We start from the raw sequence: 64147 nt of genomic DNA, 5'->3' as shown, positions 1-64147 counted from the left end.
TGGAAAAGTGATCAGAAGGAGCAGTGGTGCTATCCCTACGTGCTGTGAGAAGTGATCAGGATTACCATTAGTGCTGTCTCTGTGTGCTGTGCTGTATGATCTAGGGATCCCACTCTGTTTGCCAAAGCCAAATACTGAAGTGCAGATAGAAAGCTCTTGTAAGACAATGCTATTTATTCTGTTTTAGTGCTACAGAAACTTCTCAATCTATTAGAAAAATAACAGCTGGAAGGAGGAAAGAGGCAAATGCCAAAGTGTCTGCTTGGGCTGTATTTCTGCCTAGTAGAGTAAGATGCATATCTCTGCATAATATTCAGAAAGGAATTCAGGATTTGCCCATCTGTATGGAACTAATTTAAATGTTCCCATGGCATTCCACCAGCTGAGAAAGATTCCACAGAATTTTCACATCCTTTATACTCTCCTTTCAGAAGTAATGGCAGTTTCTCAAAAAATTGTCTTAGGATTCGTTTGTTCTGAAGCCCTGTTGAGGTATTTCTTAGATATTAAGCCTGCTTTATCCATAAAAAATGTCCATCATGCTACAGGCAAGCAAAGATCACGATTAATAAATATATAAGAAAAGGGAGGTTGCAAGCACAGTTTTGTTGCTGTTTGCCAGATGTCCAGAGCTCACACCCCCGGGGGCTGCAGCCAGGTAATTAATGTCTGCAGCACCTGAGTTGTTAAATTTGTTTGTTTTCTTGTTCTCCCACTTAATATTTTCCTGTATTTCCACACTGTATGTCTTACTTTGCACATAATTCCAGTAAAATCACTGTAGTTGTTTCCAGAACAATGGAATTACAGTGATCTGAATGATTTTTGTACACGTATTTTTTTTTCTCTGACTTTTAGGTACTAGTTTTCCCTAGTTTTGTTTTGTTTTGATGTGTCTAGCAATTGGTCTGAGACTGCCAATTCATCCACAATTCACACTTACCATGATGTTATATATTCCCTTTTTTTTGTGGAAATGTTCTGGCTTCTGAAGTGCTGAACACATCAGCAGCATTACAAAGGCTAGATTTAGTGCCTTTACAACATCAGGCTTCATTTTCTTTTTTGGCTTTCTGTTAGGAATAATCAAAGCTCTGAAATAAATATATATTTCTGAAATAAATACGTATTTCCAAACTAGAATGGCTGGAAAGCAAGTAGTCCCTAAAAATCCATTCTGTCAATCATGTCCTCTTGACTTCCTAATTCTTTTTTACTCTGAGGCCTCACTGGCTTATGAAAACACCTTTCCCTGGAGGAATCTTATCTTAAATAAAAATCTCCACTGAATCCATGCATTAAATCAGTCTCAGGTTACTGAGTCACTCCTGGTGCATTGAGATGGTCTTCTGCTTTCCTAGACAAATTTCCTTGGCAGGTTGCCCATTTCTTTCCATTTATGACAAGAATATTAATCACTCTCTGATCAGTGTGTGCTCCATCATCAGGACACACCATAAATCATGGGGAGGCACTCTGGCAGCTGCTTAACTTTACACCTAAGTGCTTCACCCAGCACTTGCTTTCCCCATCTACACGAGCATCTTTCCTTCACTCGTGCACCTTGCACCTGTGTGCTGTTCTCCAAAAGGTTTCATAAACTGACTGCTGGTCTTTCAAAAGCTGCCCTGAATTCTCCAGCACTTCTAACAGATTTCAAAATGATCCTCATTAATTCTTCTTCACTGAAAGGAGGTGTGACCAGTCACAAAGCCTGAGGGACATGGAAAAATATGACCAGTGAGGGGAAGAGAGAAGAGGATCCTTCTCTTATTGGACCCAATCTCGAGGAATATGACTTTAAATACAACAAGACTTTCTCCTGAGTGCCAGCATTTTGGCAGTGGTAACTGGTAACTCAGTCGTGCAGTACAAGATGAAAGACTGAGAATTGCAAGAAGTAGTAAACTTTTTGCCTTTGATGATGGCAAAAAATAATTAAAATTCATTAAAATCCATTCTTAATATTTTAAAATATTCCCCAAACATATTTAATAACCATTTAGAACATTTTCCATTATTTAAAGCTTTTTCAGTTAAAATCTGTTGATATAGATGTTTGTTTTTAATGAAAAATGCTTTAGAGAAATTTTGCTAAAGAATAATGATCCAATTGTCTTCGTATGCTAAACAGTATCAATTCTTTTTCAGTTTAGAGGTTTAATTATGAAGTTTCAGAATGACTGTGAATTTTGTGCCTTTCTGTGCCAAATATGCACCACATAATTGGCATTTATTGCAGAATGAAGAAGCTTCCCAGTGTAGCCCTATGGAAGTTGTATTTGCTCTCACCACAGCACAGACTGAAGTTTCATTGCTCAGCATTTGCCCCATCCCCACCAGACGCCTGAGGTCTGTGGAAAAGCCTTGCCCTGCGATTTTCTTAGCACCCAGTAATGAGCTCAGTCGTGCAGTGACAGATGTGTGACAATCAGGGGTGAGAGGTGTGTGCACAGGAGAAAGGGGAGCTGCTCTGTGCACCCTGAGGTGTCTGGTTACTCTGGTTAGAAATTTGAAGCAGAGTTTGTCCAGCATTGAAAATGAAGCAAACACTCCAAAGGATTTCTTGGCAGTTAATTTCTTCCAGGTGCAAAAGCAAGGAAAATCCTGCTTTTCCCTTTTCAACAGAATCAACCTCTCAGATGCCCCCTTCCAGTTCCTGTATTAAATAATAATACAACTGGGTCCTCTCTCCAGGGGAGACCTGCTGACAGACTAGCATTTACATTTAAAGGCTTCTTCTACACACCTGAATATTAAAAATTTCTCTACAAGTGCTGTTTTCAAGCCTGTCTGGTGCCTCAGCTTTTCTGTCTTCTCCAGTTCATCAGGCCTTACACTTCTGTTTATTCACCTTCCTCCTTCTGAAGATAAAGTAATTAGTTAATAAAGACTTCATAGTTCCTTTCTATTTTCAATTCCCTCCACAAGTTCAGCACATAACCCAAGCACTCTGAATTTATAGCAAAAGTTTAAAGCGGGTTCTTTTTCTGCTTTGATTTCCTCTACCCATGTCACCTCCCTCAGTTCTAATCACAGCAGTGACCCCATTAACTAGATCATCATCTTTTTATCAGTCCACAGAGAGTGCTTTCAATTGATGAAAAAGTTGGATGTTGGTACCTGGTGACTCAGTATACTGTGGCATCTCTTAATTAAAACACGAGTCGTTGTGACAGGCAGGTTGTAGCCACAGAATAATTTGCTATTTCTACCTAAATGCAAACAAAAACTAATGAAAAAGCACTTATTGATTACCATAAAACACACAGGATCATTCTCCCTTACTCAAAATATGAGATTTTTTTGCTATTGCCTCCTGTGCTGTTTCTGAGGAAGCTAAAAAGCTGTCATTGACATAGAGGTAAGCAATCCTATGTGAAAGGGGAAATCAGGGAACCCTTCCTGATTGCAATGCACTAGTGGCTTGCTTAGAGCAGTGTGAACTCTAGATACCTTAAAATTAACACATTGCTATTATATGGTGAGCTGTATATAAATATCTTGGCCTACCTATTTCATCTGTTTGGTTTTTTACCTGGGTCTTCATTGCAGAGATGTTGAAATCTTGGCCACATCTGAAAATAACAGTACACTTTACATTGGACTGGATGGAGACAGAAGTTTAGCTGAAGAATATGTAGATGCCACCAGCAGAAAAAACAGGCTTACCTGTAGCATTACTGTTTGCTGGCACTAGTAATGGGCTACTGTCAGCAGAAATGTGTATTTGAGATAACCTGACAGCAAAACTGTTTATTGTGAAGAGGTAACATGGCAGGGAATTCAGCCTTCCCATCAGTTTTCCCTGCTAAATCCTCTGTATGGAGTACCTTTATTGCTTTTTGAAAAAACTATTAAAAGAGCTATAGAGCATTCAGTGCTGGAACATTCCAGTACTATTTGTATTACATTTCACCAAGCACTAGCTGAGAAAAATAAGTAAAAGCCACCAGCATGGGAGATGCAAGGATTAGGAGCCATCTGAGCCAGAGCTTTTCTACCTTTGCAATTTTTCATTGCTGAGGCTGGTGTGGGCCAGATCAACCCTACAAATCAAGTGTTTCAAATTGACTGTGGTTAAGGAAGGGCCAACATAACAACAAGGCTTATTTATTTAATGCCTCCTGATGACAGAAGCAGCTACTATGGCTTCTGCATCTCTCAGTATCAAAACTGAAATGCTGAATAATGTTGGATGCTTTGAATGCCCAAGGGCCAAGCAAGGTCAGTCAGTGATTTAAATACAAATGTTTCTGACAAGCCAACAGCACTGGTTTGTTGAGGAGTTGAAAAGAATAATTCAAAAAAATCCAGCCCTTATCAAATGGTTCAGACTGACTCATTTCTGACTGAGAAAGCATAGTCACCAATTATTGCAGGGGAATGTGCGTATGCACCTTCCAAAAATTGATATGGCTGCTGAATTTCACATCCTACTCATCATCTCCCAGTAGACTTCTCAGTACTTGCTTAAAAAAGAACCTGAGCTGCATCTGAATGATGTAAGTGTTGTGTTAAGACAACTGATTATTTAAAACCAGAATGGGATTTAATTTAGCTACTCCTTTTTAAGGATACCCAGGCAAGAATTGTTGTGACGACCCTCAACAAGGCAGACAGACAAGAAAAGGTAGCTGTGGCTTAATAAGGTTACACAGTAATTCATATAGTCTGGAAATAATTTTCTTATCCTTCATATGGTAATGATCATCCTTTTTTCCCCTTTAGTTCTTTCCATCTGTTTAGGGAAGGAAGGTTTTTTAAATAAGTCCTTTGTGAGGGCTCCCTTTACCCTCTCTGGATACAATCTCTTGCCACACTACATGTTAGGACCCCTGACCCCTCCCCTGTGTCTCCCAGCATTGTGTCCTAAACATTTAAGACCGTATTTTCAGAAACTGTTTTTTTAATTAATTTTGAGGAATATTAGACAAGATTTTATTTGTTTCAGAGCCTACACATCTCAAATTGTAGACTTCAGATGCTGGCATATTGTTTCTCCCACATCTTGCTGTTCTTTCCCACTAATCCACTGGTGAATGGGTTACTTATTTTTCTACTCCTGTAAGACAACATATTTTACACCGTTGGAGATTCAAATGTTGGAAAAATGTCTTCTATTTCAGTGCTCCCTATAATTTTTTTTTCTTTGTATAGAATAAACATGGACTCATTTTTAGAAAGCCTTTAATCTGGGTAGATGATATAGATGCCTTACCTACTTTTCTGATTCAGAAGTAGAACCACTGAATTTTGGTGCACAAGTTAAATGAATGAGTGTCTTGTTTAGGGGAAATTTGGGAGGAAACCTCTGAATTGGGTCTCTCTAGGAAACAGATTCAAGTGGCTCCTCCCCTAAACGGCTCGGGAAAAGATTTCCTCAGAGAGAAGTGGAAAAAAGCTGTTTATTTAACAGGCAAAGCACTTCCCAGCACAAAAGTGAGCAATACTAAAGAGCAGAACCTCTCAGTGCTCTGAGGAGATGACAAATTCAGCAGAGTCCCTTCCGTGGCTGCAGCCCGGCTCTCTCAGGCTGTTCTCAGTCCCTCCATCCCTGGGAAATGTCACAGCCCAGCCCAGGCCTGGTGGGACACAGCTGGGAGCTCCTGGGGCTCCTCTGGGTTTGCAGTCCACAGCAGGTTTGAACAGTTCCAAGAAAAAGGAAAAAGCCACAGGCCAGGGAACTTGTCTGCCTCAGCGAGTCAGAAACTGCCAAGAGCAAAGGAGAGCTCTGAGCTGCTGCCCAGTGCAGACAGCACAGTCAGGGGGAAGGATGCAGGGAGCAAGGGCAGTCTGTGATAACAAACTCTGCCTCCTCTCTCCCCCCTCACCCTTGGAACCAGCCTTAAAGTGCAGAACCCAACATCCAACACCAACAGAACAGACACTGGGGATACAGGCAGCACAAAGTCAGCCCAGGACAGACTTTGGAAGGGTAGCTACAATTTCTAATCATGTGGAGCGCCAGGTTTGTATCAGAATTCGTGAATGTCTTCTCACAAGCTATCATGCTACTCTTTTTATAAAATATACTTTGCTTTGGATGACATTGTACCCCTAATTCAACTCTAAATTTAAATTACTCATTTACCACAGGCCTTGGTGGAGGCAAGATTTAACCTCCAAGAGCAAAGCTTGAATGCACCTGAAAATCCACAACTTAATATATAAATATTCCCCATATCCTGTGAAACAACAGCACCTTCTTTCATCTTTTTTTCCTCTCTCCTCTCTTGCTTTTGCTACCAATTTCTTCTCCTTTTTAATGCTTTTTTATTTTCATACTTAAATTTTAAGTACCCTGTCTCACCTCAGTAACGAGCACAGTAGTGGTACCATATTATATAATTACACTTTGCTCGCTTTGGTCTTTTTTTTCATCTCTCCTTTTTTAATACAGAGAAGATTCTTTTATTCATCTTATACCTTTCTTTAACTTGCTTAAATTGCATGTGTCTTAGTTTATAATTTCAAAGTTACAAAGGAAATGACCCACCAAGTCTGGCAGGTGACCCTGTTCCCCAAGTCCTGCCAAGGTGATACAATAGGACAGGTGACAAGCTGAGATAAAAGCACCTATTGAGAGTAAGCCATAAAGTTCAAGCCAGATTCCCTGTGATTTAACCCAAAGCCCTTCACTGGTCCCAGAAGTGACTTTTAAGAAAGATTAAAATATGTATTGTAAGACTTAGCAGTTCCTTGGGAATGCTTCAGCCCTGCCATCTTTTCCAGTACATGTACTCAGAGCTATTTCTAAAGTGCATGTATGTGAACCACTTGTGCTGCGTGTGGAAAGTGCCTGTGTGACTGAGAACTTGAGAAGTCACCTCAGGTTCTGGCACTGCAGGAATAAAAACGGTATCCAGATAACACAGGGAAGAGCAGCCTGGCTGAAAATGGATCTGTATGAACACAATATACATGAGCTGCAGAAATCTGTATGAATATTCTCCTCCAGGAAGCTCTCCAGGCATTTGACTTTTAGTACTCCAGCTTCTCTCTCAGTTCTTGGAATTTTCACACACAAATTGACAGCACATTAAAAATGAACACAGCTTTATTTGCTAGATTTAGATCTTATTATATGTGCATAATAAATGTTAGCAGAATGTTTAAAAAATTTATTCCAACATTAGTGTATCATATATATCAGCAACATACTTAGCAGACAAAAATGCCACTCAGATTACAAGACAGTACAAGTCAAACAAGTGGTACATGTAGAATAGTTAGAAACTCCATCTATTTTCACTCCATTCTGTTGCCTCAAACTGACAGTATTACATTAAAAAGTAAAAGCATAGTAAAAAAAAAACTTTCTAGAAAAAACAGGATAGTGTCTTATAGTAGTTGCAGTCCTTTGCTTAGAACATACCACACTAAACCTTCCCAAGGTAAAAAACCTAAATTTTACTTGAAAAGAAAAAATTTTAAAAATCCCTGATTGTATTACACTTGAAAGGTCAATTTTATTTTGTGTAACCACTTCCAGTGAGGCAATCTATTGTTGCTTAAATTACAGTAATTGCAACACAGAATTTTATTCACTTTGGTTAAAGGACACTTTTAGATACGAAATCACATCAAAATGAAATATTCAATAACAGTAAGAATCAGCACATCTCCAGACTGACCAGGCTTTCCTTACTTTTGTCACTTTTCAAGAACACTTTAGGAAACATATATGAATCATTATAAACACAACCATACCGACATCTTTAGTCAAAATACTGCTTAATGGCAAGTACAGACAAACTATTATGTAAAAAGGTGTCAAGACTAATTTTTTGTGATATTAGCTTTTAGTATGACAACATATTCTCTTTTCAATAGCTTCTGTATACAAAGAAGTAATGCTATGAAGTGTAATGACTTATTTTTAAGATACATACATATTTCTTTCTAAATAAGCTGATCCCAGGGGTTTTTCCACTTTCTATTATATGATACAACACATACAAAACATCTGTTTGTACTGCATTAAATAGCAAGTGTTCTTAAAAAATGAGTTTGTATGAAGCAGAAAGTAGGAGTCAAAACATAAATTTAAATTCAAAGGTCTGCATATCAATGCTGTATCCCAAAAAAAAATGCATTTCCTTCTTTTCCTCTGTCTTGCTTTTAAATAGCATTGTTCCTTCACAACACACCTACTTTGCTGATATCTTTTCAAGGGTAGCATATCAGGACACTTTATTACTTGAAGAAACTAATTTTTCATAAGTAGAAATAGTGCATCTAATGTTGACTTTCCAAATCTGTTTTCAGCTTCAGTCAGGCTGTACATTTTGCACAGAACCTTTTGTATCTCATTATCTTTCTGTTTGAAGCATCTGTTTGCATTGCAAACAGTAACAAACTCACAACATCTAAATTAAGCAGTTTAATTAACAGTATATGTGCAAGATGCAGCACAGTGCTTTCACAGTGCAAACTGTGGTGTTTGATATGTGATTACTGATGGCTGATACTCTTCTTTGGCTTACACATTAAGCAGCAGAGCTAATTTATTTACACATGCATACCTCCAACAAATCCATTACTTCAAATATATCTGAATATTCAAGAACATGATCAGTTCATCATGAACAGAAATTGCCAACATGCTTGATTGATCAAGCCACCTTAGAGAATGAAGGTGAATAACTTACAGTAATGAGAAATGTACATCGGCATCAACTCCTGCACTGGCAGCCAAACCGTGTGATGTGTGCTCGAGGTAGGCACTTAAATATTCATTCTTTTGCTAATAACAACAGCTCCACTCAGGACATTGATTTCAAACTGTTACAACATTAAGGTTACTCGCCAAGTACTCCAAGACACAGGCAAGGATTGCTAAGACAAAATACCCTAAGTTGTGGTACTAGTAAACAGTACATCATTCAGCTGATATGGAATATAAATCCCAATTCTTATATGTATACTTGCGAGGAAGTATAACTTTCAAAGTGCAAATAGAGCAAAATTTTCTCATCTTGTCTAGCTTGTATATTCAGCACGAGAGAACTCAATAATCTGGGCTTAGAACAATCTGCAGTCTAGGCATGAACTGCACTCCAACAGTCCACATGGCACTGAAACAGAAGTGTGCCAAGGCAGGCATGGTTTGGTAACACTGAACAGTTCTGTCTGCAGGTTCACAGTATCCTGATGCACTCATTTTGGAAATAGGCACTGCCCTGCAGAGATCATTTTCACACCTCTTGCCAAATGCAAAGAAACAAGGCACTAAGCATGGAAGCGTTGATATGTTTTAAATATACAGCAAAATCATTAAAATGCCTACCTGCTTTAAATTAGAAAATGAGGGCACATTCTTGAACAGCTGGAAGCTACTTTGCACAAATAGTTATATATTTATAAACTCAGTAACTTTGTAGAAAAGCCACCTAACAAAAAAGAAAAAAAAATCCCTTCCCAAAGATTCAAAAGGAAAAAAAAAAAAACCAGAACAACTCCCAAGCCTCAGGATACTATGTGTAAGGACAATAACAGCACAAACATAGATTATTTGGCATGCTTAAAATCTTTTGGACAAAAATCCAAGACCAAACCATTCAGCTAAATTGACTGGTATAGTGGTCCAGCTCCCAAACCACTGCCATGGAGTGCAGGCACACTCCATAGCATGAATCAAGGACAGACACACAGCTTTAGCCCTTTGCTGGCATTCATTGAGAATCCAAACAAAGAAATAAATGAATGAACAGCTTTGGCCAAAAACAATGTCAAACAATCTTCCAATGGCAGTTTTTAAGAATGAGAAATTAAATAACTGTTATTCTCCAAATCACATACATCTTTTCAAAACCTACTGCAATTAGGTGATTCCACAATATCTGCATTTAGAGAGCAGACTCTTCCATAAATTGTATCTTTATGAAAATAAATTATGGCTTTTTTTTCCCTTCATTAGTATGTATTGACTGAATTTTGTGCCTATAAATAATTCCAAGTGGAATTAAGCCAATATATCTTTAAAATTCAACTTCTTCTACAAAACGTATAGAAGTTCAAACCAATGTTTCGTAAGACATAGTGAATATAAAAAAAGCCCCAAACTTTAACCTTTGTAAAAGGAGTGTTCTATTTAAATTATCACATAATAAAAATAATAATTCTCAGCATTTTCCACAGCAGTAGTCCTCTGTGGTATCCTTTTCAGTCAGCTGGGATACAGCCTGGAATGTTGCAATTAGCAACAGCGAGAGGGCTTGGTGGAAAATGACTTTATCATGTCCTGTGAGCCCTTTGAGGTTAACAGTCCCTGTACCAAGAGTCCAAATTCTAGGATTACAAGATTACATTTTCTATTCAAAGCAATGGGTAAATAAAAACCAGTGTTGAAATCATACAGTTAAATAGATTTCCTATACCTTCAAAGCTCAGTAAAGCTTTTAAAGAAAACTCTAAAATCTTTGGACTGAAAGAGAAGGGTTGAACTGTCTTACAGCTTTCAACATGATGCATACTGAGCAAACCACAGATAAAAAAAGCTAAAACAAGTTAAATCCCAAGCAGTTGGATTTTGGCTACATTGCTCTGGATAGCTCCATTCTTCCTTCTGTGGCAATGAATTCTTTTTCTGTGGCTCTTTTATCACCTTGGCACAGTCTCTCCTTCAGTTTTTCAAGTTCATATTCATGTAGGATTTTTTGTGTTAAATACTTCTCACGTTTTATTTTGGCTTTCACATCTGCAGGAACATCAGGGATCATCCAAGCTACAAAGAATTTGACGATGAATACAACATGCTAAAAAAAAAACCAAAAACAACTCATTACCAAATGCAACACCTCTTGTTTTATCTGACACCAAATAGGCCACTTTTTGTTCACAATAAAATACATTTCATTTGGCTGTCCTGGAACAATATGCAGCAAATTAATGTGTATATATGATATGCATGAAGATTTAAACCCATCTTTTTATGCAGAAATTTCAATTCCAAATGATTAATGACTTAGCAAACCCAAGAGGAAAGTGTCAGGGCCTGAATCTCAACCATCACTTTTTAACTGCTCTGTGCAGTTTGTTAGAAAGTTCACACAGCTGTGCTGGTAACACTTAGCTATTGAGAGCTGATGAAACACAGCAGGAAAAGTGATGAGATGAGCACTTGAACTACTTCCTTTTCTCTTCATAACTTGCAAAGCAGTGGCTTAACACTGAAGTGCCAGTTATCCAAACTATTGATTAAGCTGGTTTTAACCAATATACATCACTGCAAAATGCTGTCTGGATTTTGAACACAGTCATCTCACATACAGTTCTTTAATGAAAGCAAGAGGAGTGGAAGGGCTAGTCCTGGAGGCTTTCATCTCTTCCACTGGCATAAAGACATTTTTTATTTTGCTGATTATTTTGATCAACATTTGCAGTCTCCTCAGCCATTTTCACTGTTCATACTCTGAGGTCAGGTCACTGATGTTAAAAGGCCCAGTAACAGTAATCATTTAGGACATGAGTACTTGGTACTACCCAGGGAACAAATTATTTTATACTCCCAGAAATTTTATTTTCTGTAACATTAGTAACCATCTAGAGAAATCATAAGGTACCAATTCAGAAGGAAATTTTGTAGAGAACATACCTCCATAATAATTATAAAGGCCAGTTTTGCAGCAAGAATGTGCCAGAACTGCATAGAGTGTAAATATTTCCTTTCATGTTCTGGAGGATATCGATAGTCTCTGTACCTGTTGGAATGACAGACATGCAAAGGTGAAATGTCACATTCAGCCTGGGACAGACTACAAGCTTAGTGACACTTACAAGCAAGTACAACTGTCACTTAAGGAACCTTTTTCTTGTTTTAAATGGTCTGTTTCCTTTTGCAGAAAAAGGTTGCCTCTCAATTTGTTTCTATCTTTGTGTTTGCCTAAACACCCTCACTCACACAGCAACAGAACAGAGATGAGGATGTGTGATGTGAAATTTGGTACACAGGTTACTTGTTTTTCAGGCAATGATCAAATAATACAGGACAAGGTGATGGGTGATAATACAGGACAGGATGTGCTACATCCATATCAATAATGGACTCTTCTTGAATAAATGTGACAGACATGAGTAGATCATGGACTGGACAGATGCAGGGTTTCCTGAAGGGACAGACTTGAATGCATGTTCTACACCACCAAACAAATGTAGCTGTTTCTCAAAGTGCTGGGGTGGTTGGTTTGGGGGGTTTTCTGTTTGCTTTGAGATGTTTTTCATCCAATCAATACTTTTATTTTACCATTTCCAAAGTTCTTTTGCAATTATTCTAGAATCTTTAATGCTGCTGCTAGCAAGAAAGGATACTTTTTAAATGAAAGCACGATAGGCCTGATTTTTGGTCCAATCAAGCAAAATAAGGATTGATTTTAAATACCATATCTCATTTTCAGCTTTGAGATTTAATCATCTCCTTTATTCTGCTTTCTTGTCCACTTATTCGGCCCAAAAATCTTTGAAAATATAGGCTGAAGTTTGCAACTTTAGGGACATGAATTTCCTTCCTTGCTCAAAAAATCAATAGTGTAATTAAGTAAAGAAAAAATCCAATGAAGAAAAAGCAAAATGCAAGTTAGCAATGAGACTCTTAGTGGTGATTTTTTTTTTTGAGGTGATTGTTTTTGTTATAGGCTTGGTCTCTCACCACCTCAAGCATTACCTTGTCAATAGCCTAAATATTACTTCTCACACTTGAGAATTATAAGAACGACATAATTTATTTTCTAATGGACTACTTAGATCTGCATAGATTTTTTTATGCTGTGCTCTATACAAAGTGATAAAATACTATTACACCAACCTGCATACAACAAAGTTTTCTGGATTCTCATTAGGTTCATTTCTCTCAGGAAAATCTGAGATTAGAAACACTGACAAACTGTTGTTTATGTATCCAGACATTGGCGAGTCTTCATTTTCAGAATAAGCATAGTAGTAAACTAAACGAGGGATCATATCTGATGTGAATGCAACAATAAAAGCCTGAAAAGAAATTGGGAAAAGAAATAAGGGAAGTGGCACACAAAATTTGAGAGCAGATTTATAAAGGGATTGTGGTTCTGTGACATTACCCAGAATCTGTTGAGAACAGGTGAGAAGCATGATTAGGGCACTTCACCTTGGTAAAAGATGCTGACTGCAGCCTCAGCACATTTTGCCTGGAAGCCTGAGATATTTAAGATGCTGAAGTATTGTGCTACTTTGGCAGTGCCTGCAAGTGGGTTTGTTGCCTGAGACACACTAAAAAGAGGCATCTCTTGTGCTCAGTAGTCTGCTTTACATTATGTTTCCAGTGAAATACTGGCATAGCATGTAGTTACCAGTTTATAAAAAACACTTGGAGCCACTGCTCCCACAGAGGCATCCAGAAGCAGAGCACAATTCTCACAGAACAGGCCTTATAGTGACAAGGACAAAAATGCATCTGACCCATAGAATTCATCCACCCTTCCTGTCCCCTACAGTTCCCTCTGGGCAACCAGTGTGCTTCATCAGACTAAGCTTCATACTGGCTTCTGCCATTCCAAAGGGCTGAAAAACACAGAAAACTGAATGAAAGATTATGGCCAATAAAATGTGGATTGGGAGCTGCACACTGTCAACATATGGGCAAGCCAAACCACTTAAATGGTTTGATAGTATCTTTGTAGGTTAACATGGTACAGTGTTGATGAAAGAGAAAAATCATCAGCTGGTTTATAATTCTTCACATTTTAAATACATGGAAGAATCAGTGTTGATGCAGCACAGTTAACATACTTACATTAGTGACAACAGACAGAATGGCCATCCCGTTGAGGATTTCCTGCCACACCCCTATGCTGTGTGCTTTTGCAGCCACAGGTCTTCTATACTGAGTGGTTAATTTCCAGGAGTCTACACGAATCTCCAGGATATTATTCATCAGAGCAAGAAGGGGAGCCAGGGGAAAGGATGCCACAAAAAGTGTAATGAATCCAAACTGAATGACTGCAAGACAGAAAAACAAAGTGTCAAAATCTGCCCTACCAAAAGAATTCTCAGAGTGAGGAGTCTACCACTAGCAGACAAATGGCAAACTTCTGCCAGGCTGCACAAGTCATCTCCAGCCCTGGTCTGAGCTCAGTGACAATCAGCCCCAGTGCCAAGACTTGTCCAGTCCCTTCAGGCTGCCATTCAGCAGCACCCATAGGAATGGGCATTTGGGTCCTGTGAAATGATGCTGCCAGCAGTGCTGGAATACCAATCCTCTCATGGTGCTGCAGTTCTCATATGAACGGTGTGTAATGTAGGGGAATTGAGATGTATTCATCCATCAAATTTCTCAATTGTTATCAGGCCAGTTTTGTTCTCTTGCAGCTTGTACCATCTTGTTCTTCTTTTATTTATCAATTTGGACACCTCACAACCTTACCTCCACCTACTGTTACTGATTTAATCAAAACATTCATAACAATTCTATATGCAATAGTTCCATTGGAGAATCTTGACATTAGTTTAAGAATTGCAAATAAAATATACAAATGATCCTTTCAGTGGTTACCAAAATTAAGTATCTCAGTACAGAATGTGATAATCCTCAGCAGACAGCCAATACTGCCACTACATTTCAAATAAAGGAAACAGAACATTTTGTAGGTAGTGGATAAAAACAAATTCCCACACACCAGTCATTCCTGATTTCAGTCATACACCAGTCATCTACCACGATTTCAGTGGTAAGATCTTCACCTCAGACAAGCAACAAAATTCCTACTAGCTTAGCAGCCCTGGGATAAGGCTGGCTCATAGTTCTGGTTCTGGAAGTGCAAGGACCTGGCTGGCAACACTGATTGTTCTGAGTGTATTAGTTTCACAAGACCACAGCCCTGTATCAAATTAAAGTGATAATAACACTATGCATCTCTAGAACAAGGAAAACTATTTCTGCAGAAATAAAGCAATACAAAGGTTCATTTTTCAACAAAATGTATCCTTGTAATAGCCAAGAAGTGTCCTTTAGATTTAGCTTGGCTGCAGTTCTAGTCTCAGTTTCTCAGGTTTTCTGAACTACTGTTATGTGCTGACATGGTCACGCTGCCTTTGAAAACCCATATCCCTTGCCCACACTCCCTCTGCTGGTCGAACGGACTGAACTGAAGCACTGATCAGTGCAAGACTAAAGCTGCAGGGATTCTCCTCTAGCCAGTTTGTAGATCTCATGTCTGCAGTACCCATCCTTACAGTACATTTGGCACTCATCCCATACTTAAAATTTCCACTGACATCAGCTAAGAACATGCTTCGGAACAAGAAAAGAACAGACACAGAGGCAGCTGGTTGCACTGAGAATAATGTTCCCCATTCAAATGAGGAAAACAGAAAGTCTTTGCAGTGTTTCTGTGAAATTCCCAGCAGCTCAAGATGCAAAGATAGCTGGGTTTTTTTTAAATTGGGCTGACCTATTTAGTAATTTCCAGCAGTGAATTGTCCTGTAAATGCAGATGAAAGTGGTGGCATCAACCCACAACAATTAATTGAGAAAATTCGTTCTTTTCCAAGTGTCAGTACAGTGTGTCCTGTCTTCAATTCCAAATGTGTAATTTTAAACTTACCCATTTCTAAATATTCGTAGAACAGGCCTAAGGCTCCAAATGTCTGCAGATCATGGTCTTGCTCCCAGCGACTGTATAAATTTTCAGGATTATTTCTGGCTTTCCGGCGACCCCACCAGTTACAGATCCAGCTGTACATGAGAGAAGCAGATCAGACTGGCTCACTTGGCTGGAGCACGGTGCTAGTAACACCAACCTGGTGGGTTTACTCCCTGTACAGCCCATTCACCTAAGAGCAGGAATGATCCTTGCAGGTCCCTTCCAAATCACAATATTCTGTGAAATCAGCACCACAGAATTAATAGGTTGGAAGAGACCTTCAAGACAGAGTCCAATCCATGCCCTAATACCTCAACTAAACCATGGCACCAAGTGCCACATCCAATTTTAAACACATCCAGGGATGATGACTCCACCACCTCCCCAGGCAAACTATTCCAATACTCTATTATTCTTTCTGTAAAAAACTTTTTCCTAATATCCAACCTATATTGGTGCAGCTTGAGACTGTGTCCTCTTGTTCTGTCAGTGCTGCCTGGTGAGAGAGAACAACCCCACCTGCCCACAGCCACCTTTCAGGAGCTGTAGAGAGTGACAAGGTCACCCCTGAGTCTCCTTTTCTCGAGGTTAAACAACCCCAGCTCCCTCAGCCCTTCCTCACAGGGTTTGTGTTCCCCTCCCCAGCCTCATTGCCTCCTCTGGATGTGCTCGAGTGTCTCAAGGTCCTCCCTGAACTGAGGGGACAGAACTGGACACAGCACTCGAGGTGTGACCTCACCTGTGCTGAGTACAGGGGAACAATGACCCCCCTGCTCCTGCTGGTCACACCATTCCTGATCCAGGCCAGGGGCCACTGGCCTTCTTGGCCACCAGGGCACACTGCTGGCTCATGTCCAGCTGCTCCATCAGTGTCCCCAGGTCCCTTCCTGCCTGGGCACTGTCCAGCCACACTGTCCCCAGCCTGGAGCACTGCAGGGGGTTATTGTGGCCAAAATGCAGCACTCAGCACTTGGATTTATTAAACATCATCCTATTGGACTCTGCCAATTCATCCAACCATTCCAGGTCTCTTTGCAGAGCCCTCCTACCTTCCAGCAGATCAACACATGCTCCCAACTTAGTGTTGTCTGCAAATTTACTAATGAAAGACTCAATGCCTTCATCCATATCAATAAAAATACTGAACAGGACTGGCCCCAGCACAGAGCCCTGGGGGACACCACTGGTGACTGTCCCCAGCTGGATGCAGCACTGCTCACCCACCACTCTGGGCGTGGCCATCCAGCCAGTTCTTAACCCAGCACAGAGTGCTCCTGTCCAAGCCATGAGCTGCAGCTTTTCCAGGAGTCTGCTGTGGGAGACAGTGTCAGAGGCCTTGCTGAAGTGCAAACAGACAAATCCACAGCCTTTGCTGCACCCACCAGGCAGGTCACCTGGTCACCAAAGGAGATCAGGTTGGTCAAACACGACCTACCCCTCCTAAACTCACACTGGCTGAGTCTTGACCATCCTGTAAGTGCTGCATGATAACACTCAATATAAACTGCTCCATTACCTTACCTGGTACTGAGGTCAGGCTAACTGGCCTATAATTACCTTCCTACCCTTTCTGTGAATGGGTGTCACACTGTCCAGCTTCCAGTCATCTGCAACTCACCAGTGAGCCAGGACTGTTGGTAAATGATGGAGTGGCTTTGCCAGCTCATCTGCCAGCTCCCTCATCACCCTGGGATGGATCTCATCTGGTCCCATGGATTTATGAACATCCAAGCAGCTCAGCGATTCTCTGACTGCTTCCTCCTGGATAACAGGGGGACCATTCTGCTCCCTGACACCATTTACCAACCCAGGAGGAAAGCTGTCCTGAGGACAAATTGTCTTCCCACTAAAGACTGGGGCAAAGAAGATGTTAAGCATTTCTGCCTTCTCCTCATCTGCAGTTACTAAGTTCCCTCCTACATCCAATAGAGAACAAAGACTGGTCTTACCCTTCCTTTTACCATGAATATATTTAGAGAAACAATTTTTATTATCCTTTACAAAAATTGCCAAATTAAGTTTGAACTGAGCTTTGGCCTCCCTAATCTTTTTCCTACATGCCCTAGCAACCTCCTTAAATACTTCCTGAGAGGCTTGACCCTCCTTCCAAAGATTATATATCCTCTTTTTATTTCTAAGTTCCTTCAAAACCTCATTGCCCATCCGGGCTGGATGTCTGCCTCACTGACTCACCTTTGGCACACAGGGACAGTTTGTTCCTGTGCCCTCAAGTTCTCTGTTTTGAAGCACACTCACCATTCCTGGACTCCTTTGTTTTAAGAACTGAGTCTCCTAAATAGGCTGAAGTCTGCCCTCTGGAATTCTAATGTAAAATTCTTATTGAAGCTCCTCCTGATATTACCAAACATCAAGAACTCTATAATTTCATGATCACTATGCCCCAAGTGGCCTCCAACCACCAGATCTCCCACCAGCCCATCTCTATTTGTAAACAACAGGTCTAACATAGTCCCTCCCCTTATCTGAACAAACTCCTTAATGCAACATGTTTTTACAAGCATGGTTTTCACAAAGGAGGCTGAAAGCCTTTATGAAATAAGTGTCAGAATTTGTGCTTAATTTACAGAATTCTTCTTATCTTCCTCATATGGTAATCACAACTCCCAAGAATTTCCTGTGGCTGTAAGATGGGCACCTCAGTGTCAGAGAGGACTTACGGAACAATAGCCTCTTGGATATTTCCCCAGATCTGCTTGCCAGCCATGACTATGGTGAGCTGTGTCGTCAGTTCTATCAAACAGCCTGCAGGATCACACTGGTGGAGACAAAGCAAGTGTTAATGGACACAAATAACGGGTATCACCCAGATAAACTGTATTTTACTACAGTAAAAATGCAAGAAAGGAGATCTTAAAACTTGTAAGGACAATACTTAATTTCCACATGTACTGCCAGCTAAGCCACTCTCTCAAGAAGGCTGTTACAGAAGGGCTTTAAATGCTTCAAGTGTGAGACAAAACGCACACCAAAACATAACAACCATATGAAGACAGTGTAACTCAGAGATGCTTCAGCAGGACCTGTGTGCAGCACACATGCCTCAGCCCCAGCAAGGTGAATTTTCTGCACTCAGGGAGCTCTCAGCACCAGATTTTTTAAGACCCACTGTGAGATCCCCACTGGCATTTCAGAACTGGGACCAAGAAAAGCTTTATGATTTTTCACTCTTGTGACTGACAGATTTTCACTGCTGGTGTTACCCTGACTAGCAATAGCAGGAAGAGTCATTGGAAGTCTCAGCATCAGTTTCAGGACAGCCAGCTGAGGTCCAGCTCATTTCAGACCAAGCTTGCAGTTGGAAATTTATGACTATGAGGGCTGAAGGGAACAATCCACCTTAATTAAGAAAATCTCACCTCTTCATTTCGCCAGCGATTAAACATGTATGTGTAGGCACCTGGGTAACCAACAAACTTCCCTTTGAAGAAGGCCACGTAGAAGCAGGATGAGTAGTAGTTGACAAACTGGAACAAAAACATTTTCATAGTGAGCCTGTTCTCATACTCCATATGAGTTCTGGGGATCTCTGTGAAATCAGAAAAGAATAATTTTATGTTCCTTTATTCCCTTTCAAAGGATACAGATTCACAAATATTCATCATGCACATTGACCATCAAGAAAAAAAAAAGGAAAAGAAGAACACCTACAAACATTTCAGCAGATAGAGTTCCTGCTTTCAGACACCCTACTCTTACTTTACAATGCAACATTTGATGTAGGAAGGCAAAGGAAATTAATATTTAAAACTTCTATAAAATTTAATTTCCCCTTCTTTGTCCTGTCCATTAGCACTTGTCCATCTCCAAATGTTACACTATTTTAGGAGATCTGAGATGAATTTCAAACAGTAACTAGAAGAGTCTCCTCCAGTATGAAGATTTCACTGTTGGCAACACACTATTCTTTTTTTCCTTTGTGGTAGAAAGTACATTACAATATTTCTTCCCAACATACTGTATGTGCATATCATTAAAACCAGCAGAAACTGCATGACCCACGTGCCTTTGAAAGACGAGGTCCATAATGGGCAGAAGAATAGGGAACAGTAAAGGCATCTTGGAGCTACTGTACATGACCAGACCTTTGCTTAGGATTTTGCTGCCTTTTGCTGCTCATTATCTGTCACATTTATATCCCTGAAGGCAGCAGGAAGCCCTAAGCATATTATTGTCAGATGTCCTGTTAGATGATAACATATAAACAATTCAAGTTGGGAAGTAGCCTATGAAAATTCACTACAAACATTCAAGCCCCTCTGAATTGGTCATGACCTGGCAGATGAATTCATCTGCTTTATTGTAAAGTTGTTTTGTATAACTGAGTAAACTGATGCTCCAAGCTTTGCATAAGTTTGCATGCCAGAAGAACATGAGGTGTTTACTGGGAACCTGACATCAGAATGTGTGCAGGACAGAGGAGGCAGCACTCAGGTGAGGCAGTCTGACTAGACTGCAGCTCCTTAAAATATTTTTATTTTCAGTGAGCTGTTAAATATTGATGTGAGACACACAACGTTCAGAGCACCAGAGGCAGGTTATACCTGCTTGTCTGAACACCAAATCTGGCCTAACCATTTCAAGGAGTTCAAGAGTGAAAAAAGTCTGGACAGACACTGCTGACAGCCTGGGCCAGGTGCAGGAATGATATTTCCAGCATGCAAGAAGAAGTCAAACATAAAATACACTACAAAAGCAGTCACTCTTTCTGGGCCTCCAGCTCTAGAGGAAGGGTACTGCTATCAATGGCTACTGCCACAATAACACATCTTCAGCACAGCTTCTCATCCTGCTCAAACTCTGCCTTCCATCTTTGTAACTACAAGTCTGTACAGCCAGAGCTAAAGCAAACAATGCTCAGAAAAAAATGGAAAATGTACTATCCCATCCCATCTTTTCCCCCACACTACGAGTCACGATTATTTAGTCTTTTTTTCTTGTAAAGGTAGCTGTGATCTATTTTTTCAAATATATTTACAGGATTTCTAAATTGAAATACTGCTACTTCAAGACAGTCGGATTTGGATTCGGTGACTCAAGATGATTTTTAACTATGTTCAGGTCTGTGATTGTATCTGTAGACTAGTTCTAATATAAACAAGCATTATATGAGGAGAAACTAGGTTATGAGAAGTACTGATGTGCAGAGAAAATATTCAGTATTGCATGGATACATCTCAGTCATTGCTGCAATCTGCTGCAAGCTACAGAGCTCCCACAGTGCCTGAGCTGAGAACAACAGTGCAGAACACCTTGATGGTGCTCAATGGAATCTTCAATGATTCCTTCCAAGTTTTGCCTTCAAGGACCCCTGCTTACCCATATCAGTAATCCAGATGGCTATTCTCTCATAGAAGAAATTCAGTATCATGATGATGACAAAATTGAGGCAGGAGGCTGTGACAGAGGTTGCCAGCTGAGGGGTCAGTAAGCCACTGATGGGCTGCAGGGTCTGTGTGTTCTCCATGAGGCTGGCGAAGGCAGCGTACACTGCAAGGCGATACACAATCACAGCGATCATGCTGGCTATGATCAAGGACACCTGAGGAAAGGAGGGAGATTTCAAATACACTTGCACCTTAGTGTAGGTATACACTATAACTATATGCATGATGCTTTGAAAATAAGATGTAAACCATCATGCTTTATATTTTTAAAATTTTATTCTTTGTGGGTATGAGTTCCGCAGCACTGAAATGAAAAGTGGACAGGCAAAATATTTTGTAACATTATATACATTAAAACCAACAAAATTATTTTGATAACATAAGAAAAGCTGACAATTTAATACTGATATCTGAGAAAGTGCAGAAGAGTGTAGACAGGAGATGGAAAGGACAAGTTAGACTCAACTGTCCACTCTGAAACTCACTCTGTATTCATTGTTGTGAATTCTTTTTTTTGTTTGCCTTTACTACAATTTTTTCAGTGTGTCTGTTAACATCAAATAAGTCACAGAGAAGCTACCCCATGCTAAAATGTCCAATCAAATTACTAATTAATGGCAGATTTCCAGTGCCTTACAAAAAAAAATTATCAGAATTGAAGTGCACTTTGAATGACAGGATGAAATCTGCAGAACACTAATAAAAGCATGTGCTAACATCATGATTAAAACCAACTTGTATTAATGTGATGCTTAGCAATGATAAGCATCTCTGATATATGTTAAAATGATGATTCAAAAAGATGCTCACCCAGAACAACACCGTAGCTCCTGAGATGCAGAATCTCACAGCCTGGCTAGTTAAAGGCAAATAAGGCTCCATCTCCTGAAACAGGCAAGTACAGCACAGTTCATGTTATTCCCACATCTCACTCCAACATCAAGCAGCACACAGAGCTCCCACCAGCTGTGTGAAAAGTGCTCACATCTAAGGGAAACCATCCAGAACCCTGCTCTCTCAAATGGCAGACACGACATAATTTTGAGTGTGCTGGGAAGGGCGGGGGGAAGCAGGGTAGGGCAGGGCAAAAAGATCAGGACAGAAACGGCCAGAAAACTGCTACAAGTCAAGAAAGTATTTGGAATGAATGGTTAAACTTTTGCAAAATCAATCAGTAGCTAAAGAAAAAGACCAACTTCCTGAGATGAGGCAGGCCACAACTATTACTGTAATGCCAGGTTAGCTGTCAAACAGCTCTGAGTCCACAACTGGACTCAAGTTTTATAAATTCTTCATGCCGAGACTGCTTAAAACTTGTCATTTGGATGTGCCAGTCAGAGAGTGCTTTTCTTCACTCCTTCCATTTTATTTGTTTTTGTTGTTGAAGAAATGGCTATGAATGTAGCTGCCAAGCTCTGCTGCAGCATCAGGCAACTGGGTCTTAGCCATGCCAGTACCCCCAGACAACACATGAACAATTTTAAATGCTCACATAAAGTTTGTGCAACCAATTCTAGTTCCTAAGATATCAGAGTACATGTTTTATGAAAGAATCTTCTCTTTAAGAACTAATGTCAGTGGAAGAAAATCTAGTGAAAAACAGTTAATATCTAATATTTATATGGAGTGTTTAACAGAGTTAAGTGTAATAGTATCTCAATTACATTTCAGAGAAAGAACTTCAGCAACTGCATCCCTCTGGTGTTCCCCAAACAAAGTGGCTGTCTATCAGAAGCAAAACTACAGTTAGACCAACTTATCACTTCAGATCACAGTGACTGCTTCTTCATATATTGTGTAGGGACAAGAAAGAGTGGTTTTAAAGGCATGGAAGTTTCAGAGACTGCTACCCTGAATTGTGAAAAAGGTAAAAGCCATTCACTTTACCCTTATTTTCCTGATTTAATATATCAATTTCCATGTTACAAAACTTTCAGCATATAACTGAATTTGCACACATGGCAATGCAGCATGTTCATACCTGAGTTACAGGATTCCTCTTCTTCTGGGTACATTTTGCCTCGTACTCAGGCCTCAGCTGGAGCTGTTGCTGTTCCTCTTCAAAATCAACCAAATCCCATTCATATTTCAGTCTTGCTTGCCGCCTCTTCCAAAACTCCAAGAAAAGTGTAACTACAATTTGCAAATGTTAAAATAGAGTCAAGAAAGAAGTGAACAAGTTCAGGAACCAAGTAAAACACCTGCACTGGCTTTTTTTCTGTGGTTAGTATTATCCTTACAGTGTGACTCATTTATTTTTACTAACTACCTACTATAGTTCACAGATAAGATCACAACACGAACTCAGTGATTTGTCAGCTAATTGAATTCCAGAAGTAGATGACAAGGAAGATGCCAAGACAAGATATGGGTATTTCCATGGTTATGATGACCATGTTCAATTAACTACTCTGTGTATGCAAAAAGCAACATGGAATTAAGAAAAGAACCTGATAATTCAACTAATTGCTGTGTATAAACCTTTAACACATAAATAACTATTACAACAAATAAGCAGAACAGCTTTCAAGTAATATGGCCAAACATTTCTGTTACTTTTTGATGTCATGGTGTCCTAGAGTGACTTTATGATGCTGAATTGCATCCCCATTTGCCTGTTTAGCCCAAAAATATGTTTTGTGCCTTTAAAACTAGATTTGAGAGTGAAAGGGGGGAGAAGGAGAAGCAGTGGAATGTCTGAGGTGGCTGTGTTCAAAAACCTGGAGATAAGAGCTTCAGCATTCTCTCTCCTGCACTGTGCTGTCTGCAGCACAGACAGGGAGCAGGAGAAAACTCTCCTTTGCTTTCAGTTAGTTTGTTTAGCTGGCTGAGGCAGAACAGTTCACTGAACTGTGGCTTTTCTTTTTCTTGGAAATGTTCAAACCTGCACAGGGAGCTGATGCCTGTGGCCACCAGGGCCCAGGATGCAGCATTTTCTAGCACAGGAGGGACTGATAAGAGACTGTGAGCCGAGCTACACCCAAGGAAAAGACTCTCCCTCTGAATTTGCCATCACTTCAGAACAATGAGAGGTTCCGTTGTTTAATATTATTCAATTTTTATGCTCTTGAATACTTTGCTTGTTAAACAAACAGTTTTTTCCACTTTTCTCGAAGTTAACTCCTTTAAAATGTAAACGTCTTGTAATCTGACTGTTCTTATTTGAACTGGGGACATTTTATGGTTAGACAAACACAGGAAAGCTTATCTGCTGCAGTTCTAAACTCTTTGGCTGGTACTTCCTGAATGACTAATCCATGTGATGTGAATGCTAGTTCTCAGAAACCAAGAAAAGCTTAGTAAAACAGCCATACAACAAAAATCTTACTAGATTTTTAAAAATAAATCTATATGAAAGAAGTGAGTGGTTAGATCCTCCGATAAAAAATACACAGGTTTTCTACTAGCACACAAGAATCTTTGTGAGTTAATTAAGTATCTTCATACAAGTTAAAAATTTAATTATGACATTTCATACAAAGTATGAATCAAGATAATTGTATTTAGGGAAATAAGAAACAATAACTATGCTATCCTGAATTTATAAACCTTCATAGAGTTGAAGAAAAGATCATGTATTCAACACAGTGTCCTTAAAAGTCTGAAGAAGTATCATTGGTGTGAAACTATGATTACAGAGGCCAGAAATCCACCTATTTCTGTATCATCAAAACATACTGCAATGTATGAAGTTCACTGGAGTAGAACCCAGTGAGTTTTCTCATCCCAAAGGTACAGCTAATACAGTGGCACTGTACTAGGGGTGGGACAGACCACCATCCATGCAGTGAAAGGACACAAAGCTCCCCAGTCCCTCACTGGGACGCTGAGGATGTGCAGGGCTGAGCAGAGAGGACTCTCATATGGGCTGCACAAGATTGGACCCCTCTGGTTACTAAGGAAAGAATCAAATGTTAGCAGCTAAGAGTACACAATTCTTATGATATTCTTATGGTATCCCAGATGCCTGTTTGCATTTCTTTGCCTTAATTCCTCTGTAACTTTAAATTATTTTCACTTGTTCATCACTTCAGCATCTGAGGCAGGATACTAAGGTGAAGCAATTATTCCCCTTCTTCCCATTTCCAGTGTCCCTGGCAGCTTGGCCAAGATCTCCTTATTGCTTGACATATAATTTATCAAAGGTACTCACCCCATATACCCATGAAAATGGCAAAAAAAAGAGTTGCCACGTTGTCAAACAAATGGGAATACTGCAACAGAATACCCAGGAACAGGTCAGTACCAAGACAGTTTTCAGGATGAACAAAAATGCCAAGTGGCTGCAGAAGCAGATACAGACCTGTGAGGACTCACAGGTGGTGTTTAGTCTCCAGTATTCACAGTCTCGGTCACAAAGTGGGCACATGATGATCTCTCCTCCAATTGCAGGGTCACAGATTTCTTTGCTAAGGAGGAAAACATTGTAAGGTATCTGTTTCCACAGCACCTTAAAAGCTGTTATATAAAATTTATTAGAAAAATAAATAGGAGTTTTATTTGTTCTAAGCTCAACATTTGCAGCTTCACAGCAAAGATGCCACATCTTGTCACATTCACTGGGGTTAACCAGTGGCTGGTCAGGGCAAGTCAAAAATGAAGCAGCTGCTACAAGGAGTAGAATTAACAATTCCCTCGATATGGGATTTTTGAGCCTACCAGCAATGAATCAGGAGCCTGTCAGGAGCTGTACTGCACATGCACTGCTTTCAGGCAAGATATAAACCATGTTATTTCTCATCAGGTTAGCAATGACATCAAAACACCTTTTCTAAAAGCAGAGAGACCACCTCAGCTTTGATACCTGCAGTAAAATTTGCTACTTCAATTTAATGACAGTGGGTAAAATTTAGAATCCTATGATAGTCCTTTGGCATCCAGAGAAATCTCAGTATGTGTAACAGTATTCCCACGTGAATTCTTAACCCAGCTAAAATATAAGGCTCAAAATTACATTATTCAACGGAATAGATGAGAATTTTAACTTCTAGTCATCTTTTATGGTTAAAACTCAAAATTTTATGGAAGCCTTCTTACAGAAAACAGTGAGCAATGAAAAGTCAACCCCCTTTTCCTCTCCCCACCCCCAATCCCTGAATACAATGAATCTTTGGACTTCTGATAAAACAAATACTATGCTTATTAAAAAAACCCACCAAACTGGCTTCTAAGATACTGGATCCCTCTTTGATGGGAGAACACTGCTGATCTGTTTTACTTATTGTTTTGATTAGTACAAATGATGACCTACACAAAAAGGTCAGGCTGCTCTGCAAAACAGATTAAATAGATGAGCTTAAGGCAACAATAAACACTTAAACAACTTTGAAAGATCTAAGGGGTACTCTTAGGACTTCACATATTGCAGCTTCTCCAATACAGAATCCTAAGGTCAACAAAATATTGCTTTTCACTAATTGTCTTACTAATTGATAGTCACAAATTCTGCATTAGTGATCCATCACCTTTTCAGTCAATAAAGACAGCTGAAGAACAAATTTGTCTGCTCTGACAAGCTTTAAAAGCTTGTTATCTGTTGAGTAACAACAAGGATACATTTTTTTTGCAAGAATAAAATTTTCACATTGCTTAGCTTTTGCCCAAGAGATTTTCAACATTATACTTACCTGCTCATATTTTCATCCATTGTAAACAAGCCATAAAGAAAACAGATTAAGCCAACAACTGCTGCAAGGAACAACATCTCGGTGTAAAATCCTAGCCAGGCAAAATAGATTCCAATCTTCTCACCATAGTACTTTCTGAAAAAAAAAAATGCAATTAACAGGAACACAAAGCAAAATTTAAAACTGTGATAGAGCAAACTGGCCAGAGTAAAAGTGAAATACTTGGCAAAATTCTCTTTTAAGTATCATGGAAATATTAACTGAAGTATTATGGAAAATGAGGTCTGAAGCTGGCCATGAGAAGTTACTCAAACTGCATGAACAAGGGGAATGATCAGGACACATGGCCTCTTTTGTCCCTTTTTCCCTCCTAGCAGAAATCAACATTAAAATCACTCTTTATTCTACAGGATAGTGTAAGTGAAGATTTACTTTCTGATTTTTCCAAAGAGTTACACAAATGAAACAGCACAACAGTTCTGACCCTTTGGTTAAAACAAGTAGGTAATCCACAGACAAACAAGGAACTGTAACCTGTGAATAAAGCAACATGCTGTTGTATCACATCAGCTGAATCAGAGAGATCTTAAGTGAGTTTAAATTTGGGGTTAGAACTAAGAATCAAGATTCCAAACTGATTTTGTCAGTATTTTTTCAAGTCTGTGTTGAAATTTCAACATTTCAAATAACTCTCTAGCATTTTTTGCAGAGATTGATTTAAAAAATCTGAGATACTGTATATAAGTGTTTCTTTACAGCTGAATTATCTGTAATATACCTGACCCCAGGAAGACTGGCTAGACAGAATAAGGCTTGATTTGAGATAAAGCATTTTTCCACTTCTTAGTAGAAAGCTGTCTCATGTCCTCTTTGGACACAGCGCCCAATTAATAAGTGGCAAAGATTTCCCAGCAGTTACAAAGGGAGATTCACTGTGTTATAAGCAAACCAAGGCCGTATTTCACCTGATCAGGTCCAAAGGCTGCTCCTTGTAGAAGCGCAGGAAGCGAGCCCACTCCATGTACAGCGTGTACCTCTCACTGTCACAGTTGGGGTCACTCGCCTTCTTCCAGTACTGGCACTGCGAGCAAATCAGAGTAAGGGGAAAACACCTCATCGACAGCCTCAAAGACTACAGTGAAAGAGAAACAGGAAGCATGATGCACCCCTCTTAAGACTGTAGTCTTGGTCATTATCAGGTATCTTAACTGTCAAACATTAAGAAAATTTTGGAACTTCGTCATTTTCCCAGAAATTAAACAACGTAAAATAACCACAGTTTCTAACAGCTTTTGTAATTTTATTTTGTGCCACAGAACTCTGCTTTTAATTGACATAGCCAAATATTTGGCTATGTTAATTATTCACTTTGTGATGCTGGTTTTCCTTTTATCTGAATGTCTCTCAATCACAAAGAAAAGCATGAAAATTGGTTTCTAAATAGGAAACAACCAATAGAAGTTTAAGCAACCTAAAGTCTGCATTTTGAAAATATTTTGAAAGATTAAATAATTATTTTTTAGACAAAGGTTTTTGAGTCTGTCTCACAAGTTTTAGATTTTTTTAATAAGATTTCTTAGCATTTAAAATTGGTTGTAGTTGTATAGAAGAGATTCTTGCTTTTTACTGTCTGTGGTTTTCGTAGTCCCAACAGTATAAAGTATTTCCCTGGACTAGCATTCTAGTGGAAACCTAAGGAATTCGCTCCTTTATTTTTATTTTCTAAGGAAAATAAAATATTTTCAAACATTTAAAAATATAAATCTATATACAGCATTTAAAAATGTCCTGTGGTAGAATTCAGATATATTAAAAAAGCAATTTAAGTTCACTAAAGCATAGTGACATCTGAAATAACCATTAAAAACATGGAGAGAATTTAAGATTTAAGCAAAAAAATTAAACACAACATTTAGGAGGAAAATATTTTAAAGTGAAAAAGCCCATGTAAAACACTGCAACCCATCTCTCTCTTGTTTTCTCCGTGGAATTTCAGGACTAAATCCACATGTGTCATATTAAAAACTGATCTTACAGCAAAACTAATCACAGTCACCATTCCACACTGAACTGCAGGGTTCAGGCAACTCACCTGACTTCAGTCCCAAAATGGTACAAACCCAAGAGTTTTTCTCCAAGTGCAGGTAGTGTGCACTACTGTGTAACTACAGTATGTGTGTGTACACACCCTATATACACACACACTGCTGAATGTATTAATTTCTCATTACAATCTAAGGTACTACAGTGTAGTCTGTGTCATCAGCATTACAGGAATATGATGGAGTAAGTCTAAAGAAATTATCTGACTGACACATATTCTAAAAACTCATCCACGGGAAGAAACATTTCAGCACATAAAAGCCAAATAGTAGAGCTGACAGGTATGACAGCAGAATCAATTACTGGGACAAACTGAAAGGTTTGAGTCTATTTTCGTATCTCCTGGAACAGCAAATGTCACAGTAGGTAAAAGAGTGCAAACACTGGGAAATGCTCTAGGGAGCAGAAAGCTGAAATACTTACATCATGAAGGGGATATGCAGCTGTATAGGTGCCATTGTTTAGGAGTCTCTTAATCCCAAATTTTTTCTTCCCTTCTTCTGTTCCATATGGGCAACGTGTAAGAATATAATTAACCTGAGATTCAAGGACGAGAATTTCAGACCTTTCCTATTTTAAGGTCATTTAATAGAAATCTATAATGAATGTGCACTGTGTATAATCTGCAGGAACAACATGCAAAAGCAGAAAGTATTTCTTCAGAAGGCGTTATCCCATATAAGAACGCTGGGGGCACAATTGCCTTGCAGACATCCAGAAGTCCAATAATTATTCTATATTTCTAAGCAAGATGCACAGGTACCCAGGCCTCTCTGTATTTACCTCACTTACCACGGTTTCTATACTCCCTCCTTTCTATTCTGACAGGGCTGTGTAAATCCACATGGAAATATAAATAGCCAAATTCACATACGTACTATTCTGTTTCTCATGGATGGTGAGAAGAAAGTGCTCTCATCATTAATGAGGTACAGCTCCTGCTTGTCCTTGCTGAATGGTGCCGTGAAATAATCTGGTTCAGGGTGCATCACCTTCTCGGGCAGCCTGAATGGGAAAAGCACACAGTCCAGGGGGTTCTCCACCATGGGGGGAATGTCATTTTCCCTGATGGGAACTTTAATGTTCAGCACTTCTGCATATGTGATCAGAACCTCCCATGGCGCATGGATCTTCACAAAAAAAATCTTGCCATCTTCAGATTCCTGCTCCAGAAAAGTTAAATCAGACATTAGACCAAACTGTTTTATTGCAAGATTTATGGGAATATTTTTCATATAAAATGTATTGCCTTTTACATATTTTTAAAGGATTTCAAAACAAAGAAAGAGGGGGAATAGAAAAACTTTCTGTGTGTGTATATATATATGTATTTATTTACTGAAAAGCTTGTCTGAGTGATTGGCTGTTCATAAAAATAATCTTCCCAGTACTAAAAGCTCACAAAGGCTTTTCAAACTATATTTATCTCATACACTGAAGCTTGAAAATTCTCATTACACCGGAAACATGAAGAATAATCTTGTCTTAGGCCTCACAAAGCACATATGTTTTTGTAATGTTGCTCTGCATTCACAGTAGAAGTTGGCAATCACAAGCCTTTTTAATATTGCTCAATGAATTCCCTACCTATGGATGTTACAGAGTCTGAACTTTATCGAAAGTTATTTTACCCAATCTCTGGCACACTGACTGCATCAGTCAAAATTGCATGTTCTCCAGTTATTACACCAAACAGTCCCACTAATCAAACACCCTCAGTTGTCACAGGGTCCTTCCTCATAATTACAACATCCAGTGGGCATAACTAATCCATTCATTGCCTTCCAAACCTGTTACTCATTGTTACGTGGGATTAAAATCAGCTGCAAGCATACTTCCCATTCATGTGGATCTAAATCAAATCACAGCTACTCTGCCTTCTTCTTGTTATGAAAGCAAAAGCTTCCTCTTGAATCAAAATTATTCTGCTTCCACAATTCTTATCAATGTGTCTGGAAAAAGCACTCAAACATATTAACCTTGTTTCTCCTAAAGTAGTCACACTCCATTGAAATACATGAGTATAATTTATCATTTTTCCCAAAGAAAGAAAGTGGTTTATTAATTTCTGGGTCTATTCTTTTGGTCCTGATTTTTCTTTTTTTTTACCTTCTTGTCTTCTGTTTCTAGCTCCAAACCAGCCTTTTGCAGGTTGCTCTCAAATTCTTTTCTCCTTTCCTGAAGAGAAACAAAGACATTTTAGTAACTGATGAAGTTAACAACTAATATATCACTCACCAATGACTCACTGGGTTTTACTCCTCTCAACTGCCCTGATGACAACTCCTTAACCTCCTTTAATGTGATCTCCTCAAAGCAAGCAGACAAAACCCAGCTGATGCATACCAGGCCACTTTCCAGCTTTGTGATGGGAACCCACCAGCAATTGTACTGACTAGCCACGGGGCACCCACTGGGTAGGAAAAGGCTCGTTCTGGGCTATCTGGGCCATCACAGAAGCAACTGACGCCTTGTGTCTTCAGCACTGCTGACTTCAGGAGGATGCTGTGTGGGGTGTGTTCAAGTTCAGCTATACTTCCAAGAGAAAGATGAGAAGAAAAATTCTGGAAGCACGTGGAAGACTGATTGCTTACAGCCTCATCTATTCACCTCATCTATTTATTTTGTATATTTAGTTATACAGTCATGCCCAATTCAAGTACTGATTCCAGACAATTCGAACAGTATTTCACAAATATCACTGATAAGACCAACAAGTGCTTAGCTTGCATAAAGCCAGCACAGACTTCATGCAGAGATAACAAACCTCCCTGGGGAAGTGTCTGGTGGCTGCATGACTTGAGTGAGCTTTATATTCTTCTTGAACTAATTTTTTTGCAAGGTAATTCCTAAGCAGTATCTTTAGGTAAGAACATTTTCTTCCTCTCCTTCTCTCTATGATTTTTTTCTCCTATTGAGAGACTGTATTGATTTCCTCTTAATTATTTAAAATTTGCTAAAGAACTGCCAGAATAACAATAAATCAAGCCAAATATTGAGCCCTACCCTCTTTAAAATGAACAAGCTAGACCACAAACTTATTCCTGGCTAAACCCTGCCATGCTGTCTAATGTTTCTTCTATTGAAAAGTCTTAAATGACAGTTTTCAAACATACTTTAAAAACCCAAAACACTGTAGTTTTCAGCCAGTTTTCTTTTCCTGCATGTGTGTGAGGAGTAGACTGCCAATTTCGCATTTCAGTTTGCATAACCTACTCAGACGAATGCAGACTAGCTTTCATAGCCCTCAGATGTTTTCCTGTGTTAGTGACCTCTCATTTTTATGTGCCACATGTGATTTTGCCAAATATTACTAGATATTAAATTAGACACTGAACTGTCTAAACTCGTGAATATGGTAACTCCTGAGTTCTAGCACATGCTGGGGGCAAAAGCAATCCCATGCATCATTTTTCCTCAAAACCTGCCTAAAAGCACCTGTATAAACATGTCATAGAACTCTGGTTTGCTGCCATGATAATCAGATAGAAAACAACACTACTAAAAGGTGATTTAAGAATGTATGTTAAGATGCTATGGAAAAGCTGACACTCAAGCCTAGTATCCAAAGCTATATGCTACTCTGGATTACTTTTTCTCCTAACAAAGCATGCTGGTGTGCATTCTTTCTCCAGCAAATATTGGAAGAGGGTCAAGCAAGTCAGCTCGGAGGGTTCTCTGCCACCAGCCAGCTTTTCTCGAGCTGTGCAGCTCAGGAACAGAGCCAAAGGGTCTGGCCCCATCTTACTTATCTTTCCTTACAATACACTTAGTGTGATGAACTGCAGTGCTCTAATAGAAATTATGCTCTTTTTACCACGTTGTTCTTCTTCCATAAGCCCTCTCCTGAAACCCATGCAATGTACTGTACTTTCCAGTTAATGGGAAAAACATTCTTAAAAGGAAATCAATCTGCCACAAGAAAAATTCCTCCCTCTTTTTTTGCCAAATACTGGACCCCATGTCACCGTCAAAAGCTTAAAATGGACAAAATGTACCCTTAGACCAAAGCTGGTTGTTTTTAATGTGGACTTGTTAAAATTTTAAGCTTACTGCCCCAAATCTAATAAACTATCCCTGGTGCATATATTTCTGACTCTGCTACAGATGCCACTCTGCAGTCACAGAGGCACAAGGGAAGCTCTATAGGTCATCACAGGCACCATATAATGTGGGATAAGCACAGACTAACTTTATCACCTAACACATGCTGGGCTGCAATGAACCATCCCACGAAGATTAACAAAGCAAGATCCAAAGTCCAGCAGTACTGTTATGCCCAGTGCAAATGCAACAGTGCCTAATCAGGTACCTATGGAAGAGAGATAACTTCTACAAACCTGATTGTGATAACAGTGCTGGTACCATAACGGGTAACAATGCAGGTCCAACTCCTGCTCGGTCCCTTTTCTGACTCAGCATATTCTGTGATTCTCTTGTTCTATGAACTCCTGGGCCTTCACAGGGCACTCCAAGAGCCTGAATGTGTTGTCCAAATGCTTCTTGAACTCTGTCAGGCTTTGTGCTGTGACCACTGCCCTAGGGAGCCTATTCTAGTGCCCAACCACCCTCTGGGTAAAAAGCCTGTAGTTCCTAATACCCAACCTAAACCTCCCCTGACTCAGCTTCATGCCATTCCTTTGAGTCCTGTCACTCACGGGTCTCAGAGAGAAGAGATTGGTCCGTCTCCCTCCTCTTCCCCTCACAAGAAATTTGTACACTCTGATGAGGTTTCCCCTCAGTCTCCCACAGGCTGAACAAACCAAGCAGGACAATCCCCTCCCTTGCCTGGCTGGTGATGCTCTGCCTGATGCCCCTCTAGGACAGGGTTGGCCCTCCTGGCTGCCAGGGCACTGCTGGCTCTTTGGACTTGATTGTTGTGGGTCCCTTGCAACGCAGGATATGCTGCAATTTTTTCTGCAACTACCAGTCAAACTTCTGCAAAACTGCATGGAGAGGCCCCAGTTCAGACTGAGCCCAGCTGTCAAGCACTCCTGCACAACTGGGGTGTGGCTACTAACAGGGCTAACAGCAGCAACAAGCACCTGACACTTGCTGCCCATGGCTCCCTATCTCTGGTCTACCTGGTACCACTAAGAAAGCAGAGGTTTCTGTCTGAGTTGATGAAAACTGGGAAAGGAACTAGATAAAATTTCCTTCTGTATCTCTGTACCCCACTGGGGTCAGAGGGATTTTGCTTCCAGTCAACACAGGAGTGAGGTACTTTGCAAAGAGACCTATGAGTCCTAATGCTCTGTAGTTCTTGTGCAGAAATATACTTATGGACAATAAAGACTATGTCCTGGTCATGCACCAATATTTTGCTAGATATTTTTACAAATTCTATTTATTTTTTCATGTTCACATACATTTCATACAGTGGTAAAATATTTCCACATGTGCTGGAGGCTTTAAGGAATAATATTAAGTATTGTCTCAAAAAACTGTAATCCTAATTTCTGTTCAGAGACCTTTGTGGTTTGGATCTATTCATGTAGCTTATAGAAGGTAAGTTCAAAACAGCATTGAAGCTGGAATGTTTCTGGAATATCAAAAAAGTTAAAAGTTGTTCTGCATGAAACTAAGGGAGAATAACAGACTGTCTCCTACATCTGTATCAGGGCTATGTTGAAACACACAAAGAAGTTATTTATCTCATTCTTAGAAATGCAGAATAAAGCTGTTTCCTTGAGACTAGGAAACAAAACCCTTTGTCACAACTGTTATTCTCCTTGTATGAACACTTCTATTCTTAGCTGTTCCATTTTACTGCATCTTTGTACAACCATAAAAGAAACATTTCTTTTTATGATAACTGTACAATAGCAAGTACAGTGTATGTCAGACAAATTTTCGGAGGCTGCAGTTCATCAATATTTAAATTTTGTTACCACAAACACAACAAGCACAGTACTTCTATGCTACGAAGTCTGCACTAATTTACAGATGAACTAATTATATAAAGATCTATGCTGAACATAATTATAGGGCAAATGCAGATGCCTCAGGAACTGTGCAAAAAGAATTAGTATCTCCATGACTGTTCATCCAGTGACCACAGAGTTAATCTACAGGGCCCTGACCTTCCTCCATGGGGCCATAAACTCCTTTGCAAGGAACAGACATACACAGAATTAAATCTCACAAGACTTAATGTGGATATTTAGGCCTTTTGAAAGACAGAGATGTTTCTCCCAGGAAGTGCATTTTTAACTCAAAGAAGAAGGACAGTATTGGCTACTAACTGTTGGGCTTTTTCCCACGTGACTCATCCAGTCAATAATGACATCCATGGACAAGGGCTCGGGTCTGGCAAAGATTCCTACTAGCCCTTAATGACCCATAAAGCAATGAGAAGGAAATTGCTGCACACAATATGAGGGAGTGACTAGACTGACCATCTGACTCATTTTCCTTCCCACCTGAAACATTACCTAAATAGCATCCATTTCTTCCCTCATTTTAAAAAATTCAAGTATGACTAATGGAAAAGTTTAAGACTTGCTTTGACAAATTTTGCATGGGTATCTTTCTTCTCTCAACACTGAGTGGTCTTCTCTTCCTTCTTTTTCAAATGCACTTTGCTTCTGGGCAGAAGAAAGCATCTAGCTAGGAATACAGCCTGACAAAGAGACAGGATGAGTTTGAAAAGGTATGCTTGTATATAAACTTATGGTATCATAGCTATCAAATAATCTGGTCTCCCAAGAAAATCTTTGGAATGTGGCTAGCTGAGCAAAGCTGACTGAGATGCTTAATCTCAGAAAAGCATCAGAGACATGACAAGTTTTTGGATTTTTTAAGGTAATACAAGTAGGATGCAGGGGCCGTGTTCTACACTTGTATTTGGATGCAAGGGCAGGCAGCACAAGTTCTTAATGAAAACAGTATTTTCTTCATAAAAGAATGAAAGCTGTATGGGATTTTTTTTAACAGCCCAATCTCGCAGTATTTTTCCAACAAAAATTTGGATTTTTAATTACAAAATACCTTAATATGACAATACATAGATTGCAACTGTTCTTTGCTTCAAAGACCAATAGTTTTGATCACGATTTTGTCATAAGCATTGGTATAATTAGGTTTTTTTTTCAGATACCCTTATCTTTCAGAATAATATGATTGAGAATGTAGTTTATTTGGTCTCTCTCTCATTTTTACAATTTTTTTGATCATGAATAAACTTTGGAGTTATCTATTGGAGAAACTGGTTTGTAAATGTAAGCTCTCCTGACTCTGAAAGAAGGCAGCAAATACAGAGAAAAAAAATAGAAATCCTTATTTCTTTAAAATATTGTGCTTCATATAAAAGTTGTTGTCTTGACTGCCTCTCATTCTACTGGATTTTTTATATAGCTTGAATTTCTGTTAGCCAAGTTAGACTCGTGTCAGTGTGAGCATGTAACAAACACGTGTCATTAACTCATTCCATCTGATCTATTATTACCGTTCAGGCAACTGGGTCTTGCTGGCAAGTTCAGGGAGAATCACTAAGTGGCATTTTAGAGAAAGTTTGTTCTTGTGCTCTGTTACGTAGGAAGGCTCTCATAAAAGCCACTTTAAATATTCTTCCAGAAGAATAAGTACACATATGTAGGCAGTAAGTCAAACACAGGGAAAAGCTTCAGGAGGACATTCTGTGTTTACATTACTCAGAGAATATTTTAAGAAAAGAGTCTCAAAAGTATTAACAGAAAACTGCATTGAGTCTTGGAGCTAAGAATCTATTTTTCCTCCCACTGCAGTCAAAGGGTGTGAAAAAATAGTTATTGTTAAATCTTGTTTGGATGATCTTTGCTTATTTAGAAGAATCCTCCTTCATTCGAAAGTATTTACAGGTACAAGTATTTACAAATATTTCTCCAAAGTCTCAGCTAGACTGTTAAATGAAGAAGTAAAATAATTTGAATTACTTTGCTCCATTGTATAATATATTGCTCAGCCTAAGTAACAAAGAGTGATCGATTCAATAAACATAGACACAAAAATCTAATAAAATTGGGTCCTGAGAAACAACAGTAAATTACACAGAAATTTCCATACATGGAATTGCTTTTCACATAGCTATAGATTTTTTGCTAAATTCTATTCCAGATGAGGCTAGTGATCTGAAAGGGTTAGTAACTCATATTCATCTTATTATAAATAAAAATTAAGAGGAAATCAAAAAGACAAACTTACCAACTTTTTTTCCCATTCCTTATTAAGATCATCCACATAGGAGAGAACAAAATCAATTCTCCTGACACCATCCCTGAAGAAAATAGAATCTTTGCTTTGATGTCTTTTATCAATCTGTAGAAGATACAGGCAAATGAATAAAAGAGCAAGCATTGCTGTTTTTCTAAAATATAACAGAAGGCAAAGGAGTTTCCCCATATTGCCACAGTTCTTCAGTTTCTTTACAGCTGAAGATATATTTGGGCAAGTTTTAACAAGGACTACATCTAGTTTAAATAATTTCAAAATTAATGGCATATGTTCACAAGCATTACATATAAATAACAGGTACAGGAAAAATAAATATATATATGTTAGTGTAGCAATACTTGTGAATCCTTGAAGCAGGTAGCAAAATGTAAATTCCATGCATTTTCCTCTACAAACAACAGTCACAAAATCAACCACTAGAGAGACATATGTCCCAGCAATGACCACATATAAAAACAGCTCACAAAAACACAGGGGTGATGTTTCAACATTGAGTATTTACTTTCATGGGAAAAAAATACACCTAATAAAAGATATCAATGTAACAGGGTAATCAGTTTTCCAATTGATCTATTAAAGGCCATATTTTAATTTACCAACATGCCAGAATGTCTTAGTAACAACATCCACCTTTTTCACTATTGGGCCACAGTAATTAATGTTAGGCAAATTAAAGACTGTAACCCTACTCTCCTAGGGAAGTTAACTCATTAGGTAATATTATTTATTATCATATTAATATTCAGCTCTATCAAATCACATACAAGACATACAGCAAAGTGCTCTCCATAGAAGCAAATATTCTGGTCGAAATGTAACTCTGTGCTGAGGAAGGTTGGTGTTATTTTTTCAACCGTACCTATCAGCAGAAGTGTATTTGTATAGGGCTGAATTGGGGATTTATTTTATTAGAGTAGGAACAAGAGAGTATTATGCCCCTGTCTTTTCCCTCTCATACCATGCAAGGATGCATGTGCTCCCTGGGAAAGCATAGAATATGTATTTGTAACTGTGAACCTTGCTTCCAGTTAACAAAAGGCATCACACAGTGAAGCATGTTATTACTGCAGCAATAGCATTCGTCACTGCTTTACCCTGAGACGTCGCTTCAGGAACAGATTATACTTCCTTCCACTCTGCTGGAATAACCAACAAATAGTTAGCAGGGCCACTGTTTCTCTCCAAGAACCAGCTGCTTCAAGCATATACAGCCCAACTACAGCAAGCATGAAATCCACGTCCTTTAAAGCTAGGAAAAGCCTCCAACCATCACAAAAACACAAGTGCCCACAAATAATATGACTATCGTGTCTTTTTTATTAAAGGCAAAGCTGAGCTGGAATCTCTCTGGACAGTAAAAAATATGTTTTAAGATAATGACTCCTATAATAGTACTTGCCATCATCTGGATACTTAAGCAGATTTTAAAAAGAGCAGTAAGAAAGTGGTTTTGAGGGTAAAGCAAAGGCACCAAAACACTGGCTCATGCATAGTGCATGCATGTTTCTGTTACACTCGTTTGGTCAAACCCACTGGGACACAAAAAGACAAATGGCAACCATGTAATTCCAGAGCTGACAAAACTAAAGGAATGATATACACGTAATTCATGTGTTTATCTTTAAATAGAATGAAATTAAATAAAAATAATTGAAAATCCTATTGTTCCATAGTGTTGCACAACTTTATGCATCTTCATTAGATACACTGGTAACACTGAAATCAGACACCTGAAGCAGCCATGCATTAAGGAGAATTCCTGTGTTCCTATCTTAGCCCTTGGGGAGCTACAAAATACTGTTGCAAATCAATGCAGCACAAAAAAAAGCTAAAATAAATTATTTCCTGAGAATGCTGTCATCCGTTCTTTGCCTTTCCTCTTCAGCAATTCTGTTAAGGTTTTTTGCTGTTTATCTTACTGAGAAACATTTACAGAAGATCTATTTGATTACTTGTATGGCTGAAATCCGGACAGCTACCTCAGAAATGCTTCTTCTTCCAAATGCAGTACATCATCTTGCATGATTAAAAGGCCCACAAAAATCATGGAATCCAATAGCAGAAAAGAAAAAAGCATTTTTCTATTCTATATTGCACTTACAGGTCTAGGTCTTTCTTTGCAAATATAATTGTCACTACATGCAAACTGCAAGTTCAGATACTAATTAATCAAGTTAAAACAGTGCATGTGTGTTTTAACCACACTAACATCTGTACAGAATCAACAGTACTGTAATTATTCAGCATTACAGTAAGTGAACCCCAAAGTGCATTCTAACAACTTACAATGTTAGCGATTGCCCCAACCACTGATTTAAAAAACAGTGACTTCATAAGCACAGAAATTGTTCTAGTGTACTAAATTCATATACACAAAGAAGAAATAAAACAATAAGCAATACTTACTTCAAAAAAAAGCTCCTGAAGGAGTACCCCACATTGTTTGGGTTGCATAGTTATAATTAGATTATTCAATACAATTGAAGAAGTATTTTATCTTTATTGCCATCAAAATTTGGTTTTCTAAGATGTATCAGAATCCTCAGTAATTAAAGGTCTGACTATCATTTTAAGAAGATGCAGAAGTCATTGTCAGATCTGCTTTTAGAAGGGGAATACTTATCATTTCCTTCTCCTTCTGTACATAGGGTTATTCACTGCAGATAGTGACAGGCCTGCTTATTAAACCCATAAATTATTCCTTTCCATTTTGCTGCATTTGGATTTCATAAGGAGAACAAGATCGGGCTTGCACATTCACGAAGGTTTATACAAGTTTGACGTATATAAAGTTTGTAATTTGCATTGATTCTATCAGTGGATCATTAAACACTGTGAATTTGTACATCTTATTTCTTAACAGCTCTTTCCAGAACTGCATGAATGATCCTCAACAACCTGCAGTTATTAAATGAAGTTACACCTCATCACAGAAAATATTCTGAAATGTGTTCCTCCTGCAATACAAGTAACCAAATTAAAACTTCCCAACACAGCACAGACAGCAAGTTGAAGACTTTCAGTATTTAAGTTACACCTAATGAGGAACTACAGAAGAGATGGAGCCCTGAGGCATATGGTGAAAATTCAAGAAGCAACAACCACAAGTCACAACAGGAGAAATTCCTACTGGATGGAGGCTGTGGTTGAATGGGAATGGGCACAACAGATTGCCCAGAGTGACTGCATAATCCTCATCCTCAGAGATCACACAGCCTAATTAAGATAGACCAGGACTGATCTGCACTGACTGTGCAACCTGATCTACATCTGAAGCCATCCCTGCCTTGAGTAGCTTAGCCATCCAGAGGTCCCTTCCAATCCAAGTTCACTATAGGATTCTATGAAATCATGTTACTGCAAACATTCAGCATTTACCAGGGCTTTCAAAAAGTTGAATAAATCCATCGACTATAAATCAAGTTACAAACTCCACCTGCTCAAAATCCAAGTAATGCCCTCCCGTTAGCCTGTAATAGCTTTCCAGCCTCATTAGTTATCTTTCTAAGACCATTCAGCTTATGGATAGATGTGCTAATTCAATACTGTAATGGTCCATCATGAAGGGAGAAATTTTCTTTTCATGTGGCATAAGTGTAAGCTTATAGGTTTCATATGGTATTATATCCATAGTTTTAGTTATCCTATATTTCATGATTTCTCTCTAGACAGCCAGCACAGGCTGGGGTATTGGACCATGCCCAACCAAACAACCCTCCAAGTACCTAGGCTTGCAATCCTCACCTCAGACACCATCCAAAACCCTGCAGTAGGAAACACAGACTCAACATGACAGGTGACAGGACAGACCATGATTTGAGTAAGGAAACAGCACAGCTCAAGATGAAGTAAGGCTGTAAGAGCCCCTGGTTTGCTCTGCCCAGTCTGGTTGGGTGTGTAAATACTGGCTGGCAGCCCCACACGACATTCAGACTCGCCATTCAGCACTGCTGAATGCTTGCTCAGGAGTCCTTGGCTGCCTCACTTCACAGCTGCCTCTGGGACACTTCTCTGGGGCCAAGGCAAACAGTGGGGCACGGGGAGCTGCAGAGTGTAAAGCAGCTGCTCAAGTGGCAGCAACCACTAACACTGGCACGGGAGTGCTCCAGAGGGAAGGCTGCGGGCTGCAGCCGAGTGACAGCACTGAGCTAAATGTCCCTGTGGCCTCACTTGCCCCCCTGGCCTTGGCCAGTGTGGGCAGCCACCCCCCATGGGTTAGTGGTATCACAGTACCCCAAAAAGCAAATATGTTTTGCAGATTATACCTGAATTATTTCATCCCATGTGTTTTTATGGGACTCTGAGGGATTTCTATTTCTGGTTATCCATCCAACAGGAAATGTATCCTTACAGGTCACTTAGCACAACTCTCACCTTGTAGGCATGGAGCTTCCTCCAAACCTGCTACTAAATATCCCAGCCCTCTCTATGCCCATGCTTCAAAGACAGGGAAACTTATCCTAGAGCAGTACTTTTCAGATTATTATTCAGTCAGAAAACTGCAAGTTCCTTAAGGGCCTATGTTCAGAAACATCTTTCTCAAATTCAATGCCTCAAGCTTTCCCAAGTGTCCAGCCCCACAGAGCAGGGATTGCAGGTTCAGATCACAGCACCCTTCTCCGTCTGATTTTGTATCTTTTTTTTTTTTTTTGTGGGAAGGTGGTTTAGAGCAGCATTTTCAGTAACAAAGCAGCAACCAATACCAGGCAGAGGTGGAGGAACCCATTCCTTCATTAGTTACAGCACAGGGAAGCACCTCTGGCTGTGACTAACTAGAATGATAAGAGGTTACATTAATACCATAGAATGTTTTTTATGATCCCCCATCAGCACATCAAGGAATTACAATATCATAGTCCTACATTACCAGGCAAAAAAAGCCTACCTGAAACTACAACATTAAATTGATTTGTAACATTTTTCTGGCTTAGAAGATACAGTCTACAAACAAAATTTTTATTTTATTAACTGCATGCCTTTGATAATCACACAGCAAGTTAGATGCAAAACAGACAGTGTAAAAACCCCAAAGAACTACATTAAAATGCAACTACATAATTTATGAATTAGCAATCCACGGCAGAAAAACTTTCAGAATACAAAAATGGAAAAAAATATAAGGTTTGAAAGCCAAATCAAAATACAAGAAATCTCCACAACTGAAAGGGTAGGAAACGTTCCACAGCTTAAAAACAAAGTTATCACCTTCACTCAGATCCCCAGTTTGCATGGAATATTTATATACTCCTCTTTATCACTGAATTAAAACATGCTACAGGAAAAACACATGGCTTTAATTGCTTCTATGCTAAATATGAATATATATATTTATACATATATATGAACTCAAACATAACTTTATAAATGCATATCTAAATTATATAAATGTATCTCCAAAAATAAAATGTTCATGAAAACAGATTTACAGAACATACATAAATATACAGGTATTTTCCTGAAAATCAAAATGGCATATTTCTGGTTTATGCACTCAATTCCCATTTTACCAGAGTCCCTTGCCATGAAGTTCTTGTCATTATTCTTCCTCGAAGAAATCCATGAATCCATGCAACTGAAGAACTTACTCACTTGAAAGGTGTGTATTAACACCACCCATCCCAATTTCCAGTTACACTTCATGCAGGCTATAAGGTTGCATACAAAGCTATAACCTTTCCCAGTCAAAGAAACACAAAATCCCATGTATTTCCTGTAGCTGAAACTTGCAAGCTGCTTCTTTCACCTTAGCCCAATTCTGAACCGCATTAAAATCTGAAAGCTTGAGAACATGCATTTCAAAGCACTTTAAGACACCAAGATATTTGCACTGAAATATAAATGCACATAAAAAGCCTCTCTGGATAAAAGAATACATTAAACGAGAACAGAACAAAGAAAAATAAAAAGTAAGCTAGGAGAGCATATGTGTTAGACACCAGAAGACAAAAGTAAGCAAGGAAGACACCAGAGCTCAAAGTAAGCAAGCAGACAGTTTTAATACACCTCAGCATGTACTTCTTCAGTTATTTTAAACAACTTTTTGTACTTTTTCTTCATAAAACAATAATGATTATTTTAAGTTTTCTCATATATTTGAGAATTTATACAGTTATCTTGTCTGTGAATTTCAGTTAGTGGCTATTCTGAGCCTTTCCTTATTATTTACTACAATTAAAAAAAAAAAGAGGCAACATCTTTCAAACGATGTCAGTGTTTGTTTCTTGCTCTTTAAAACATATTAAAGTATCATGCTGACTCACAGAGCCCTCAGGACATCATGATAAAAAGGAATCCCACATTTGTTAATAACACCAGAGTCAGAATACATCCTATATCCCATCAAACCAAAACAATGATAAAAAAGCAAACTTTCCAGTTTTCTCCACCAATCTCAACTTTTCAATTTTGTCTATTATCCTTCTGATTTACTTCAATTTATCTTTTAAGCCATCTCTAGGAATAACCACAAAACCACATTCATTTTTATTAACTAGAAAAAATTGTTTTTAGAAAGATGGCATCTTTGAAACTGGAAAATTTTCTGGTGAGGGATGTTTTGGCATACTGTAGTAGAAGACGCCACACAAATTCATGCAAGGAAGCATGAATACTTCTTACTGCTTACCACTTGATGTTCAGGGATGAGTAAAGTAGTCTCAGTGGTGTTTAGGCCCTGCCAGTGGCATCACGGGAAAAACACAATGTTGTTAGCAATGATGCAAAGGCTAATTCAGAATTATAAAGGCTAATTCAGAAGAAACAATGTAGTTCCTGGGTTAAGATGCTGAAAAGCTCTTCTCAGTGATGGGTGGATTTTCAGTGGGGATAGAGTTTAAAGCAACCTCTACTTCCTCAGAGGAGCTTGGTCTCCAGCCTACACTACCAACTTTTACATGGTCCATACCGATTTTTAAGCATTAATAATTACAAGTTTTGATAAGAGTCAAACAGTAAGTATTATTGATAGGAGTTTCCATTAGAAAAAAATACAGTCTAAACAGGTTGGCACAGATTGCCATTTATAAACTGGTGAAGAACAACTGTTTATAGCACTCTTATTTATTTTGATACCCAAGAGAGAAAATGTACACAGCATAGATGACTGTACATTTGGAAAAACTGTGCTGCCCCTTACCTGCCTATTTCTTAACTACAAACTGAAATGATACAGTGTACACTGAACAAAAACAAATGCAATGGGACAAATCCTTGATCTCACAGTGTAGACAAGGTCAATTGGTTCCAGTAATTGTAGTTACACCTAATAGGACTAGTGAGGGCTTCCCAGTGCCCAGCTCTGATCCACACCCAGTGAGGCCCTACCCTGGTGTTAATTGTACAGGATCTGGGTGCTCACTGTTTTCCTGGATGTTGGTGTGGAGGCTGCTGCAACCCCCTCAGGCCAGACTGCACACAGGTGTGACAGGGACAACAGCAAGGGCAGAGGCCTCTGCAGAGTACAGCCATGCTACACACGTGGCCACCAGCTCCCTGGGGTGCTGCCCCACCACTGCGGCCCTGCAGCAGCCATGGGTCGGGAGATCATGTGCTGCTATTGGAATCAATAATGGTTTACAGTACCTCAGCAGTTTCTCAGTAGCTAATTAGTCAATAACTTATCACACTTTGGTTTTGTCTTGCTTTTGTGTGCTTTGAACACAAACCACAGATGGATTTAAACAGTGTAACCAATCAGTGCAAGTCCATTATGAAAACACAACAGTTCTCTGTGGAATTAAATTAACTTTCAATAGAAGCACAATACTAACAGCAATTTATTATTATAGTATCATTTTGTGGTTTAGAATTGCAAAATTTCAGAAAGCTTATTATTACCCCAAATCCAATTTTCATAAAATACTTCATAAAGTAAAGTTTTTAAATAACATTTTTCACTTTGATTACAATTTTTCTTGGTACAAATCACTGAGGTTCATTCCTGTCCTGGTTACACATCAAGTAATACACATACACATATTTACATTCTTTTTTAATGACACCATGTCTGGGTATTTGCTTATCTAAGTAAATCAAAAACGTCCTTTTCAGAATGCAGTAAAATAAAACAGAAAGATCGATCTGTTTTTTGGCAAGGAATCCCCCTGAGAAACAATGCAATATAAATAGCTGCACTGTGCTCTTAACATAAAATAGTCTGAACAATTCTCCTGTCACTGATGCTACTGGAAAAACTTGCACTTTTAGCAGAGAACTAAGGGCTGAGACACTTAAGTGGAAAGTTTTTCTCCAATTATACACTGTAAATACTTGCCATGGAAAGTACTGTGCAAACTGAACACCAATGAAAGCACAGCCTTGCTTTTTTCAGCACTGCCCTGTGGCTCCTGACCTCTCCATTGCACACATTCCCCCCATCCACACTGGAAACTTTCCATCTGCTTTTATCCAGCCTCTCCATCCCATACTCCTCCCACCCACGGCTCACCACCTCCTCCATGGTTAGATGCAAATACAGGTTTTAGCCACCCACTGGTCCTCACTGCCCACATTGCTTCACTCAGAGACAAAATTTTATTACACTTAGTGAAACAAAGCTGTGAGGTGATGACACACAGCTAGCAGAGCATTCCTACATTCCTATGCATTCTGTTAAATGCTTTCCTGTTAGTCATGGGATCTTACCCTGTTCAGTGTAATTGTCAGAAATTAATTAGCTCAAGTCATTAGGATTAACTATTTTTAAACCGGCGCTCACACCTTCCCCTGCACATTTCCAGTACTCTGATAGAAACACTCTGCTTTTTCATGGTATGCCAAAATCTGTGTACAGCACAAAGGGGCTCCAGCATTGGTAACACGTGAAATGCAAAACAAGAATCAACTCAATCCAACTCTTTGGAGATGAAAACCAAGACGGTTGGCAGTGGTGGCAGCAGTGTTGGGCTGGTCCCTCTTACTCTGGAATCTGCTCTCTTTAGTCTTTAATGTACTCTGGATCTCCCCAAAATAGTCCTTGTGCTTTTGTTAGACTTGGAAGAAATGTTTTTGTACTTCTTTCTAGGTTTTGAAACCAATTTTGTCCATCTTTGCATTATTAACAACGGTAATTTATGCTTCTCTACTTGAAGATCCACCCGTCTGAACTGAAAAATGAACAAGTATGAAAAGCAATGCACAACATGACGGTGTTCCTTCAGAAAAAAAAAAACAACCAATTAATTTGAAACACCTGCAGTACCTGCTGCTCTGAAAAAAAGAAAATAACCTATGAACCAAGCCATAATAGTGGTAAAATGCATTGCTTTAACAAATTTGCCAATTTAATTCTGCTAACCTGGCTTAAATAAAGACAGCTTGTTCACAGATTTTCTTATGATCAAGTTACGTTATGGAAAATCCTGATTAACAGGAACTTTTAGTAAGCATTTCACTGGTGCGAAATTAACAGGAAGGTCAAAATTTAATGTATAACTGTGCAAAATCAATTCCTATCTCCTTACAGGTAGAACAGAGCACAGTTCCAGCAGTCTTACTCAGACAGTAGTGTGGTCACTTGCCTTTTATAAGGTGGAGTCCACATGCATACCAAGCAAACATTTCAAATTACTTTGTGCTTCTTAATTGGAATAAAAAATAGTCCTCTGTATAGCTGGACCTCTACAGATCTTAATAAACTGGTGATTCAATTTTGCACAAAAGCTGTACTAATTTTACATTTATCCCATCTGAATGGCCTGAACTCTTACTATTAGAAAATGCGATACAAATTCAATTTTTTAACCTTTCCTCCAATCTTGAAATAATTGAGTGATCTTCTTTCCTCTTAGGCAGAAGAACTCTATTTTGTCAGTGTGTTTCATCTTCATTTACTTAGTAACCTGAACAACTAAATACAATCCCTGAGCAGACACACTACTGTATATTTTTCTAGTGTGCTCTCTGAACAAATAGAAAGCACAAAGGAAAAAAAACATTCTCAGGTTTTATTTAACTCATTTTCCAATTTGCTTGAAAGGACTTCCAGAGGCATTTATACATTTCTTGGAACAAGAGCTCCATAAAGAGTGATTCAGGTAGATTCTACACAGGGATTCACTTAAGACAGCTGCCCATCCCTAACAGAAGTGGCTGCCTGTGTATGACTGATTTAACAAGGCCATAATTTGAAGCCATCCCCATTGCAGCACTTATTTGAAAATACCCCCATTATATCCTTTTTTCTCCCCCTTCTCCAGTCTGCTGTTTGTGGAAAACATCTCCTTGACTCCCTGCCTGACAGAGCATCTAGAAATGCTGTAAGTCTTGGAATATGAAAAGCTGATGAAGTCCAAGTCCAAGATCTTATTTCTTTTGTTCCTGTGGGAGATTAAAGAGTAAGAAAAATAGGGAGACTCAAGAAGAAGCAGTTAAAAAAAAAAAAGAAAAAAACAGAAAAAAAATCCAGGGTGAAATATACAAGAGTGCAAAATCATGAAGGGCCAATGCACCACTGATCGGTGCTCCAATGCTTTTTGAGTCCTGGACTTCATCCAACTTTTGTACATATATGGCAGGCTTCACTACAGACTGTTCTTCATTTTTGTTTTACTTGAATGATGGATGGGTTAAGTTTCTACTCTCCATATTAAATCTAGATTTATTTTTTCCCTCCTCTGTTGCTAAATCAACAATAAGGCCTTAGCTTTTTCTCTGTGCTGCTGAACAGAAGCATACTGTTGTGGGATGTTATGTTTTTTCTCTTCCAAAAGAAAAGACAGCCTGAGCAAAATGAAATAGTCACGTGAATGTAAGTTTATTTAACTCTTTCTCAGTGGTTTTTTTTTTTTGTTAATTCAATTTCTATTTTAAAATTACTTGACTTAAATTGGTTTTGGAATTCTAAACATTCATATTTTTTAACTGCAGAAACATTGTTAAGTGATGAGAAAATTACCAATCTATTACAGAGGAAAAATAATTTACTAGAGAAATGTGCTACCTGTCAAAACAAGAACAAAGCACATTGACCTGAGCTCAGAATGGCCTTGGTGAAAGGAGGAGAAACCATGCTGGAATAGAGGATCCTGCTTAATTCCTACAGGAATGCATCAAGGATGTTAAGGCAGCCTAGCAAAGAAGTGAGGGAAAAGGAATTCTTCCGTTTATACAGAAGACAACTGAAGCTGTGACAGCACATGAAGACAAAAGATTAGCATTATATAAAAAAAATCCCATAAATATTAAGGGCTATCTTACTATTGCAATTAATGAATAGAAAAACTTTTAAATATAGACTTAAACTGAATTCTAGAACATTAATCATCAAGAACTAAGCCTGTCATGGCTGATGAGAGTGTGAAACTGGACAAGAAGATCAAGAGTAACTCTGTAACTTTATGCCTGGCTAATGTACAGAAAGCAAAAATCAGATAAATGACAATGTGTTAGGGTTCATTGGGTAGGACAGGGCAAAGCACAGAAAAGTACTAACTTAAATGTAAGCAAACATCAGATAACCACCTGACCTGCAGAAACAAACTAAGGCCAAACAAGCTGTCTCAGAGACAGCAATGAAAACAACAAAACAAAACCCCCAAGTTATCAACTACTTACTGATATTGCTTATATGACAATTCTTTGTGATATTTAATAACAAAGTAAAAGAAAAATACTTATGCAACGAAACATGTAAGTAGAAAACAAGAGAAAAGGCTGCATGAAGTTACCAAGGAGAGATTTTTGAGAGGATAACCAGATATATTTTTCCCAGACACGAATGTGCTGAAGATCAAAGCCTCCTCCTTTCCCACCCCATCATGAATCTTTCATCCTTCAGACAAGGGGCAAATCCTATTTCTCTACATACAATACACACGTTGCACTCTTTCTCCCATGCTTCCTGCATTTTCATGTGTTCTAAGTCATGAACAAGTAGCTCAGAATCAGCTGATCATGGTATGATGGCCATTGTTCAGTGAAGCATTTGATATGGCAGTTCACTGAAAATTTTCCTGGAGAAAAAGATGATTATGACTCCTACTACAGATTCAGAAGGGTGAACATATGAACAAGTTTTAAAACGGAACTGGTAAATTTATGAAAACATTAGGATGATATGGCTGCATGCTCTAAGAAGACAAAGATCTGTGTAATCTAGGAAGTCCTTCTGAGTTCTGTCTTTGTGTGATTATCTCCAGATTTGGTCCTCAGAAGACTCTGAGGACATGTTTTACTTTTAAGAAGCTCAGCAGCTTCAGTTTTCCAACACTCAATTCAACAGACAATTTCTGATCAGTGCTCATGGCCAGTATGAGAGAACAGCTGTTTCTTTTCCTTTCTAAAACTTTCTATCTTCCTCTAAGCATGTAACAACAATAAACAACAAAACAATACCAAAAAATACCAATGTAAAGATCACGTATTTTCAATACTCATTTTGAACCAATTTCTCAACTGAATACTGGCCACACACTGCTATGTTTTCAAGACATTGTGCATGTACATATTAAGCAATGAGGTACTGTGAAAAAATTTATAGATGATGACACTTTTCACGTTGCACACAATGAGGTACTCTAGTAACTCAAATCTTCATTTGCTTTCTCATTAATCTTGCTGCACTGTCACAAGGTTCCTAGAGCAGTGGAACTCTTGATTTCCCAGCAAGCCAGCAATATGATACACAGCACAAAACAAAGTGTTTGGTTTGTGCAGAAACAGTATGTTTTTCTGACTGTCAAAACATTTAAAGATCGTGTGATTCACATTTCAAGACTGATACAGGAAACACCATTAAGCTCATATTGTTTTCTACCAATACTCACTACTGTGTTGTAGCACTAGCACTGCTAAGTCTCTTCTGAGGCTCAGTGAGTGTCATGTCATATTCATAGCTTTGCTCTTCCAAAACAACACAGGAAGAAAATTTTCACATTGATATAAAGGAGGTATAAGACAATCTAAAATAAATATTAGTTTTTGAAAACTAATTGTCTTGTTCACAACAACCATTCTTCTTTCCTACCAGTAGTACATTAACTAACACCATTCATACTGTACCTTACCTCAGAGCTACTTGGGATTTCTGATCCTGAAGTTGAGATAGTTTCAGGTCCATTACATTCTTCCCCTGCAGAACATTAAAAAAGAGATTCATATAAATACATCCCATTTTTTAAAATATTGTCGCATCTGAAAAGGACGTGGACCTTGAGGGCATGGAACTATGAACAAGTAAAGGATGGAAAATAATACTCATAACAGTCATAACACATAAAATCTTCAAGAATGGTTCTTCGGAGGGGAAGAAATGCTGTTAGGCACAATATACTCACTCTGTACTACCTTGGTGTAACCTTGCACTCACCGGAATGTATTTTTAACTGTGACAGAAAAAAAATCTGGTGTCATCACTTAGCTTCCTTGTCTCAAATATCTGCTAGGTCTAAGATGGTTTCATACTCAGAGCTTTGCTGCCTCGGTTATGGAAGTTCAATTATGTCTGGAAGTGTTTGCTAGAAATCAAACTGGGGTGTGTTTTTTTGCTAAGGAGTCAGCAATGCATAATCTCAAGATTACAAATGCCCATGTAATGGAGATATGACAACAGAATAAAGAATAGTAATATGAACTTAATTACTTAGCTTCCTGTTCAAAAAGCAAACAAACCAACCCTAAAAAACCCAGCTCCAAAACAACAATGATAAGCCAAACAAAAAAGCATGCCTTCATTTTAACAACAGTAGTAAATGCCAACATGACTCCCACAAATAGTAATTTCACCAAAGACACTGCTACTAAAATATTAATGCTAAAGGGAAAATCCTCTTTAGTACCTTCATCATCTTAAACTGGATTGAGATACTGGCTGGGTTTGTGCCTCTGAATTTACACTGTCACCAGTTTCCTCTGGAGAACAGCTCTGAAGTCCCTAAGCCAGGCTCCTGCTCCAAGAAGGGTTTTGTAAACAACCATCTCTGCTGATTAGGCACATGAGGCTCTTCAATCAGGCATCTAAACCACTCCTCCACCAATGGAAAAGGATAAGCAGTTTTGAAAATAGCTGATCAAAATCTAGACCATGCACCTAAAAATGGTGTCTCTTTCTTTCAGAAAAGAGGACTTATCTTCTTTTTCCATTAAGGAAGCATTGTTGACTACACCTTAGACTGGACAGACTTACACTGGACCACTGTCAAGACAACCAAAGTGGGACTATTTCTGCCAATAAAACAAGCCTACTTTTCTTCTTGTAATCTGCAAATGTTTGATGTCTATATCCTGCCTAGACACAATTTTAAGTGGATCCTCAAAAATATATAATAAGCTACTTAAGTACAGCTTGAGAGCCTTTTGTTTCCTATTTTTTTTCTCTAAGTTCACTTACAGAAAATGCTCTCTGTAATTTATAACTACACATATGATATGATGAAAAACCAGGCAATGGTATGCAAAATACAACAAAAAAAGTTTCTGAGTGGCAAGACATTTACACTGTTGCACACTATTCTGCTAAAGCAAACGACACCTGGGAACTCTGTATTAGTAGATATAATCTGAGCACCAGGATAAAGAATGGGAGCATCCCTACCATGCTGTGCTATCTGTGCTACCTAAAGCCCTGCAAGGCAGATGGCTACTGCAGACTTGGCCAAAGATACCAGCCCAGGGCCCAAGAGCAGAAAGCCCAAACATTTTGTCACACAACTCTCCCATTCCAGGCCAGGAACAGTGTGGCACCTTGTCCTTGCAGCAGGAACATTCTATTTTCTATACTGCTGAAGGAACTTGAACTGATTCAATGGCCTATAACTGCCTTTCTGTGGAGTTTTTTCTGGATTTTATCCTCTCTGTAATTGTGAAAGTCTGACCTCAGAACAAATATAATTCAGAGTTCCACATTTTAAATGCTTTCCCAGTACCATAGCTGATTACTTATGCAACTTGTGGAAGGAAATCCTCTTGATACCTCTGTTCCACTGGAATAAACCTGAATAACTCTAGAGCAGCACACAAGAAGGGAAAAAGAGAACACAAAACACGTATTAACTGAAAAGTACAACATACTCAGTAGGTTCACTCCTTGTAAAACATGTAATCAGATTCCTGAACATAAGCAGCACAAGCAATGCACACCCAAATCATGTAGGAAGGTGTAAAGAGGCCCCATCCCAGAAATGCACCAAGCACCATGAATGTAAATACACAATTAGATCTTAACCAGGAGAGCTGCCAACAGATAGCCAACAATTGACTTGCAAATCCCATTGCAAAAGGCCTGGCTCATATGTGATACCAATGACTCACATTAACTGAAGTCTGATTTGCAAGAGGCTCCCAGCAGAAAACAAAAAAGGAAAGGACAGAGGAAAGAGACAAAATGGAGGAGGGTAAAATATGGGTTAGTACAGTACCTTCTGACTGTGATGGCTTGAACTTGGTGAGAATTGCAATGTCATCTTTAAAAGGAAAAAACACTTCAGTAAGAACCAGAAGTATAATTCACTTTAACATGAACCCATTTCATAATTCTCCTCTATCCTTTACAATACAGCTGCTATGTAAAACAAAAGAATAAGCCCTGGATACCAGAGGCTGTGACCTAGACAGAAAGCATGGTGCAGGCTCCTCCTGGAACACCAATATTCACCTTTTTGTCCAGGCACCTTATTCAGCAACACAAACAAGGATGCCACTTTTCCTTATCAGCAGCAGGGAGGACCATAATAGTTTCTACCAGCCAAGAAAACCCTTTAAAAATTCTTCATTTAATTACTGCTTCATATCTAAAGATAGGAGTAAAACAATAACATTCTGATAAAATTCTGTATTTAAGTGTATGTCCTTGTTCCCCAACACTACGTGGTTTTATGTACATAAACAGATCTGGAAATATCTGCATGCCAAGAACAACAAATAAGGACACTTACAAACTAAGTGGCCCTTTGTCATAAAATCTCTTTGTATAAATTGCAGAAACTATTTGAAATGTTTTTTGTCCAGTACAACTCTACAACTATTAAAGCTTGCTAAATGACTTCAGAAATTTATCATTTTAGTATTTGTTCAAATCTTTGGCCTTCATGGGAGTGCACATATCCCAGATGAATGAAATGCCTCTTTTCCAATGTAACTGGTGTCTTCAACAGCCTTACAATTCTTCACACAGCTATTTGTAACTCCTTGAACACATGTGCCTTGGCAGTGTGCACGTTACTGTAAATAAGAAAGCTTTGTATGACCTATAATTCTGCAGTATAAGACAACATATGATGTCCCAAACTACACCCAACCACAGGGTAACCTACTTAGAAACTTTTGGTATGCCATCCCGAAGAATTACAGACCATTTCTACTTCAATTACAGACCCAAATGATGAGAACAACAGTAGCCCACAACACAAATTAACATCAGTACTGAAGACTGAAGAATATAATCAAGATTGATTTATCTCTTAAAATATAAGTACTTTACTCACAAGAAAAGGTATTTTAATTATTGTAATCTTATGATTTCTGTAACAAGCATAAAAATGGCTTCTTGTGTAATTAAACAATCAGAAATTCTACAATAGTTCAAATTTGTTCACAGTGTTGGAATCATTTTGTTTTTCTTCGTGGTAAAACTGATGAGTTAGGAAAAGGTAAAAGTACATGTGTTCAGTGCTGCTGTAAAAAAGTAATGATGGCATTGTAAATCAAGGCCTCCTATTGACCCTGTTTTCTGATAACAGCTGCAGCAAGCCAAGCAGCATCAAAAAAGGAACTGCACATTCTCTGGGAGAAATGCAACCTGTCACAGGTTATTGCCATGGCCACAGCAGTGGTGCCTCGACTAGGCAAGTAAAAGTCCAGGACAGACCCAACCACAGGACTTCTCACGCAGCTATTGGTGCACTTTGAAGAATGGTTTCAGCTTTGAAGAATGGTTTCAGCTTTCAGCACTCTCCTAGATGGAAAAGCACACTCTGGAGGATATGAGTCTGGTCTTCCAAACAGCATGGAGAAGTCTGCTTTGCTAGGGAGAGAAGGGATTTCAGCCATACAGGTGTGGTTGGACTGTGCTACTTATCTTTGAAAGCCAATGAAAAAATCCTTGGCTTTTTAAATTACTAGCATAGTCTAGCCCCTTTAACTGTACCTAATGTGCAATTTCCCTGGAAGATGACAATCCTCTTACTTCAGCAACCTCAGTAAATCCAAGTCTGCTGGGAGACAGCAAAGAAAAAAGCTTGGCTGATGATGCTGCACTTGAGGTACAGCTGGGCGTGGTGCAGCTGGTGTGCAGATGCTGCAGTCTGGCACAGTTCAGACCAACTCTGCATCAGAAAACAGAGTAAGAGAAGGCTTTTAAGTTTTCTTTTTCCCAACTTCTTTAACTCTGATTCACCTGCACCAAGTACAAATTGACAGCTTGTTTATACCACTAAAAACATTTACATATTAGGTGCTTCCAAAATCAGGTGGCAGACGAAGAAGCAATTTTAGGGATCAAAATTTGTTTTGCTACTAAAACTAGAAGATCATCTGCATTTGCTCACCTATGACCTGTGATAGAGCTATTCCAATGGAAAAGCCACAGACAGGATTCTCATGTGGGTGTTGATAAACTGCATTGTTTAGCAGAAGTAAGATGGTATTACTACTGATTCTGCTATTTCAGTATTGTTTCCAAAATATTGCTTTCAATTATTTCCACAATTTTTTTAGACACAATAACGGCATCCTTTTCAGCCAACAAAACCAAGGAAGGAGCTTGCAGGTCATTGCCACTGTTCTAGACACATCTGACACATTGGCATATTAGTTAATACACATGCCTATCCCTAGAGCAAAATTTTGATGGTCCGGGTAAAATGAAAACAAAGAAACCAACAAAAATCCTAACAAATCCTGAAACTTACACCGCAGGTGTTATTAAGTAGCCACTTTGTACTATGAAGCAAATTCCCAATATTCATCTTTAACATGCTATGAAAGAAAAATGTTATTCCTAGATGTCTTAAAGTTACCATCTTAATAAACCCCCTGACATTATTCCATCACCTGGCCTGGCCAACAGGAAAGAGAAATCCACTCCTTCCAAGTAAGCACCAGAATGACTATTGCAAGTGCTTCCAGATCTAAGGAAAGCAGCTTTACAAGACTTATCAACCAAAATTATACATATACTGATCATACCCTCCAGAGCTGGATGGAGTTGCCACTGGGAACTGGAGACCCACCTAGGTGACTTGCAAGAAAGCAAAATAAGGTTATTACTCCAGCTGGCATTGTCTGAAGAGTAATAACTGTGCTGCTGAGCCAAAGGTTCAATCTTAAGACGATCTCTGAAGTGGTGATTCATGCACACACAAAGATGCTTCTAAAGATTTAAAACTATTTAACAATGAAAACATTCTCAATGAATCCAAGCAAATCTATTGGGAATATTTTAAAATATTTTATTAGTCCCTTAAAAAGAAAATTGCATTCAAGTATAGGCTGCTTCACAGACATATTAATTTTCTTCATGTGTTTTATTATTAAAGAAGTACTTCCAGAGAACAGATATTTATCAACACATCTGAAGTAAAAGAAAAAAACCCTTTTACATAAATATTGGAAATCTGTTCCTAACAGTAAGAAAATATCATTTAGCACTTGGAAAAGACATGTAGTCCTAGTCCAAATCTCTAGTATAGTAACTGGGCATTTTAAATCAGAATGAGACGTTTACCCTCAGCTGCCTCCCTTTTAAAGAACCACAAAACCACCTCTCCTTTTGATTAAAAGCCACCAGGATAGCAAAAAAAAGGATAAAAAGAGAAGTTGTGCAAATCTGTTTTTAGCAAAAAAACCCATGAGTATAGTGTTGAAAAATGGAACTTGAATAGCATTTTAAAGTAATTCAAGCAACAGCCATCACTGCATTTTATGTACCAGCACAAGCAAGACTCAAAGCATGCTGTGAGCATTCAGACCTTCCAGATATCATTGCTCTGCAGAATGACACACATAAACTGATTAATAGGTTCAAATGCAATTAAAAAACAAAGTCCAGACTAGGAATAGCTGGATAAAGTCAGGTATTTTTAAACTGTACAGCATTTACATGCATGCAAGTAAGAGGGATTAGAATGACAAATAAATCTCAGCAGAACACCAGACTGCAGGAGTTCTCACAGCTCATGAAGCAATACTGCTGGGCTTGCTTGCCCTTAAGAGTATTTATATATTCGGGGCCAGATTTTAGCAGCACTATCTGGCAGCACGAGACTTCAAGACGTGTGAGGCACAGACTTGCTTCCCTGGTGTGCCCAGAGATACATCTCACACCTCACAGCATCATCCATTACATTATTTCTCCAGCTTCCACTGAAATCACTGATGTAAACTCTTAGGCAACAGAGTATCCAATTCCTTTCCACTTTTGCAATACACAAGAGTCCAAAAGTAGTGGAGGGCCTAATGCACTATTCATTGTGTGCAGGAACATTACATTCCTACCCTTGCATGAGAAACCTTCTAGAGATGCTGTAAATGAAAAGGGATACATAAACTAGGAAACTAATGAAGCAAATAGAGCAATATTTAAAAAAAAAAAAATCACCTCAAATTTACTGTCTTCTGCTGGTATTCCTCAGTTTCATGTTATCCAGAGAGTTAATTTCAGATGGCCAATTTAATCTGCACATTTTTCTTCCTTCTGGTTCTTTATGCTCTACCTCACGCAATACTTTTCAGGTTATGCTTCCAATGAAATGCATCATTGGAAATTTTTCTTCTGTATTCACCAAGTATTTAATTTTCTCACATTAAACAATATAAAAACATCCAAATATAGAAAGACATTTTATAAACAAATGCAAGATTTACAAGAATTGGCGTTTTTGCCCAAATTACTTTAAAAATTATGGAACAACTCTGGAATTCCTATACTGATCCCAAACAGAACCTGCTCCTATCAATCAAGAAAATGATCAGGGCAACGGGCCATGGCTTCCATTGCCTATACCTTTTTATGTAAACACCAGTCAATTAAAAGAATTGAAGTAGGCAAAGTGGTTTGAAGAATCAAGGTCTGAAAACCACATCTGCTAGCCATTACTTGTTGGCATGGTATATTTCTAGCACACTATAAATTGTGCAAACATAGACTTTCTGATTTCCTACCCAACAGTTAAGACAACTCCTTTGAATAACAATCCAGAGGGCCCTTTCTAATTTAGGGCTAGTACAGAAAATGAAAGGACAACCATGTGCATCATGAGTGTTACCCATATGGTTTGCTGGGGTTTCTGCTATCTTGCCAAAGGCCTCAAATTTTACATTTACCCATGTGAGCCCAGTAAAGAAGACAAGAATCCCTTGGGATTTCCTGTTAGAAGACTGCTCTTCATGCAAAGATATATTCACTTCCCAAAAAAACGTGTTTGGAACTTCACCACAGCTATTGGTCCTCACTGGGTGAACAAAGGCATGAACACCACAGCTTTAACAGCTTCAGGTTCCAGTGAAAAACATACATTTATATAGTAAAATCCAAGTAAACAAACCCCAATAGACTCAGCTCCTCCCACACACAGTATTTAATCTAACAAAAAATGTTATTATAGCTGTTACAACAAAATACATGACATTACACAATGTGTAACTACTCACACAATGTTCAATCTATAAATAATTCCTGAAATGTTATTCAGCTTTAGCACATATAACTGTAAACAAGTAACTGTATAACAAATAACTGTAAATCCTTACATAACGATGTTATAATTGCAAGAACTATCTCTAGCAATACAACACATGAACCTTCCTTCGCCTTTCTGCATTTATACACATATGCACGTGGAAAGCTTTCACCAAATACAATCAAATTACTGCTAGATAAGAAAATACAACCTGGTAATTACACTGCCTTTTGGTTCAATCTCAAGATCACAATAAAAACTAGTGCAAAAGTTCACTGCATTATTACCTTGCCTCTTAACATCTGATCACGTTTTTACATTACCTATACCTTCTTGATGACATGTTTAGGTTAGATGACTATTTGTCTCCTCCATGTGCATAGGCAACTCATTGGTTTAAAGATTCTAAATATGAAGACAGTGGTATCTGGCTGCTTGGTGGTTTTGTTTGGGGGCCTTTTTACAATTATATTGCAACAGTTCTCAGGCACAACTTAAAAGGACATTTTAATCAGTGCCCTTTTATCTTATCATAATATTCCTTTTATCACAGTAATTACTAAGTCTTTGTACATAAAGGTTAAAGTGCACTTTCATTTTATAATACACTTATCTGTTTATTTTTATAGGGAGCACCTCAGAACAGCACAGCACAGCACAGCAGGCAATGCCTTCGCAACAAACTGATGGAGAGGGAATCACTGAGACAATATCACCAGAATTACACCAGAAGAGATGCTGGTGGCTTTCCTGGTGTTTATTTGGCATTAACAACCCAGAACCTCTGCCCCTCAGCTAAGCCAAACCATTCCTCCAGGAATTGCTGTGAGGGAGAGACAGCTGCAGAGCATTTTCATATTCTGTCATCTTTCATATTCTGAGCGAGAAGGTGAAATTGCAGGCCCCTTGTTAAAATGCTTTCACCCATGACAGCAGGACCATCACCCAGTTCTACACCTGAAGGACCTCAGAGGTCTTTCTCAACCTTAATAATTCTGTGAATCCACCTGTATTTCCCAGCTTCCTAAAATGTGGCCTGAATATCCCATGTAATTGCTACTGGATTTAAATGGCATGCAGGAGACTTAATCCTTCCTTTGCTATTCACTGAACTGCAGACAGTGAGTTTAATCTCATATGCAGGGTTCTCACCTAAAATGAAAATGCTATGCAAGAGCATTTTTTTGGTTTTTTTTTTAAACCAACAGAATCTTTGGAGAAAAATTCGTATTTAATAGCTGCAGGGGAATCGGCTTGATGTTTTCATTTTTCACATTAAAAGCACCACAGCTATACAGTGATAGGATACAAGTTGCTGGAATGAGTTCCCAAAAGCAGGTTTTCCTACTACAAACAGGAGTTTTCTGTTACAAAGAGCTTTAACTTCCAATCACCAACCTGTATTTATACTGTGTCCACACAGTAATGCATGGGAGCCAGAAAAGAAATTGCACACAGAAAGCAGACATTGGTTGGGCTAACAGAGGATTTTCTCCCCTGCTTTTATATTATGAACTATGTCTAAATTTCATGGAGCTTTTATTTCATTACCTAGGAACAAACTTTCAAACAGCTTTCCTTTTAACAAACCCTTTGGTTTAGCCTGCAGGAACATGATATCCCATTCAATGTTTCCACAAATAGATGAGAAATTACTACATACACTGCGACAGTAATTAGAGACAGACGTAGTTTTGAACAGAGGCCTGTATTTTATGTTACTGGTATGAATTCTGATCAAGTAAGTGCAGTATCATTTTATTAAATGACAGCAGGATTTGGCCCTGAATGCTGAGGTACTGCAAGATGGCAACACACTGGCACAAGCACGTTTACAAGTCATGTCATTGTTTTTCCACCTTTCTCAGAGGGAAACAAGCAAGATGGCAACAAACCTAAGTAAGCATTTGAATTTAGATCACTTAGAGCGTTTTGAGCATAAACCAGGCTCCTGGAAGTTCTGGAAGAGGAGCCATGTGTATAAAGGCAGCATACTTCAAATCATGGCATGGAGCCAACTGCAAGCTTCCAGAAATCTGGCAGGCTTGGGATATACCCCACAACACAGCTACTGCAGCGTTAACATGCTAGGGGCACAAAAGTTACTGGAAGTGAATGTATACATAAATAATTCTAGCAACATATTGCAGTCTTTCCTCTGATAGTTACATTCCAATTTTGCAAATTTAGTTTTCTTGACTTAAATATTTGGAGTAAATGACACACACCTTCCAACTTCCTTTAAGGTAAAAGTTTTGGCACATATGCCCTAACAGGCAAGTTTAACTTTCTGCTGCTGGTAAACAGTTTTGCCTCCCCATAACCTGTTCCCCAGCATTCAAGTTTAATGAAAAGCAGTAGTAAACCAGAATTCAATACTCACATACTATCCAAATACAAACATGTCTTTAAAGAAAATAAGTAGATTTTTCTCTTCTGCCTTGTTCCGACTGACTTACATAGGCCCTGCCTGTACACATTAGACATCTAGAGCCTTACCAGGCTTTTCCTTAAAAGCACAAAGATCCATAAGAAGTCTATAGATATGTGCTATTAAGATAGTCTATAGAAGTGTTTAGATAGAAGTCCTGCTGGAAGTATATGTATATTGTTAACTTTTCTAAACAATAATTTAAGGAAGTTTTTGAGGGTTTTTTTAACCTCGAGAGACTTTCAGGCAACAAATTAACATAAACTTTAAAAAGCCTACTTACTCCATCCCATATTCAATTTGTTTTTGTTTTAGAAAAGTAGTTAATTAACAAAATTGAACTGAATTAGAACATGATTTTGTATGGAGAGTTACGTGCTACTCTATGGCAAATCCTCCTTAACCATCCTTGGACACTGAAACCCCTCAAATCTCCTTATATTCACTATTTATGACTATAAAAACCCCACAAGGCTCATGGGAAAACTGAATACTGTGGAATGAAGTTTACAAATCTGACTTCATAGAATCATTCCCTAAACGGGAATTTTTTGTGCGTTCTGTAAATATTTTTTAGTCTCAAGGTACTTCAGAAGAACAACCCATGGAGAGAGCAGCTCAGTCTCAGCATTTTTCATTGCTCCCAGGCAGTGGAACGGGTGATGACTCAGGTCTCTCACATCCCCTTTGTAACAGGATTGCTGGCCAAGAGGCTGTAATATCCATCTGCTTGGGTTCCTAAGAAGCCTGCCGGCTCCAGCAGGCCATCCCAGAGAGGGAAAACCTTCGTCTGACACCTGCAGCAGATGCCTGCAATGCATCCCCCCAGCAGGACACCCCTCCCTGCTGTCACTATAAAGAGCTTCTTTTGGTCACTTTCACAGTCAATATTGCCATCATACCCCCCTGAAACAAGACTGCCAAGTATTTTGAAAATTTTTGATTTGCCACTAGTGCTCGAGCTGTTTAAAATGGCACTATATATATTTTTCTAAGAGACAGTGTAGTCAAGCCGTGAAGGAGAAGAGACAACCCAAGAAGCCAACACAAGGTGGTTGTTTCCTGCTTTAAGATTTTCACTTCCAGAACTGATGGCAAAGCATTATACCCAAAAAAGAAATTTTTCTTGGTCAGCATTTTCTTTTAAAAAAAAAAACACCTATACAGTCTCATTCCGAAAATATCAACATACTCTCTTACATCTGACTGTTGATTCACGTTGCCAGGTGAGGTGGTGATAAACACACACTTGCGTCACGTTATTTTACAAAATCCTAATATTACCACATTTATTATAAGTAATGACATATCATACTGACACGAAGTGGGAAACTGTAACATGGCTGTAGCAAAAAAGCAAGGCCGTGACACAAATGCCCGCACACCCCCTGCCGCAGGGTCTATCCGAAATCTGAACATCTGGAACGGGGCGAGGGGGAAGAAGGCAGCTCGCAGCTCCCGAAGCGAGTGACTGGGTCTGCTCTGAGCCTCCCGGTCAGGGCAACCTCAGCCCTTCCCTCAGCAGCCAGCGCCCCATCCCAGCTGCTGCTTCGGGGGAAGCGGAAAGTTCGCTGTCCTTTGTTATCTGCTGTGCCTTTTCGGATAAAAATCTAGCGGATTCTCTCGTTTTCGTTCTTGGCAGGGTGGTGATCTGAGAATCTTCGTTTTAAAGGTTTATTTGGGGATTATAAAGACCTACTCATAGTTGGATCATGCTCATGGAAAAGTGGTTTTTGCTCCTCTCAAGTGGAAGCCGAAGCATTAAAGGCTCGATGCAGGAGGGGTCAGGATTCAAGCCGGGATCAGCCCCATCTCAGAGACGCCGGCCTGCAGACCCTGGGGAGGCACCAGAGCCCCCCAGACCTCGCACACTACGCTCACCCCCTCTGCCTCCCACCCGCGCCGCTTCCACGGGGCCCGGACTCAGAGCCGGGCAGGAAGCGCTACCGACCCTCAGGGGGCAAGGGCGGAACAAGAGCCGCGATCTCCCCCTCCCCTCCCTCTCCTACCGTCCGCCGACAGAGCCATCTCGATGAGGGTCTCATTGGCTTTCTTCCCCAAGCGGTTCATGGTGGCCGCCTTCCCGCTGCAGCTGGGGAGCGGCTGAGGAGCGGAGCGGTGACTCAGGGCGGCGCGGCCGCCTCATGCATGCGCAGTGCCCGCGGAGGCGGAGCGGCCCCGAGCCGGGGCGGGGGAGCCGCGGGAGCGGCCCCGAGCCGGGCCGTGCCCCCGGGGAGGGACGGCACATCCAGGGGGTCGTGGCCTCTAAGGGAGAGCCACCCAAAATTAGGCAGTGCCCCCGGGGGAGGGACGGCACATCCAGGGGGTCGTGGCCTCTAAGGGACAGCCCCCAAAATTAGGCAGTGCCCCCGGGGGAAGGACGGCACATCCAGGGGGTCGTGGCCTCTAAGGGACAGCCCCAAAATTAGGCAGTGTCCCGAGCGGGGCCGTGCCCCCGGGGAAGGACGGCACATCCACGGGGTGCTGGCCTCTAAGGGACAGCCCCCCAAAATTAGGCAGTGTCCCGAGCCGGGCCGTGTCCCCGGGCGGCAGATCCAGGGGGTCCTGGTCTCTACGGGACAATCCCAAAATCGGGCAGTGTGCCTGAGAGCAGGGGCCGTGGTATGTGTGGTACGGGCTCAGCTGTCCCGGCTGTGTCCCCTCCCAAGCTGCTTGTGCACCCGCGGGAGCAGAACGGACCTGGACGCTCCGCAAGCTCTGCTTGCTCAGCGGTATCTAAAGCAGCCCTCTATTATCAACGCTGTTCTTATCACAAACCCAAAACTTAGACCCATAAAAGCTGCTGTGAAGAAATTTAACTCGTGAGGTTCCGTTGACAGCTGCTGTCCCTGCTCCTGGAGCTGCTACCATTGCCATGTCTCTAACAGCCCCGGCTTCTTACCACTTTATTCATCTTCTACTACCTGAGTAACCATTTTATGCTCCAAACTGACAGAAAGTTTTGTTACTTAGGCAACCGTAACACAACCAATAAAAATTCATGGAATTCTTAATAAAAAATAGAGTCAGATGAGTCGCTGGGCTTGTTTTCAGATCTATATACAGTAGTAAGCCTTTATTTGTGCAACGTAACTGCTTCAAGAAGTATATTTTTAGTCAGGAGCAAGACCTAAAAATGTGTCTGGTTGCTCTCCAAAGCCTAAAATGTTTAGTCGGGGTTTTAAGGTCCCAATGCAGTTTGGTGGGAACAAAGAGGATGGGCTTGGTGGACCAAAAGGTGCCCTGGAACAGCTTGTGATCATACAGTGCACCAGGTCATAAGGCTCCATTTAAGAGCTGTACTTCTAAGCCTTTAATTTCCTCCTAGCACTACATATCTTGGATAAATGCTGTTTTGCCTACAGAAGATGCAATTAGAGTTGCTATTTAACAAGAGCCAGAAACAGCAAGAACTGCCACGGTCATTGCTCAGTTTTCCTCCTAATTGCAAGCTCCCTGTTCCCAGCTCCACCCAGCAGCAAACCCAACCTTACCTAAAGCTGTGTAAGTACCTCAGCCAGAATGCCAAAGAAGATTTTAATGACCCCTGTTATTGCACAGGCTGATAGTGTGTTGAGGCACTGACTTTGTGTAAATTACACAGTGGCCTGTGGTAGGGATGGGACAGAAGCATGCTCTTCCAGGATGAGGTATCTGTAGAGGCACACAGGTCTGTGCAATACCCAGCGCTGAATTTGCTTGCATATTCAGAGTTGAATCAGCCATTGTCTGAGTCGGTGCTTCCAAAGTTTGCTCAAGTGATCTAGGACCACACTTCCTTACACACACCTTTTTTTCTTCTCACCTTCCAGTTTATCTCTGAATAAGAAATGCTGATAAGGTGATGCGTGACTTATGGCAACCTATTAAACCAAATGATCATGTTGTTGCTTTGGGGTTTTGGGGGGCTTTCAGTTCCACAAAACAACAGGTAAGGCCAAAATAAAGGAAGAGATGGTGAACCACACAATGGCAGGACCATTTTATTCCTAAAATATTAATACAGTAGCCAGGCACACCATAATATTTCTGCTTTTGGAGTTCAAACACTATTTCTGATACAGTTCATACATAAATCAAAAACTAATAAAATACCTAGAAGGCTGTGAGTAAAAGTAGCAAGCATCTCCAAAATTACTGG

At 39.3% G+C, this 64147-nt stretch overlaps 1 protein-coding gene across 11 annotated transcripts; it reads right to left on the bottom strand.

The window, feature by feature from the left end:
- Positions 1–7042: 7042 nt before the first annotated feature.
- Positions 7043–62159, bottom strand: ANO5 (anoctamin 5). 11 transcript variants are annotated; one of them, XM_088175374.1, is made up of 23 exons: positions 62016–62156; positions 52317–52361; positions 49968–50032; positions 43589–43636; positions 38058–38102; positions 36934–37047; positions 30862–30930; positions 29631–29915; positions 29176–29289; positions 27615–27781; positions 26650–26784; positions 25326–25431; positions 25176–25236; positions 23004–23155; positions 21833–21907; positions 20955–21177; positions 18995–19164; positions 18296–18393; positions 15579–15709; positions 13769–13974; positions 12806–12987; positions 11600–11705; positions 7043–10760 (listed from the first exon to the last, which is right to left on the bottom strand). In XM_088175374.1, the coding sequence occupies exons 1-23, from the start codon at positions 62074–62076 to the stop codon at positions 10539–10541; spliced, it is 2880 nt and encodes a 959-aa protein (XP_088031500.1). In that variant the 5' UTR covers positions 62077–62156; the 3' UTR covers positions 7043–10538. The 11 variants fall into 11 exon arrangements, with proteins under 11 accessions (XP_088031500.1, XP_088031504.1, XP_088031503.1 ...); XM_088175378.1 differs by having other exon boundaries at positions 27615–27730; XM_088175377.1 differs by lacking the exon at positions 52317–52361 and having other exon boundaries at positions 62016–62159.
- Positions 62160–64147: the final 1988 nt, after the last annotated feature.

This window comes from Sturnus vulgaris, chromosome 18, assembly GCF_052056855.1.
Source record: "Sturnus vulgaris isolate bStuVul1 chromosome 18, bStuVul1.hap1, whole genome shotgun sequence".
NCBI lineage: Eukaryota > Metazoa > Chordata > Aves > Passeriformes > Sturnidae > Sturnus > Sturnus vulgaris.
Note: the sequence above shows the minus strand (reverse complement) of the source record. Positions and strands in the feature narration are given on the sequence as shown.

Bases quoted from the DNA above. Each gene is read 5' to 3' on its own strand.
- ANO5 (XM_088175373.1), bottom strand. From the start codon at position 37,341: ATGGAATTTACATTTTGCTACCTGCTTCAAGGATTCACAAGTATTGCT. The intron at 27,782-29,175 runs GTAAGTATTTCA...CTTTCACTGTAG, and splicing joins CTGCATATCCCCTTCATGAT to TCTTTGAGGCTGTCGATGAG. The intron at 11,706-12,805 runs GTTGGTGTAATA...TCATTCCAACAG, and splicing joins GAAAACTTTGTTGTATGCAG to GTACAGAGACTATCGATATC.